This window comes from Ostrea edulis, chromosome 10, assembly GCF_947568905.1.
Source record: "Ostrea edulis chromosome 10, xbOstEdul1.1, whole genome shotgun sequence".
Classification (NCBI taxonomy): Eukaryota; Metazoa; Mollusca; class Bivalvia; order Ostreida; family Ostreidae; genus Ostrea; species Ostrea edulis.
The window spans coordinates 20,401,945-20,456,487 of NC_079173.1; the positions used below are offsets into that span (position 1 = coordinate 20,401,945).

General features: G+C 35.6%; 1 protein-coding gene across 4 annotated transcripts; it reads left to right on the top strand.

Moving 5' to 3' along the window:
• Window positions 1-6,857: 6,857 nt before the first annotated feature.
• On the top strand, window positions 6,858-54,273 carry LOC125665508 (Na(+)/citrate cotransporter-like). Of its 4 annotated transcripts, XR_008799437.1 has the most exons (16): window positions 13,937-14,632; window positions 30,220-30,435; window positions 37,232-37,381; window positions 38,028-38,143; window positions 40,411-40,538; window positions 42,152-42,272; window positions 43,871-44,032; window positions 44,753-44,881; window positions 45,620-45,700; window positions 45,905-46,009; window positions 46,171-46,253; window positions 47,107-47,276; window positions 47,992-48,156; window positions 51,938-52,075; window positions 53,092-53,712; window positions 53,743-54,273. XR_008799437.1 is itself a non-coding variant. In XM_048898162.2 (15 exons), the coding sequence occupies exons 2-15, from the start codon at window positions 30,319-30,321 to the stop codon at window positions 53,269-53,271; spliced, it is 1,845 nt and encodes a 614-aa protein (XP_048754119.2). In that variant the 5' UTR covers window positions 6,858-6,964; window positions 30,220-30,318; the 3' UTR covers window positions 53,272-54,273. The 4 variants fall into 4 exon arrangements, 3 of the variants coding, with proteins under 3 accessions (XP_048754119.2, XP_048754118.2, XP_056008165.1); XM_048898162.2 differs by lacking the exon at window positions 13,937-14,632 and adding an exon at window positions 6,858-6,964 and having other exon boundaries at window positions 53,092-54,273; XM_048898161.2 differs by having other exon boundaries at window positions 53,092-54,273.
• The last annotated feature ends 270 nt before the right edge of the window (window positions 54,274-54,543 follow it).

Sequence of the window (54,543 nt, forward strand, 5' to 3'; positions counted from 1 at the left end):
TACGGATATAACGAAGTAAATTCATATTCCCCATGAATTAGAAATTAACGTAAAAATCACCTTTTATAACGACTTTTCTATATTTTAAACTCGTGATTTTTAACAATCGCTTATTACGAAATTTCTGTTTGTATTTTTCCAAAACAGTTTGTTAACGCAAAACAATACTTACACATACATTTAGCAAATATATTGTCGGTATTGTTTGCTATTCTACTTAATTAAATTTGAAGTTTGATTGCATTTATTTTATCGTACACTCGTTCATTTGTGTAAAGCAACAAGTAAATGACAACTGTGATAGACTGTTTTATGTATTGTGCATAATTTTGTTGATATTTTTCATTTGACTTGTTCTTGCGTGGCTTAATAATCCCTCAAGATAAATTATCATATATAAATCAGTGTGTATATATCTTGTATAAAAATATTTCTTCTCGAAAATACATAGGCTTAATTTCTCTTAGAGACAATACAGACTCAAGTATACCGATTGCTGCTTTCTTATGCAACTGATATACATGTAGAACAAATCAGTTTTATAACGAATTTGTTATATCTTTATTATGAATTCGCTATAAACGTATAGCGAATTACGCTTATAGCGAATTTTTACAGAGTGTCTGCAGAAATTCGCTATATCAGAGTTTTACTGTATATATATATATATATATATATATATATATATATATATATTAGACGTGTGGTGTTGGGTCCCGGCTCCTACAGGCTGTTGTTCATAAATTCTATCCATACAAAGATACTTTTTAGTTTATATTATCCATTCTGCTTAGTATTGAATTATAGAGAAATATATTTACCTTTCATACTTAGTTTCCTTCGTAACAGCAGTGTTTGTTGAATATATATAAATTATAGATATAGCACAAGTAATACGGGAGTCTTATCTTACCTAGTTCAAGTGGAGAAGTGCACCATATATTGACCCTTTTATGCACGTTATTGTTCATAATATCAGTTTCACAAGGACGAAAGCATAAGGATAAATTTGAACGATTTCATTACAATTCATAAGACGAAGTAAATATACAGTGTATAGAGTAGGAATCTGTCCATGATCTTTATTGGAAACCTGTTTATTACAAATTTCTGTTTTGTCTGCGATATCGCCTAAGTTCACGATACGGAAATGATGATATTGCCGTTGGTAAGACAATATTTGTATGGGGCAATATCGAATCTTTATTGTCTGACAAAAAACTAAACTATGCATAATTTTCATCAAGACTTAAAAAGTAATTATAATAATTATTAGATTACCGAGTACTAGTAACACTTTCCATTACTTTATATATCTCAACTGATTCGATACACAAGAGCTTGTTCTGCCTACAGTCAGTTTTCAAATCGAGGCAGCCTACTGACAACCAAGTTGATGGTACAGGTGTTTCAACAGTCTCGTATAAAGTCAGCATTTCGCAAATGTTATGGTTGTTATAACGATCTAGTTCGTCAATACAACCTATCATTGGGTCAAATGCTGTCTGACATGTTTTATACTGATTGTTAAGCCGTTCTTGGCACACTAATTTCGACTACGGATAACTCTGTTTACCTGATCAGGATATAGGGCTCATGGCGGGTGTGACTGGTCGACAAGGGATGCTTACTCCTCCTAGGCACCTGATCCCACCTCTGGTGTGTACAGGTGTCCGTGTTTGTCCAACTATCTATTTTGTATTGCTTATAGGTGTTATGAGATTGATCACTGTTCGTTATCTTTACCTTTCATTATCAAATACACTCCATATAGTTTTTCTACTGTTTATCGATAAAAGAATTATTCTATGTAGTCCTTAAATGTCACTTTTAAACGTAAGGTGATGTGCCAGAAATGTTGACCTATGCATTGTGCTCAGGACCGTGGCCAGCGTCCACCGATACATCAGCTCTAAGGATATATCTGTCTCACTTGTTTCATGCCAATTATAAGGCAATTCTATACACATTGATTTTGACTACAGATTACTCAGTTTACCTGATCAAGATATAAGGGTCACAGCGGGTGTGATCGATCGACAGGGGATGCTTACTCTTCTTCGGTACCTGATCCCAGCACTGGTGTATCCAGAGGGTCCGTGTTTACCCAACTTTCTATTTTGTATTCCTAATAGGAGATACGAAATTGATCAGTGTTCGTTATCTTCACCTTTCATCCAAAAGACCTGTGATTGTAACTGATAATGGCAGGCTCTCGGCGAAGGAACAGTCAAACTTCTGTTTAAATCGAACCCAAGTCTCCGATTGTGGAGAAGACATCATAACAGGAGATGAATATATATTTGATATACACATAGAGATCAATGTACTACGATGCGTGTATCAAAAATGAGGCAAGAAATCGTTTGTCTCTATATAAATTACTATTATCGATTTCTGTTATGACCTTAACCTTTAGACCAAGATATCACCTACCCCGAAATATTACAAAAATTCATCTGCGGTCTATACCACATATAACCGACAAGAAATTGACAATTTTTCCTGTATAAGTTTTGAATAGGAAAACTTGGAAATCTGCAGTTAAACGTGGTGGTCTGGACTTTTGATTGATAAAGAAAATGTCTTGGCTTATTGTGGATGCTTCACATAAACAGCTAGTATAAGATCCAAACCCCTGGCACATAATGATAAATTCTAGTATAATCGGCGCTATTTTCCATTTCATTTCACAGAAAAAACAAGTACTATCATACCAACCAACTCTAAGTATCCCCTTTCGTAGACAACGAGAAGGTCACTGCCTCAAGACTCTGGGTTTTGTATTTTCATATGGTACAATGATAACGCATATACAATGTAGGAAATCTAATCTATTAAGAAACAATGTGAATGTGATGTGAGGGGGGGGGGGGGGGTATTTTCCAAATACATAAAGATGTAAACGCAGTCATGCATATCGTTCTTATATAAAAGACCAATGATACACGATGTAACACTTCATTCACTTTTACATTAGGTCAATAGACAATTTGGTCCACGTATTCGCATGTAAATTTACTCTCTTCCATTGAGAATTTTGAATATGATATTTGACGAACCCAAAGCTAGACTTCAACATCAGAATTCTATGAGTATAGATGCTGCTCATCACAGACTCTTTAAACCACCGCGGGTTATGGATGATAATCCTTCCGAAATCATGCCATCAGTTCCTATCAAAGGAATAGATGCTGTCAAACAAATGAAAAATTCTTTATCATAAAAAGTCCAGTCTTGTCTTCAAGTATATATCAAGTTAAAGTCTACATCCTGTATTTCCTAAAATTATACTTCTACTATTACATCCTCGCATTGGGTGTAATGCTGTCCGACGTGTTTCATACCGATTGTTAAACCTTTCTTGGCACACTGATTTCGACTGCGGATAACTCCGTTTACCTGATCAGGATATAGGGCTCACGGCGGATGTGACCGGTCAACAGGGGATGCTTACTCCTCCTAGGCACCTGATCCCACCTCTGGTGTGTCCAGGGGTCCGTGTTTGCCCAACTATTTATTTTGTATTGCTTGTAGGAGTTATGAGATTGATCACTGTTCGTTATCTTCACCTTGCATCTAAACTAGTTAAATACATACAAACTTTTCAGTACCTAGATATAGACTATCATATACACAATCCACCTAAGTGTTCTTGTTCTTTTTTTTTTTGAGAACTGTAGGCCAGATGGACATGTTGCTGATAATGTAAACAGTCGAAAATAAGAACCTGAAAAAACTTATTTTAAAAGGTCCTAAATTCAGAAAACTCCGATCTTTCATTTTGAAAGACCTTCATCTTTATTATGAATTATGTTGAATATTATGCCAGACGATGGGATAAGAAGAACTTGATACTTTGTCAGCATGGATAAAAAGTATAAGAGGAATATTAGAATCGCGTAATTAGATAATTGAACAAATCAAAACAAAAGTGTGTACCATCTATCCTTCTGTGTTTAGTTAACCAAAAGTGATAAAACACTTAGATAGGCTACAATGGGAATATGTTTAGGTTGCAGCTAACAAAGTTAGTAACAACACTGTCTTCATTTGTAAGGCTCATTATTACAACTGCATTGGTATATAATTCCACATTTGGTAACCCTACTTATACTCCAACTTCCCTTTCAAAATATGAAATTCTTTAAAATCACGCTTCCGTTTTAAACACGTGAATTTTGAAATAAGAAACAGTGGTCCATCTCATAACTCCTATAAGAAATACAAAATAGAGAGTTGGGCAAACACTGACCCCTGGATGTATCATAAGTGAGGTCAGTTGTCTAGGATGATCACGTGCAATTATATCGCTTGGGTTCGAATTTACTATTAAAGAGTTAAGGTATAGAACTCTATATATAGGGTAACCAAGTTTGCCGATGAAACAACAATAAACAAATGATACGTGGTCTTTGATGATCAGGTCTTCCAACATTCTGTTGGAATCCCCATGGGCATGAATTGTGCTCCTATGCTAGCTGACCTATTTTAATATTCCTATGAAGTAGAATTTATTCAAAAACTTCTACGTGAGAAGAAAAAATCTCTAGCTGTGGCCTTTAATTCGACATTTAGATAGATCGGCGACGTATTATCCATTAACAATAATAATTTTAATTCATATATCGATTCGATATATCCTAGTGAACTCAAAATAAAGGACACCACCGAGTCGTCCACTTTTGCTTCATACTTAGATATTTCATTGAAAGTAGATATTAACGGAAACTAATAACTCAACTTTATGACAATCGGGATGATTTCAGCTTCTCTATCGTCAACTTCGCATATTTATGTAGCAATATTCCATTATCACCTGCATATAGTGTTTATATCTCTCATCTGATTCGATAATTAAGAGCTTGTTCTGCTTATGATCAGGTTTTTAATCGAAGCAGGTTAGTGACAAACAAGTTGACGGTGCAGGAATTCTATGGTAGCTATAACGATATAGTTTGCCAATACAACCTATCATTGGGTTAAATGCTGTCTGTGTTTCATACCGATTGTTAGGCAGTTATTGACGCACTGATTTTGGCTACGAGTGGCTCCGTTTGACTGATCAGGATATAAGGCTCACGGCGGGTGTGACCGGTCAACAGGGGATGCTTACTCCTCCTAGGCACCTGATCCCAACTCTGGTATATCCAGGGGTTCACGTTTGCCCAACTTTCTATTTTGTATTGCTTATAGGATTTGTGAGATTGATCGCTGTTCGTTATCTTCACCTTTCATAAAATTCTACTCTGTATTATGACATAATCACACATAAACAATCTACATTTCTACCAAAATCAATTCAGAAATATACCTATTATTTTTGGTCGAATCTTAGCTGGACCCTGGCACTGTGCCACTAAACACAATGTTTGTGCATTGCAACAAGTAATTACATGTAAAACTTATACGGTACCAATTTTGATGCACCAGATGCGCATTTCGACAAATAATGTCTCTTCAGTGATGCTCAACCGAAATGTTTGAAATCCGAAATAACTATGAAGTTTTAAAGCTAAATATAGCCAAAACCAGCGTGCCAAAAAAGTGAAGTCAAATTAGTTCAAGGATAAGAGCTATGCATGAGGGAGATAATCCTTAATTTTGAAATGAATTTCTAAATTTTATAACAGCAATTAAATGTACATCCGTATTTTCAAGCTAGTAACAAAGTACTTAGCTACTGGGCTGTAGAGACCCTCGGGGACTAACAGTCCACCAGCAGAGGCCTCGACCCAGGGGTCATAATGTAAAACTTATACGGTACCAATTTTGATGCACTAGATGTGCATTTCGACAAATAATGTCTCTTCAGTGATGCTCAACCGAAATGTTTGAAATCCGAAATAACTATGAAGTTTTAGAGCTAAATATAGCCAAAAACAGCGTGCCAAAAAAGTGGAACCAAATTCGTCCAAGGATAAGAGCTATGCATGAGGGAGATAATCCTTAATTTTGAAATGAATTTCTAAATTTTATAACAGCAATTTAATGTACATCCGTATTTTCAAGCTAGTAACAAAGTACTTAGCTACTGGGCTGTAGAGACCCTCGGGGACTAACAGTCCATCAGCAGAGGCCTCGACCCAGGGGTCATAATGTAAAACTTATACGGTACCAATTTTGATGCACCAGATGTGCATTTCGACAAATAATGTCTCTTCAGTGATGCTCAACCGAAATGTTTGAAATCCGAAATAACTATGAAGTTTTAGAGCTAAATATAGCCAAAAACAGCGTGCCAAAAAAGTGGAGCCAAATTCGTTCAAGGATAAGAGATATGCATGAGGGAGATAATCCTTAATTTTGAAATGAATTTCTAAATTTTATAACAGCAATTAAATGTACATCCGTATTTTCAAGCTAGTAACAAAGTACTTAGCTACTGGGCTGTAGAGACCCTCGGGGACTAATAGTCCACCAGCAGAGGCCTCGACCCAGGGGTCATAATGTAAAACTTATACGGTACCAATTTTGATGCACCAGATGCACATTTCGACAAATAATGTCTCTTCAGTGATGCACAGAATGAACAGCATTAGATATTAAATTAGGTTGAATTTCTTGCCCTAATTTATAAACTGAAATAAGTAATCGCTCCAAGTGACTGAAAGTTCTAAAATCGTCTGCACTTTCACTTATCATTTTGACCGGTAACACTAACTACCCAAATTAACATCATTATTAATCGTCAAACACCTGTGTTAATGTGGTTTGGATAAAAATAAACATAATGAGATGTATATCTTTATAATGACTTGTTATTAGCATAATTTATGTACTATATGAATTAATATTGATAAAAATTAGTATTTGAGTCTCAAAATCGTCATGGGTCCTTTTATCCTTTTTGGGTGATTAGTGACATCGGTCAAAATGACTGTGATAATTGAAAGTGCAGTGAACACGGTTTTACAATTTTCAGTCACTTGGAGCTATTACAAACTTCAGTTTATGGATTGGGGTAAGAAATTCAATTTAAAGATATCATCTAATGCTGCAAATTCTATGTAATAGCTTGTTATAATGTTCAAACATACTGTTAAGTTGTACAGTGCCGGGGTCCAGCTAAGACTCATTCGAAGAAAATTCCAAATTCATTTCTGCATATCTTGGGAAGTATACGGAATTTCGGGATGAACGTTGGTAGTAATGTAAATTCATTATATGTGAATATATCAGAATGCAGAGTAGAATTTTATACTACATGTATTTCGTTTATTGTTTTGTTTTTTGTTCGGCGAAATTGGGTACCCTATAATTAGAGTTCTATACCTTTACTCTTTAATAGCAAATTCGAATCCAAGCGATATAATTGCCTGTGAGGAGGAGTAAACATCCCCTTTCGACCGGTCACCCCAGCCGTGAGCACTATATCTTGATTAGGTAAACATAATGAAATTTACCTTATGAAGGTATAGGGCACATGGTGGGTGTGACCGGTCGACAGGAGATCTTTAATCCTCATAGTCACATGATCCATCCTCTCGTATATCCAGAGGTCCGTGTTTGCCCAACTCTCTTTTTTGTATTCCTTGAAGGACTTCCCGACTCTTGATTTTGTATTGGTTATATGTGTTATGAGATTATCACTGTTCGTTATCTTCACCTTTCATCCCAGTGAACTTGAAATAAAAGACACCACAGAGTCTTCCACAACTACTTCATACTTGGATATTTTATTGAACATAGATGTTAACGGCAAACTAACAACTCAACTTTATGACAAACGGGAGATGCTCAGTCTTCTTTGGTATTTGAACTCACCTCTGGTATGTTCAGGGGTCCGTATTTGTCCTACTCTTAATTTTGTTTTCTTTATAGAAGTTATGAGATTGATCATTGTTCATTAACTTCACCTTTTCAAAATGCAAACTTCTTCAAAATCACGCTTCCATTTTAAACATATTTAATATCGTAGTCAATGGGGGTGAATAAATATGAGTCACCGTACCTATACTGGATTCTAAAACTTCTCAAAACCTCTTACAAATAGAGATACATTGCGGGATCCAGTAAATGTTCTATTAAGCCCCTATCTTTGCTCCTCACGAAAATATGTACTGCTTTGTAGGAGAATCTTTAGATATATTGTACCACAGCATATGCGAGAGGTGGTGTAAATGAAATGTGGAATCTAAAAAAAATCTCAAGAACTTTTATAAATTTGAAAAACTTTACAGAAGACGTATGACTTTGCAACACGTCATACTCCATTCCTGAAAATAAATCAAAGACTAGACTCTTTGACATCATAGACACCTGCTTTTTCAATAAAAATGTAACACGGAAATATTCGTATCTTGTGATGAGTCATTCAAAGAATTGATATCTTAAACTACGTACACGTACAAGTACTCTAAAAGGAATGTCAAAATGATGATCTAGTTCCTCATTGACAAAACTTGCGTGGTCTTTGGTGAACAAGTATACACCTATCACAACAGATGTGTAACAGGGTTCTATTTTTGATCCTTTATTACATCTATCATAAATCAATGATTTGCCGTTTTCTGTTAAACAGTGTAATGTTGATAAGTTTGCTGACGACACCACGATGTATATTTACGGAAATAAGCCATTTATAGATGCATTTTTTTTTCAGGACCTGATCATTTTCAAAACTGAAGTAAAGAAAATCGGATGGTTTTTTAATACTGTTGAAACAAAATATATAAATGTATTAATTGCGACATAATAAAAGATTAAAACTAGAAAACCCCAATCTTTTACTTAAATTTTCAGTTACTTCTTTAATTTTTCTAAATGAGTATGTTTAACATTTGTATATATGGATAGGTTTAAAATTATCCATATAAACACTTCGAAATTGCTGAAATCTTGGAAGATCTGATTTCAAATCGTGTAGACTAATGATTATATACATGTACATGCAACTGCTTCGTGAAAGGCGAAGATAACGAACAGTGATCAATCTCAATCGTGTAGAGTTCACGGTGGAGAGAAACAAGTGATAAATAGATAGTTTGATTTAAATCTGATTGACTAATGAATAAATGATAACGCCTTTCTCAATCAGATACCGGGTAATTCTAAATGAAATTAATTAATAAGTAACTGCTACAAAATCCTCTGACAAGGTGTATGATAATCTTGTAAATGCAGCCATGCAGTTTTCCCGTTTCAGAATGATTATTTCAGCTAATGAGTATTTACGACTGTGTGATAAAATTAGAATGCACAAAAAATGGGCAATCATGTGCTGGCATTCCGCATTTTTATAGAGGATACGCTAATGAAGACAATGCTCTTCTTTTTCAATCACTCATATTGATTGATTGAATATTGTTTAACGTCCCTCTCGAGAATATTTCACTCATATGGAGACGTTCAATGACTCCAAGACAACATTTCTGGCTATTTATTTTATTGTGTTAATACTAAATCTCGTATGATTGCCGGTGGATCAATAATAAAATACTGTTGGAATCTAAATCTAAAACTATCTCCTTGCAATTAGTCCTCGAACTAGTTTACTTGTGGTAATGCTGCATTCACGATAAAAGCATCAAGGAATAAGATTAGCGTTCACACGTGACTTTTCCCCGTTCAATTCAGAAAACTATATAGAATCTTATAATGAAGATGTACATATAAATCATTGGAATTTCATAAATAATTGTTATCCATGTTTAACCGTTTTAAATAAACGCGCATACGTGTAACTTCTAACTCATTTGAATCGAACAATGTGTATTTTCTGTGCAGATGTTATTGAACAAATGTGTTTGTACATGTAAGTACTACGCAAGAATAGAATGAGAGAGAATTAAAACAACTGTTACATCTTCCTTTTTGCCGTCCATACTTCAGTAAAACAGCATGTGATACCAAAAAAAAAAAAAGTAAATTCTTAAAGGTACCTACACTATGTATCCTGTCTTATTTGTATATCACTATAGGTTTAGATGTAATTTTTTTTTTATCTTTAGATACATCAGTATACGCTTCTACAAATCATATACTTCAACTGATCGAATTAAAAAGTAATGAAACTAATTTCCTATTTATTTATCTAATTAGTAAATTTCCCTTTTGACATATTTATGATCACGTGACGTAGGTATGAGCTTCCAGGCTACTTACATGACAGGACTGTACGTCACTCTCCAATGTTCCTAATGATGGCCTATTTCTATCATCAACAGTAGTAACTAAAATTGAACCCAAGTAAGTTCGATCATCAACCATAGTAGTTGTTTAGTCGACTTCTGAAACTTCATTGCGCATGCCTAGCTTACATCCGGACCTTCAGTGTGCATGTCTGGCTAGTAAAGTTCAACCATTCTGCAAACATACATGTAGGTTGCTGTGTGGTAGACCAGACATGCGCAGTGACACCCCTTCCGGTTTTGACCAAAGGCAGTTTGATCGTACTTTGGTTCAACTTTAGTTACTGTAGTTGATGATCGAACTAGGCATTTTCCCCGTGCACGTGCGCAGATCCACCATAAACTTTATTTCTTCATACTGACATTGAATAGACCAGTGTGTTGTTAATACCAGAAAATAAATTCTACTGTCCTGCTTCCAACATCGAAAACCACTGTTACGTTCATTTTTATCCAGAATTCTAAGGTGTATAAAATCGAAGGATTTTTTAAATATCCATTCTCTAATTCGTCATAAGCTCACTAGAAGCTTAAAAAACGAGTAATCCTCCAATTTTCAGTTTTATGAAGTTATGTAAAACAAAACGATATAGGGTGTATTCTATTTCCCATTGCATGAGTTACTCCGGTAGTCGTTCTTTAGTATTTCCGGGGTTTTTTTTACGGGAGGTACAAAGAGCTAGGTATGTTAGGAAGCAAAATCGGCCCTGTCTACAAATTTGATCAAATTGATTACATAAGATGTCCACAATATGCCATTATCAGAACACATTAATCTTTCCCTATGTCTCTTGTAGTTTTCTTGTAAGTGTTGAATATAGCGTTGTTTTTAACAAAAAACCGCACATAACGTCATGACGTCGACGTTTATGAACAACGTTTTGGAAGGCAAAAAAGAATTACTTCCAACTATCCGACCCTAAACGGAATAGAAAGAAATCTACAAAATAAAAGATAAGTGTGTTTAGTTTTAACCGTGGAATTAAGAACTAGGCTAGAGTTTTTTGTAACCTATCATTACCAATTATTGCCGAAAATGTGCGAATTTTGGCACAAAGAGAATCAATGTAAGCTATTACCTATGCATATAGTTAACAGGTTTTATTTTTTATTTTTCATGAATTCTTTATAAAATATATTTTGCGCTTGGTGTACGTTGCATGGGTCTTCCATATTTGATCGATATTTACAAATGTTGTCATACCCTTTTACCCATGTGAAAAATACATTATAAGGAAAGTGACTGGAATCAAAATAATCTCTGTTTGCCTTAAATGTCGTTTGTATATTTAACAAGTTGAATTCTTTTAATAGAAAATTGAAAGAATGTGTAATTCCCCTTTGTCATACCGCGGATATTAAGAAATCACAATGGTGCATGTAATTGTTCAATCAAAATTAAGATGAACTTAGTGTATTTTAGTTTCACATATTTAAAAGAATTTTTCTTACATGCGCGATTTTCTTATTTGCTTTTCAATCTAATTAGAATTAGATCTTCCATCCGCTCCCCGGTTTTCGAAAACCGGGGAGCGGATGGAAGATCTAATTTTAATTAGATTGATTTCCTTTTATTCTTTTATGTATATAGGATCGACAGCAACTTCTTTTGTATTCTTAAAAAAGATAAGACATAGGTTGTTGTTGGGTTTTTTTTAAATGGTAATATTGAATGCATCGCCCCCCCCCCTCCCCAATAAATATTGACCGGTCCCTACCCCCCAATAAATATTGACCGGTCCCTAACACCAAGGATATCACACAAGACCTACTCTGTAATCCTCATGTTTCTAGTTGTATTTATTTCATTTATTTTCTGTAGCACGATTCCTTATCCCACAATCCACACCGACTGTTAATCAGGTCACATGGTACATCTACATTCCCTACCGGTTATGGGGTAGGTTGAAAACACACTAGAAGCTTAAAATTTGCTATGCGAATATATAGGATCGAAACTTTATTTTACTCTTCATACAAAATTTAAGTTCGGTTATGTCATGACCCTTTTGGGCTAGGTTGAGGTCACAATACGGGGTCAATTTTTTGTTAACGGAAATAAACATTGTGTAACGTGTAGCGGTCACCCAGCCAAGTGCTGAACACGCTCGCTGTTGCTTGACTTGCGTGATCAAGAGAGAGACTCTACTACATCACAAGAAAAGCTAGCTCTCTAGCGAGGCAGTATAAGTTCCCTCTTATACTGTCTGCTACACTTCCCCCCACTCGGGGAAGCTTCGTCCTGAAGCTTAGCGTGAGTCCTCTCTAAGTGTTTGGCACCTGCTCAGTAACGGCATCCACCGTTCCCGACGACAACCACCGTCGTCCCCGGACGAATCCACGTCCGTACCCAGAGCTCCGAAGAGACTCTACCTGAAGCAGGTCTCCCGCCAAACACCAGAGTCACTACGTTGCCACCAATTTGTAACGTGTAGCGGTCACCCAACCAAGTGTTGAACACGCTTGCTGTTGCTTAACTTGCGTGATCAAGAGAGAGACTCTACCGCATCACTAGAAAAGCTAGCTCTCTAGCAAGGCAGTATAAGTTCCCTCTTATACTGTCCGCTATAATTGAAAAATATCTCGACAGCTGAACAAGAACAGGGCCAAGGTGAGCGATATGGCCCATGGGCCTCTCGTTATTTAAAATCCCACACAGAAACCATTATTTATGAATGCTATATCACTGATCAGGATTTTATGATCATTTAGAAATACGGTTGGTTGTAGGGATGGGTGGATGTTATCAATATCATATTTTATTTCTATTGAAAAACGTAATGTATGAATATTACCCCCCCCTCACCCCCCCCCCCCCCACCCCCACCCCCCCGAAGAAGAAGCAGGTTGTCACTGACAAGACCTGTGGAAACCATCATTGTTCTTTCTTACGTAACCTGACATAGACTTCTAGGTGAAAAGTTTTCCTGATCAAAGTTTATTTATCATTGTGTTCTAATGGCAAATTTTATTTTTAAAGATGTCTTCCTGCATTTTCCGATCTACTAAAACGTTGACACTTTAATTTCTCCGGGCGACAATTGATGGAAACATCAATGTTTTCCTGTCAGATTATATGTTTTTGATAAACTGATAGTGTATAATATCGTACTGTATATGTACCATGCCTTTTTGTGACCACCTTTTTACTATACTTAGTGGGGTTTTCAGCATTTGTGCATGACGTTTCTTTGACTGGGCTAATTTAATTGTGTTATATGAGTAGTTAGTCTGATTTAAACTCTGACTACTCAATGTGTAGTTATTTGTCAATTTCCGATTTAATCCCATCCAATTAATTGTTATGTAAGATTATGTAATATGCCATTTTAGTTTCTAGTCATTTATTATTTCAATAAATGACAAATTCTCACAATGGTATTTTTCTTATTCTTTCAAATGATAAGTGTGCAGCAGACACACACAGCGAATTATAACAGAATTAATTTTTTCTCACATTCTTTGGACAAAATTGTGGATATATTTTAATTACGATTTTCACGTGCTTTCTGAGTGTCGCTGGGGCCTACGTGATTTATACCATTCAAACAAACCTATGACTCGTCTACCGGCTGAATCTAGTCTGTTTAAAACCCCAAGTTCAAGGATAAAGCAATTCATCGAAGCTTTTAACTTTGCAAACGTGCTGATCAACTACAATGCACTTTTAAATAATCCTTAAATATATTTGGAAGGAAAAGATATGTTCGGAAAGATCATAGTCGATTTTTGTAACACATGTTTCAGAGAGAGAGAGAGAGAGAGAGAGAGAGAGAGAGAGAGAGAGAGAAACAATATCTATATTGGTATATATCAGATCTTAATGAATGGCGGTACTGATTCATATACATAAAGATTTCTTAAATATAATATAGAAAATTTACGTATAAATACATCAGTGCAGACAATCTTAAGACATAGCAGATCACAAAAATGTTTGCCTTGCTGGAAATAAAAACGAATAGAACCGAGTATCAAAGAATTGCATAATTCAAATAAATTGCGTATTGGCATTGCAGAAATTTAACACACCAATTTCTCGGACAAAATTAATGTTTGCACATTGCAAGGTGCGATTTCAGCAATTTTATAACTCCAAAGGATGTACGTGACATTATTTATTTGTTATGTTTAAAACCACTACTACAGATCATGCTAGAGATCTCATATAATGTTAGGTACAATGTAATTTTTTAAATGGGTATGTTTGTCGAAATACCTGGATGAATATGCAGGTGAAAACACCTATTTATATATCTTGTTATTCTTGTTATTCATTCATACAGTTCTATATTCCCAACGAAGGCAGTATGTGTGAAATTAATCGTACCAGTTAGTAAATTAAACGAATTTTCTCTAGAATTTTTGGAGAAAAATGCGTTTTTCATTTTCCAAATTACGAATGATACAGAAAAGGAGTAAGCTGCACATGCTTGGAAAACTTTCTAGCATTCAGCAAGGTCATAAGTGATTCTAATTCCAGTTGCCCGTATGTGATGGTAAGTCTTCTCATTTATCTGTATTCACGTGTAGTTTTCATATATAAATGTAGGATATAAATGTTACCGATCAATTTTTGTATGATATAATATTGCTTTCTTATAGAATGATATAGGGTATGTCTAGCCTTTTCCCTGTCTTATTTGATATCATCATACTGCATTTTCCGGTATATATCTTTGATTTTTTGTGTCGTTTTGCGCATGTGTCACTACTTTCCTGGGACAGCTTACAAATGAACGCATGCCCCCCCCCCCCCCCCCCCATGTCCGTAAATGTGCCGCCCTGGCCCGGTACAGGAAATCTAGACAAACTAATTCACGAATTATTTACTCTGAGAAACATTACAAAAGTACCTACGTACATACCTCTGTATTTACAGTAAGCATGTATGTGCTTGGGATTAGATTTATGAAATAAATTTCATTTATAAATACAGTCCACTCCACTTATATTGAAGTCGGTTATATTGAAATATCTGTTATATTGAAGTTAAAATAAACCCCCAGTAGCAATATTTGTGTAGTTCAGCATTGGTTATATTGAACTTTGGATATAATGAACAATTCAGGTCGGTCCCCTGGATTTCATTATATCCGGAGTAGACTGTATTAATGCGTTTCATCGAGTATGATGGCATGAAGTTTCACAGTTCATACAGATAGGAAAAAATGCTGAATAGTGACATTTTTTTTCCAAGTTGATGGTGATTATCGATTCAAAGGGAAAGAAATATTAGGCAATTCGGAAATTGCGTATTGGCAAGACTGGAAAGTGACTGTCAAATGTTACAGTCAAAACACTTGACGTCACAAAGGCTGGATTCAGAGCAGATGACCCGATCTGAAAACATTGGAATGGAATTGTTATTTTTGAAGTGAATCTCGATCCACTTTGTACTTAGATGTAGGTAACAAATGTAATAGATATCAGACGCAAATGTGTGATACCTTCTAAAATGCACTGATAATAATTAAATAATTGTAATAAAATTTAGACATATTTTAAGAAGATCGCATGATTATATGTCACTTCACATAAATGGAAAAATAATCTGTCAAAGATTTATTTTAAAATCATTTTTGTGCGTTAACTTTTCGTCGATAATTTGCAATGAACGGGAAGTGCATTTACCAATTAATTTCTGTTGTTTTCACAGCATAAAAAGTTAAGATAATGAACAGTGATCAATCTCATAATTCCTATAAAGAATACATGATAAAGAGTTGTGCAAACACGGACCAAAGGACACACCTGTGGTGGTATCAGGTGCCTAGAATGAGTATGAGCATCCCCTGTTCATCGATCACATTCGCTGTGAGCCCTTGAAACGGAAGTAATCCGTAGTCAAACTCAGTATGTAAATAACGGCCTAACAATTGGTATGACACACGTCAGGCAGCATTCGACCTAATGGCAGGTTGTATTTGTAAATTAGATCGATATAAATACCATAGAAATTGCGAAATACTGACTTTAAGCGGGACTGTTGAAACCCCTGTAACATCAAGTTATTTGTCACTAGCCTGCCTAGAATTAAAAAACTGCTTACTCATTTTGAAAGGAAATCGGACCATTATCTTTCTTCATTTTTTAGGACACCTCCATTATGTGAGTTACGTCCTTACATTGTTTGAAACATATCTATCTCCATTTATATTTAACTGTCTATACACATAGCGCTGTCAGTTGTGACGTCAGCGTCTGGATCTCTGAGCGGAAAGTACGAATCTCACTTTGACATGTTTATTGTTTGAACTTAAATGCTCTCTTGGAGTAAACCTTGCAAATTTTAAAACCCTGGTCATAGTTTGCTACATCTTCATTTGTATAAAAATCTCAGCGTCCCATTCCTCCTTAAGATCGATACACTACTTTATCTTGAAAAAGTTATTTTAGAAAAGGATTTGGTTGTGCTTTTAATTGACAAGGACAGCACTGAACTTAAAATGGATTAGAATTCAATTAACAAAATGAAATTTTTAATCTTACTATTCCAGTTACGTTAATTAAAGGTAAAAATGGGTGGTATTTCAAAGTATTAACATCCACTAATTATCTATGATTGCTATGTTACACGTAATTGCAAATTAGATTGAGAAATCACTTCAAAAACTACAATTTCAATCCAATGTCTTTAACGGTCGTCCACACTGAATTGTACCTAACCTTTTCATTGTGACGTCAAATGATATGGCAGTCACAAACGCAGCGCATTCTCAGTCTTGCCAGATAATTCCGTGGGCTTCTCTTCAAAAACCTCTGGTAGATTTTTTTCATTCTTGTGGAGTGACATACAATCATTTCTGTACGAGGGTTACGCTATACAACTCTACCACAGTTATTGCAAAAATCATTATTCTGCGATATACCTTCATACGTAATAACTGATTATGAGAAATTAATACACACCTCGCTTGCACTTCGTGTGTTGCTAATACAACAAAAAAGTCGATAACTGATAATTTCAGTTTTATAATCATGAAAAGCAAACAATATATGTTGCGAAACAAATTTATAAATGATAGAAGAACATTCGTCATTCAATATAAATCAATCGTCTGCATTCCAAGACCAATACACGTGTAATCAGACATGGCGATGCACACACAAGTTAACCTTCTTCCATGTAAGTGTAGTGGATTTTTTTAATATAAATTGTGCCGTATAATCCGTCAACATCATACTAAATACTATAGAATCAAACATTCTTTTTGAAGAATTTATCGATGTGTAAACTCTGGACATTTTACTCACGAACTGAATAAAAGTGCGAAGCACTTTTATGTTAAGTTTGTGAACAAAATGTCCAGAGTTTACACATCAATAAATTCTTCAAAAAGAATGTTTGATTCTTATAATTCCAATTAGTTCCCTGCATTATCAACTTCAATAATTTGAATACTTTCCCCGCACTATGTTGTTTGTTTTCAAGCGCGTATGTATACATAGCGTTTTTGGATTTATTGATGTGTAAATTCTCATTTAGATTTATCTTTGTCCAATCAAAACAATTTTAATAAATAACATTGGAATTATATGTACATGAAATACATTTCAAAATAGATCTAGTGTACCCTACAATCTCACCTTTTTTCGTCAGCAAAAACATGTAGTCCTTGTCCGTTTCGGAAACTGTCATGACGTCACAAAGTGACTTAATTCGTAGCAGTTTAGGTAAACGATCGACTATATATTTCTGGGCCGTGGTAGAATAGAAACAAATTCCTGTTTTCTCGAATGTTGTTTAAAATATAAAGGCCTTGGCTGACGCCGCGTCAAAAACAACAGTAAACATTTCTCAACCGAGGACGTTATCCTGCAACATCCACAAATACGCGAACTTCATCGCTTTGATTATATTAAAAATATATGTCATAAAATTTAGTGATCATCCATGCATTTCAGAAGACAGTACGTCTCTGCGCCTGATACCCATTATATTGGTTATTATACGGGTAATTGCAAAGTGTATTAAAAGATACAAAGTCAATCCAATTTTTCACGGTCGTCCGCACTTTGCATTTGTGACGTCAAGTGTTTGGACTGTAACAGACGACAGTCACGAACGCAGTATATATCCAATCTGGCCAATCAATGTTCTGCGATTCATTTATAAGGTGAAGTCTGTTCTAAGCTATAACTGAATTTTTCTTGCTTAATAATCAGGCGCGTAGCCAGAACGAAAATGAAGACTTTCGTTTTAATAAGCTCTCCTAATATACGTGTAGGAATAGATGGAGTAATGTGGTGGACACGGTTTAAGCCATTGCGATGCAATATTACACTCTATTTTTCCCGCGCTTGCGTGGGGATCATCAAGTAGGAAATTATTTTCAGATCATAAAGACAGAGCATGACAAATTGAATTTGCAGGAGTTCTTGTGTGTTAGAATTACACCAAGGCTGGGTCATAAACTGAGTTAAAAATGTTACACATGTATGTATGTAGGAATATGGATTTATATATATATATATATATATATATATATATATATATATATATATAAATCTTATCAAGAACCACATGGATACACGATTTAGGTAACAAAATATTCTTTAGATATTTGATTAATAATATGATAGCATCTAAAATTCAAAACCTGACGCAAAGATATATTTGAGACATCATAACTTTTCATTTTCGAAACAAGGCACGAACCGTTAATGTTTACAGATCACGTGACTCAAGTATTCAATGAAAAAAGCTTTAACAACAAAACTTTTCTGTTTTTTCTTAATTGATCTTGTTCCTTAAATTCCATTAATGTATGTCGAAATATTGAATGTTTTTGACATACTGCCCATTACTGTTTAGACATCATGGTGGTCTCATCTCAGCACATGGTTTCCAGGCTATGACAAGTGTGTTGCAAAATCCATTTTTTTAACCTGATTTTATGTAAATGCAAAGTATAATCCTTCGTAAAAATATCTTTAATACACTTATTCAAAAAAGATCTTTATTTCTTTAACCCCCCAAAAAATGTCAATTTCAATCGATCAAAAATATCTTGTCCATGCCCCTTTCAGAAATAAATTAAAAAATTTCCAAATACATAAAGGCATGAACACCACTTAACGTCATACGTCATGAGGCGCTTCATGAAGAGTAAGTTTGCGTAAGCATAGGTCTAAAGTTTGCAGCCCTTCACCGGCAATGGTGACGTCGCCATCTGAATGAAAAATTCTCCGAGATGGACGTTAAACAATATACAATCAATGAATGAATCAATCAAATGACTTATCGCAATGACCACTACCGTGAAACCCATGGACGTTTGATTTTTCGACGTGACTGATATATTTTTATTTGTATGAATTGCAATTCTTTGTTGCATGTTGACATAAAAAAGATACATGTTGACATCTTAATTAATGAAGACTAGCTGATTTTGCTCGTTCTCACATACTATGGAAAATTCTTGGAGACATGACAAAATTAATGTCGGGTGTCAAATCAGAAAAATGTTGCCCCGCAACTTTAGACTTCGTGTGTGGAATTTGTTTTAAATATTTTGGTACACTTTTATCCGCCTATTCAAGTTTGTTCAAAGAAGGGTCATGATCTCTCTAAAGGGGAGATGAGCAGGAAAAGGTCAAAATAGGGTTGGGTTATGTAAAAATATTCTGATAAAAAACTGCTGAGCCAAAAAAGTTTAGATTTACAAGAAAGCTTCCTCGACATCGATGTGCAACCCACGGAGATTGGATTTAACCACAATAGGGAAAAGAAGCACTGGGCCAGAAAAATCGAAATTTACATAAAAGTTTCTTGACATTGAGTAGATTGAAGTTTGTTCGAATCATCACTCCCGGGTGTAGGATGGGACCACAATAGGGGATCAAATTTTACATTTACATATAGAGAAAAATCTTTAGAAATATTCTTCTCCAGAACAACAGAACCATGGTTATTCTGAGTATCACTGAAGAGACATTATTTGTCGAAATGCGTATCTGGTGCATCAAAATTGTTTCCGTATAAGTTTAACATTATGACCCCTGGGTCGAGGCCTCTGCTGGTGGACTGTTAGTCCCCGAGGGTCTCTACAGCCCAGTAGCTAAGTACTTCGTTACTAGCTTGAAAATACGGATGTATATTTAATTGCCGTGATAAAATTTAGAAATTCATTTCAAAATCAAGGATTATTTCCTTCACGCATAGCTTTTATCCTTAAACAAATTTGACTCCACTTTTTTGGCACACTGTTTTCCATATAATAGCTCTAAAACTTCATTGTTATTTCGGATTTCAAACATTTCGGTTAATCATCACTGAAGAGACATTATTTGTCGAAATGCGTATCTGGTGCTTCAAAATTGGTACCGTATAAGTTTTACATTATGACCACTGGGTCGAGGCCTCTGCTGGTGGACTGTTAGTCCCCGAGGGTCTCTACAGCCCAGTAGCTAAGTACTTCGTTACTAGCTTGAAAATACGGATGTATATTTAATTGCCGTGATAAAATTTAGAAATTCATTTCAAAATTAAGGATGATCTCCCTCACGCATAGTTCTTATCCTTAGACGAATTTGACTCCACTTTTTTGGCAAACCGTTTTTCCCTAAAATAGCTCTAAAACTTCATTGTTATTTCGGATTTCAAACATTTCGGTTGAGCATCACTTATTAAAGAGACATTATTTGTCGAAATGCGCATCTGGTGCATCAAAATTGGTACCGTATAAGTTTTACATGCAGGCGTCCCTTGGTAGTGCAGATTCAATCGTGGTCCATAGTAGCGTGGGGGCCACAATTGGGGGTCAAAGTTTTACTGGAAATATACATGGAAACAATTTTTAAAATCTTCATCTTAACAAAAGCGGAACCATGGTTAGTCATAATAATATATTTACAAAGATTTTGCCTTTGATATATTTCACAAACTAATGATAGCCGTGCGTCAAACTTCCACCAGAGTTCGTTTGCTCACAAACGTCTATTCGTAGGTGACGTAATGAGACCTCGACGGGGAGTTTGAGCCATGCGTATGCGATGCAGTCGTGAACAATGCGCGTATGAATCTTGATGAATATAGTACGTTTATTTAATCTACTGGGAATTCCGACAAATCTGAAAATAAAATCTAAATATAAGAAATAAATTTCTTAAATGCAAGCATCCCCAGACAGTGCAAATTCAAGTGGTTGTTTTTTTTTTTTTCCAAATCAAGACCCCAAGAGTAGGCTGAGGTCACAACAAGAATCAAAATTTTACAAAAAGAATTTATAGGGAAACATGCTTAAAATGTTTATCTCAACAATAGCAGTGTCCTGATCAGTCATATAAATATATTTACATACCGGTCGATTGACTGATTGTATATTGTTTAACGTCCCTCTCAAGAGTATTTCACTCATATAGAGACGTCACCATTGCCGGAGAAGGGCTGCAAAATTTAGGCCTATGCTCGGCGCTTACGGCCTTTGAGCAGGGAGGGATCTTTATCGTGGCACACCAGCTACGACACGGGACCTCGGTTTTTCCGGTCTCGTCCGAAGGACCGCCCCATTTAGTCGCCTCTTACGACAAGCAAGAGATACTGAGGACCTATTCTAACCTGGACCCCCCACCGGTCGAGGTATCTCAGTGGTACATGTACATGTAAAACGTTCGCTTCGTAGCTGGGGCGACTTTGGTCCATACTCGACTTTGTAGGGATTCCACTGTTCTTTCTTAATCCCTTGTATAATATTCCAACTAATAACATCCATCGTCTGAAAACTGAGATATGCGCAGTATTCCTGCAACACCGACACAGTGCTACCCCGCGTGAACGGCAGCCAGGGGCATATTGTTTTTGTTCTGTCTGTCTGTTCGAAATCTTATCCTTGCTCATAACTTTTTAATGGTGAGTGATAGTGCTCTGGTATACCTCCGGTATATCCAGGGGCTCGTGTTTGCCCACTCCCTATATTGTATTGCTTATAGGAGTTATGAGATTGATCACTGTCCGTTATCTTCACCTTTTCATTTCATATGCACATATCCTTTGACAGAAGCTTTCTTTCTGGGTATTAAATATTTTCACCTTGGAGTTTGCCTACTTTTAGACAACCCAACGAACTATTTAAAACAGTGTAAATATATTCCTTAAATTTCATACCATGATATGTGACCTTGACCTTGGAATTTGACATACTTTACGAAAACCTAACCAAAGTAGTACAGATTCAATTTTTTCAAATTGTGGTCCCCGTAAGTAATGTGGGGGTAACAATAGCGGGTCAAAATTTATCATTCAAAGGAATGAACTTGTTATATTTAAAGCCATTACTGCATATCATTCTAGCGATGTCATATACTATAGAGACACTTTAAATTTTAAAAAGAGGATATGTGTTTATGGTGTTTGTCGTAATACCTGGATGCATATACAGGTGGAAAAACACCTATTTATATATCTTGAATTCTTACCAGTTTTTATTGTCAATGAAGGCAGCGTGTAAAATAAATTATACCAGTAAGTAAATTTAACGTATTTTCCCTAGAATGTTTTTGAGAAACGCGTTTTTCATTTTCCAAATTACCAAACATACAGAAAAGGAGTAGTCTGCATATACTTGGGAAAATTTTCCATCATTCAGCAGGACCATTACTATTCTAATTCCAGTTACCCGTATGTAATGGTAAGTCTCCTGGCTGTATCTAGTGCAGTTTTCATATCAAGGATAAAAATGTCACCAATCTTTGTATAATTAACATTTTCTTAGAAAATTTTATATGGTATGTCTAGCAATTTTTTTTCTGTCTTATTTTATCATACTGTATTTTGCGGTATATTTCTTCAATTTTTCTTTTGTTGTTTTGCACATACTTTCCTGGGACAGCTTACAAATATACACGCGGTTTTCTCGCCCGTAAATAAGTCACCCTGACCTGATACAGAAAATCTAAACAAAACGAACACAAGTTATTTACTCTGAGAAACACGAGTACTTACGCATGTTGCTTTATATTTACAGTATATACAAGGGTTCCAACAGTCTCTTTTAAAGTCAGCATTTCGCAAATTATATGGTCGTTATAACGATCTAGTTTGTCAATACAACCTATCAGTGGGTCAAATGCTGTCTGACGTGTTTCATACCAATTGTTAGGCCATTTTTGGCACACTGATTTTGACTACGGATAATTCCGTTTACCTGATCAAAGATATAGGGCCCACGATGGGTGTGACCGGTCGACAGGGGATGCTTACACTCCTCTTGGGCACTTGATCCCACCTCTGGTATATCCAGGGATCCGTGTTTGCTCAACTCTCTATTTTGTATTGCTCATAAGAGTTATGAGATTGATCACTGTACGTTATATTCACCTTTCATGTAAATCACGGTCCACGTGATTACAAACCTGAAATCCATGGCAAGATCAAGGCCTTAATATGATTTCATTTTTTCCTTTTGCCCACCCAACATTTTGGTCTATGAGTAATTAAAAATATTTCATAGGTATTTAATACCTCTGTTTGTTAAGCCAAAGACGCTAAATATCGACATTTAAGAAGCAAAAGATTTTTCCAAGCTGAGATTAAACTCGAGTCCATTACCAAAACAGAAACACCCAGAAAAAGTAATGGTGGGGCACGTAGCACTTCCGACTGTATATTTTTCGCAAGTTTAACTTGCAAAGTCCTGTAAATTTACATGCAATGGTTGGTTTATTGGTTCCCTCTTTCTTGATATCAGTAGTAAATGGATGTTGAAATGTAAACTTGAGTCCGATGAGTTGAACCCCAGTACTTACGTATTCACCCTCCTCGTTCAAGCTGGAGTCCGATGAATTGAACCCCAGTACTTGCGTATTAACCCTCCTTGTTCAAGCTGGAGTCCGATGAATTGAACTCCAGTACTTACGTATTAACCCTCCTCGTTCAAGCTGGAGTCCGATGAATTGAACTCCAGTACTTACGTATTAACCCTCCTCGTTCAAGCTGGAGTCCGATGAATTGAACCCCAGTACTTACGTATTAACCATCCTCGTTCAAGCTGGAGTCCGATGAATTGAACCCCAGTACTTACGTATTAACCCTCCTCGTTCAAGCTGGAGTCCGATGAATTGAACTCCAGTACTTACGTATTAACCCTCCTCGTTCAAGCTGGAGTCCGATGAATTGAACCCCAGTACTTACATGTACGTATTAACCCTCCTCGTTCAAGCTGGAGTCCGATGAATCGAACCCCAGTACTAACGTATTAACCCTCCTCGTTCAAGCTGGAGTCCGATGAATTGAACCATAGTACTTACGTATTAACCCTCCTCGTTCAAGCTGGAGTCCGATGAATTGAACCCTACAACTAAGGCGTTATCTCTCCTCGTCCGTACGCCGTGATTTAGGATTTTAATTGAGGCTTGAGCAGAACTATCCATTTCTCGATCTGTTGTTTGTGCGTCCAAAATTTTTTGACAACTGTGCAGTCAGCTTCTTCCTCGGTTGCCCCATCCTTGAAAAACAAAGGGTCAAATATGTCAATCAAGAATCTTTTTGTAATGTAGATTTGTTCACAAAGGCAACATATGACAAATCAGTGTAGTGTATTATATTACTTGTTCATATGACCTTAAACCAGGGCTGGTCAGAGACCGAGTTCAAACTGTAGGAATATCAAATTCTTTTTTAGAATCTTATCATGAACCATATTGGATACATGTCAAGTTGATTTGCAAACATATCCATGTAAAATGCACGTGTATATTCTTGCTTGTTCACGTCACGACCCCAGGGTGTGTGACAGGACCACAGTAGGGCCCGGTATTTTATATCGAAATACACGTGATCTTCATCTGAAAAGCCATAAGGGTCAAATATGTCAATCAAGAATCTTTTTGTAGTGTAGATTTGTTCACATCACGTTCTGCCTTGATAGGGTCGTACTGCTCAGGTCGCTCTGCGTGGCCTAGATAGAGTCAGGGTCATACTGCTCAGGTCACTCTGTGTGGCCTAGATAGGGTCAGGGTCATACTGCTCAGGTCACTCTGCGTGACCTAGATAGGGTCAGGGTCATACTGCTCAGGTCGCTCTGCGTGGCCTAGATAGGATCAGGGTCATACTGCTCAGGTCGCTCTGCGTAGCCTAGATAGGGTCAGGGTCATACTGCTCAGGTCGCTCTGCGTGGCCTAGATAGGGTCAGGGTCATACTGCTCAGGTCGCTCTGCGTGGCCTAGATAGGGTCAGGGTCATACTGCTCAGGTCACTCTGTGTAGCCTTGATAGGGTCAGGGTCATACTGCTCAGATCGCTCTGCGTGGCCTAGATAGGGTCAGGGTCGTACTGCTCAGGTCACTCTGCGTGGCCTAGATAGGGTCAGGGTCATACTGCTCAGGTCGCTCTGTGTGGCTTAGATAGAGTCAGGGTCATACTGCTCAGGTTACTCTTCGTGGCCTAGATAGGGTCAGGGTCATACTGCTCAGGTCGCTCTGCGTGGCCTAGATAGTGTCAGGGTCATACTGCTCAGGTCGCTCTGCGTGGCCTAGATAGGGTCAGGGTCATACTGTTCAGGTCACTGTGTGGCCTTGATAAGGTCACACTGCTCAGGTTGGTTGGTTGTATATTGTTTAACGTCCCACTCGAGAATCTTTCACTTACATGGAGACGTCACCATTGCTGGTGAAGGGCTGCAAATTTAGGTGTATGCTCGGTATAGTCAGGTTCCAAAACGTGTTTTGAAATCATCGATTGATTGTATATTGTTTAACGTCCATGTCGAGAATTTTTCACTCATATGGAGATGTCACCATTGCCGGTGAAGGGCTGCAAAATTTAGGCCTATGCTCGGCGTTTACGGCCTTTGAGCAGGGAGGGATCTTTATCGTGCCACGCTTGCTGTGACACGGGGCCTCGGTTTTTCATCCAAAGGACCGCCCTATTTAGTCGCCTCTTACCATAAGCAAGAGGTACTGAGGAGCTATTCTAACCCGGATCTCCACGGGATTACTGCTCAGGTACAGTATTCGCATTACCTCGCGCCCTCTGGTGAGAGGTTGACAGTATTCTACGTCAGTGTTTAGATTTTCTGAGGCTTTTTTTCTGGGTCGGTCGAAAGGTGAGAGGGGACATAATGTTAACTGATACGAAATTTTTAAAAAGATACCATATGTTATGAATTGACTCCATGTCTGAAAGTTTGACTCATCACAATAACCACCTGACTCATAAACCTGGATTTGTCATCTTCGCTAGCCAAAGGTTTACGATCCGCTCCGCTGTAGAGAAGCGGAGCGGATCGTAAACCCTTGGCTAGCGAAGATGGGGATTTGTGTGACCTGACTGATATTTTTATTTGTTTGAATGACAATTCTATGTTTGCATGTTGACATGAATAAGATACATCCTGACATTAAGATGGAGACTAGATGATTTTTCTGGTTCCCAAATTCAATATAAAATTCCCGGAGACCAGACAAAACAAATATCAAATATTAATGTCGGACGTCAAGACAGAAAAATGTTGCCCCGCAACTTTAGACCGCGTGTGCGGAATTTGTTTTAAGTATTTTGGTGCACTTTTATTCGCCCATTCAGTTTAATCCATCGCTGCAGCTTGTAAACAAATACACCGAATCGTCCGTTCACAAAACATGCGCATTGTATTTCACCAAGTTTTAAGAAGATTTGCTTTCTCAAATTGCTATATCAGGAAATTGAATAATTGCCTCGTACAAATTTTGAATCGCTCGATTCTGAATTATAAAAAGGCATTAATGCGAACTCCCCATGACAGAAATAGTTAAAAATACCCTCGTTATTTATATTTTGCCGGCTCTGAAAAAAACCCGTTATGTTTTGGAAGATACGATTCCTAACCTGAAATGCTACACTGTAGATTAAAAACTGCAATATCAAGATAAAGGCTGTTTTTATAGTATTATCGCGTCGTTTCCATAAAAAATGGAGTGTTCGAATTTCAGAGGAAAGTTGATTTACTAGTAACCTCACCGTTTATCAAGTTTTGCCTATGGAATATAGGCATACCCTCCTCAGCATATAAAAAGTACTGTTAAATGAGGTACATGTATTATTTGTATTACAGTATTAATGAGGGAAGTAATTAAAAAAAATTGTCTTAGATGGAGGGATTTCTTGTACGAACAAGTGACCGATACTCAATGTACAACAGTAGTTGTTAAAAGAACTGTAACAGAATAAGCTTCCTATGTGTTGCCTCTGTATTGTCTTGGTGAGAAAGACCATTAAACAAGTTATGTGTTGTGTAACACTAAAAAATTTCCCATCTTCATGAATTTACCTGTTTTAGCAGCAGAGATCTATTTTCTTTCGCAGTCTAATAAACTCTTAGTGTCTGCATTTTCCCGGTTTATTTAAAATATAAGTGTAGATTATGTATTACAAGGACATCGGATCAAAAGGTGCAAGCGCTGAATTATTGCATCTTGTATTACTTCGTATAATGGCTTGAGATTCACCAGAGTTTACAGATATCTCAAGTTTAAGGACAAGATGTAATGGTTCTTGAATCTTTAAACCATACCCCTCTCTCCTAATAATAAAGCATGCTGTACAACGACAAGAACAAATGAAGTCAGCAGATCTCTCTGCTTAATATTGTATCGATACACAAAATTACCGGCACCAGTCATTAGAATTAAGAGAGTTCATGCCTGTTCTGTGTGCCCTACTGTAAGTGAAAAGAGGAATATATGGGGCAGTGTTAACTGGGGCGGATTGACACATAATGGTTTGTAACGTGCGGTCCCTAGTAAATCAAGTGTCAAGGAAACTGTTATTATTTACAAATCTACGAAATTTTATTCCAGAAGAAATGATGAAAACCACAAAATTTGATCTTTTCCATTTGCATTGCTGTAATTTCCAAATGAAATGTATGATTTTTCTATTTGTATTGAACAATTTTGTGTTTGTATTGTATTTTTTTCCTATTTGTATTGTATAGGTTTCTATTTGTAGTTTTCCAATTTTGTTTGTAGTATTCTGTACTTTGCTATTGATTATTGATATGGTATGATTATTTGATATTTTTATCTTTATGCCAGTCATTTGACCTGCAGCAAAGGACTCTGTGCAATAAGTGTGAAAGCGATAGCCCTATGCCGGGTCAGGGACTATGTACAATAAGTGTAATTTAGTCAGCAACTCCAGGTATTGAGGGAAAGCACACTTCAAATGGGTCATAGTCCTTTCATGCTCATTTCAATTCTCAATTATATTCCCTACACCCAAATATATTTGTATTTGCTAGTATTTTATGCAGTGCTGTGTGCTGTATTGACAGAATAAGATATTTGCGGAATCATAATGCGCTATGTTTTTTGCCGAATAGTAAAAATAAAATTGCGGAATCGTAATATTTCTCTCGCGGAAACGTAATATAAATTTGCGGTAACGTGGTTCGCCGGCCGGGTCATGGACTCTGCTGTTCAGGAGGGAGTCTATGGTTTCAAGCTTCCTCTAGACGATGTTACTGGTGATAGGTGACGCCGTCTTTCTCTCTACACGACTATAATCGTATTTGAGGAGGGGGTTGTAATTTACTGTCCCTATGTTAGGGGGTTCTGGTGCTAAGACCTACTCTATGGATCATAATTGAATTATAAAAATGTTTTAATTAATATTCTTTAAAAAATATTAAAGCAATACAAGCTGTAACTGACGGTATTTTTCCCCAACAATCCAATTATGCCCCAAATAACACCTATCGGTATAACTAATATAATCCCCACCATCTGAAGAAAAAATCAGCAAAATAAATAAAGGAATATTGTTTGAGAGCATACCTAAAATGAGCGTTTTGTATAATCCGCCATTGCGTCGTATACACGGACATGGGAACGAGGATTGCCGAACATAATCGGGTTGTTAAGACCGAGGTCATGTACAAAGACGGAAACTGGCGCTAGTAACTACACATGTCGTTTGTTTTAAAATATTACATCGTTTCATGAATGGCGAGAAGTACTATAAGTGTAAGGAAGTAATAATTACGCAAATGTGTCACTCAAATATTGAATTTTCTATAAGATTGGCATGTTAAATTGTTTACAAATCCGACATGTGTTCAGTGCCTCTCTTTCGCTTTTTCCGACCTGGTGACCTCCAAGGTCAATGCACATCGGGGATTAAGAGTAGGAATTACTGACAGGATGACAATGATTCATGAACCGACATTTTCTGCTGAATTGACGGCTTTATTGCTTCAGAATCCCTCTGATTCTATGAAGTTATCATATATATTCAATCACAAATATGTTTTAAAAATATATGTTCTTTTATTTTTCAATTTATTTGCTGTCCGTCACAGATTGTAATTGCTTTAATATTGAGTTTATACTCAAGAAGATGAAGAAATTATATTTGATATAAGCATATTTTCTTATGTTTATCAATAGGATAAACAGTAGAACCTATACAAATCTATATCAGCCTGGAGAAATAATAACAAAACTGTATAGCAATCCTATTTCAAATATGTTGTATTAAATATTTTATGAATGTAGAAGAATTTTTTCGTTGTAATGTGTTGTGACTCAATATCAGCTAAGTGTGTATGAAAACAACGAGCTATTTGTCTTACCGAGGTATAGAGATTGTTTTGCTTCATCAGCATTGATTTATTGGATAATGGCGGGGAGCTGCCTTAGCAGATAATTTAAAAATATTTTCGTTTTTGCATCTGCTTCATAGCCATCACTCATCCTCAGGGCAGATCACTTAGTTACTAATCAAAAAATATAATAATAAAAACACAGTACCACATTGTCATCTCAATCCTGGTTATTTCGTGTACGTATGACTTTGAGAAAGGTCAACGGCAAAATAAAATCGATCACATCCTTACAAATCCAGCGCACGTGCTAGCTATATATATACTTCTAATGAAGGTCGAACCGTTCTTGAAGGAAAACGTGGGAATGGGAAATTCTTTTAGAACTAAACTTTCTGTTAATTTTCAAGGAAATTATTATGAACAGTGGATAAGGAAAATTTTGTATAGACAAGGCGTAAATCAGCCCGCCGTATTTCATTCCGTGTAAACGCTTGAGGACTTTCTCATCGATCGAACACATAGACTGCCAATTTTGTCTTGTTCTAAACTTCTCTGTTACAGAAAAAACTGATGAAATGTCAAGAAAAAACAGTCCACGCAATACCAACGAGTGAGGGAGACTTCCGTAATATTACGACGCATGTGTAAGCAAGTGCTGTCATGCCTCGAGCTGAAAAAGTTAAAACCTGTCTGAAGATTGTTCTTCAGTGGAGGACGGTTTTCATCGTGTTCTTGCTTCCGCTCGTCCTACTTCCGATAGCGCTATCTGAAAGTAAGGTAAGTCAAAGCAACACGGTTCTATTTTTAGTATCTCTCTCTCTATCTCCATTTGTATGTATGTATGTTTAAGTCTATGAATTAAAAACAAAACATGAGTCAAGTGTTTTCACATATGAAAAGAATACTGAAATACAAACTGCACATGATTGGGGGTATATATTTATTAACAGTAATCATAATAGTCTCTTTTCAATTCAGAGAGGTTGTTGGTAGTGAGAAATACCCAGATAAGGACTTAAAGATCAATTTGATTAAAAGGAAATCAATCCTATGATTAAAATTCTTTTACTGAAATGAGATAAAACTATAGATCATATTTATCATGAATCTAGGTACTTTATTATCAATGTATTTTTCTCCATAAGAAATAGAATCATAACTTCACTTCCTGATCATATCCTTTATTTCCTCCATATTCACTCCTGTTGTTCAGTATATGAAATAAACAATAGAATGTTTGTGGTATAGGCTAATTTCCGTGCGGCGGGTTGTTGGTTGTGTATTGTGTATTGCTCGAGAATTTTTCACTCATATGGACACGTTTTCGTGCGTCAGTGTGAAAGACATAAAGCTATGTTTATGTATAACTAAAACTGTTTTCCAAAGTGGTTTTGTAAGGACTTGTGTAAGAAATGATTTTTAACAACTTAACTAAGCTTTGAACAAGACTATATGTATATAATCTATTTTCATTATCAAAGATGAGAGACGTAATTTGATGCATTTGATAGGAAATACCTTCGAACTGTATAAAAATAACAAGTGTTAATTGAAATAAAAAGTTTTGATATAGTGGCCTCAAATTTTAAAAGAACAAGAACGTATAAGGTTCGAGTCCTGTCATGTTAGATCTTGCTGATGTCTAATGAAAGTTGAAGATAATGACCAGTGATCAATCTCATAACTTATATAAGGAATAGAAAAAATAAAGAGTTGGGCGAACATGGACCCCTGGAGGTGGGATCAGTGGCGTAAGAGGAATAAGCATTCCCTGTCGACCGGTCACACCCACCGTGGGCACTATGTCTTAATCAATCCATAGTCAAAATCAGTGTGCCAAGAATGGCCTAACAATCGGTATGAAACACGTCAGACAGCATTTGACCCAATGATAGGTTGTATTGGCAAACTACAATGTAGATCGTTATTACGACCATAGAAATTGCGAAATGCTGACTATAAACGAGACTGTTGAAACCCAACACTGATCGAAAAGAGTGCATAGGATGGCTCCCCAATATGCAATATTAAATTTCACTCGGTTTAATTTGTAGTAATTAATTTGTCTGAATTACCAGCCAGTGAGTTTTTAACCCAATGCATTTATTACGTCAATACAGATTTTACTGAGCAATAATGAGGGTCTGCTTTGCACTAAACTGTTCAGAGAGAGGGGCAGTAGGTCCCCCTTTTACACAGTGGTGCCATTTTGTTTGATTAAATTCCACTGAAGCGTTCAATAAACACTTTCATTAAGAACAGTATAAGTTTCGCTTTATTTCCTTGAGTAATAAGAGGGTTATATTTGTTAAAACAGTATCCAACCAAATTCAGTTGAATGTGCACGCACTTGCTAGTCAGTAATTTTGCCAATCCATTGAACGTCCCAATAGATATCTATTGTATAATTTTCAAACCAATTCATCGAAAAACAAGAAAGTGGACATAATGCGCGTTGATATCAGTGATTTGACCATGCCAATCAATTAAGTGTCTCAATATGTACTTATAGTGTAATATTCAGTCCATTTCATAATGAAACAATTCAGTTATTGACGTTTAAGTATTATCCAATCGCAATGTAGAGCACGTGCTTGCGTGTGCTGGTAAGCGGCTTTGAGCACACAGATCGGTAGAGAGTCCAAAAATATATCCACAACCTAAATTTCAACATATTTCATTGAAAACTAAAAATATAGACAAATATCCTGATTTTAAACGTTAATAGATACCCAAAAATAAAATCAATGCACTTCATATACACGTACATGTAAGTATGTAGTACTCAGCACTTGTGTTGGTGTCAATTAACAGGCACTCCTACTATATACTTACAGTCTTTTTATGAAAGTTGTAATGGTATAAAAAGTGTCCAATCCCAATTTACCACACACGTGTAAAGGTGCTGGGATTTTTTTTAACCAGTGACACAATAAGGAGTACTGAAATGAAAAGGTGAAAATAACGAACAGTGATCAATCTCATAACCCCAATAAAGATTACAAAATTAAGAGTATGGTAAACACGGACCCCTGGATATACCGGAGGTGAGATCAGGTGTCTAGGAGGAGTAAGGATCCCCTGTCGACGGGTCACACCCGCCGTGAGCACTATATCGTGATCAGGTAAACGGAGCAATCCTTAGTCAAAATCAGTGTGAAAAGAACGGCCTCAATCGGTATGAAACACTTCAGACAGCAGTTTACCCAATGGCAGATTGTAATGTTAAATTAGATTGTTATAAGATTGTGCGAAACGCTGACTTTAAACGAGACTGTTGAGACCCATGTAACATCAACTTATTTGTCAGTAGCCTGCCTCGATTTAAAAACTGACCACATGCAGTACAAGCTCTTGCGTATCGAATCAGTTGAGAGATATAAACACCATATGCAGATGATAATGGAATATTGCTACATAAATACGGGAAATTGACGATTGAGAAGCTGGAATCATCCCGTTTGTCATAAAGTTGAGTTGTTAGTTTGCCGTTAACATCTTTGTTTAATAAAATATCTAAGTATGGAGCAGATGTGGAATATTCTGTGGTGTTGTTTTTTAAATTATAGTTCACTGGGGTATATCAAATCGACATATGAATGAAAATCATTATTGTTAATAGATATGACGTATTGCAAATACAGACTTCCAACAGACTGTTGGAAGACCTTATCACCTAAGATCACGTAGATATTGTTAATGAGGAATCCCAGCATCTTTTTAATATCATCAGCAGAGTATATGTGTGTAGAATCAAAGTGGTGTTAGACAAAGTAAATTTTTGAATGACTGATGACAAGATATGAATATGTCCTTTTCCCATTTTTAATTTGATGTTAGTATATTGTTTAGAGTCAAATTCTGACCAATTCAAATTCGATGATGCTTCACAAAATTTTTTGTTTACGAGATAGAGAGCATAAATTCCCCTATATATCTCATTACGTAATCAATCATCATGTTATGAACATCAGCTGTTGCAGAATGTAAAAACAAACGTCGCTTTAAAAATGCTTTACAAATTATTTTTACCCCTCACGGCCCCTGATTGAAGGGACTGGCCACAAAATCCTCATATCATCAAATGCGTCTTGTAAATTTCTACAACGCTTCACAAGAAGTTTTGAGATCATTGGTATATAGGGGTCGCAAGAAAATAACTGAAGATGGCACGTTGTTTAGAATCTTAACATTCTGAGTAATTCATGTTTTATAATGCTTTACTAAATATTTTTTGTTTAAACGATAGAGAACATTGAATTTTCGTACATTAATCTTCAATAAATCCCTTATTACGTAATCAATTATCATTTTGCTGATATCACCATTTGCAGAACGTCTCGACAAACAACTTTTCTTCAATAATGCTAGTAACAAAGTCTCTTTAATGTTTTAAATATTTAGAAAATACTTTTGACCCCTTGATCCCTTATTTTAGGGACTGGCCCCTGAAACTTGATACCGTCAAAAGTATCTAGTAATCGTCCGCGTTTTTTTTCTATAACGTTTAACAAAATGTTTATAAGTTTCGAGATAATGGGGATAATCAGGTTTAACGATTAACCTTCCAATTCCTTAAAGGGGGTAGCAAAAAACGAAGATGACACTATGTGTAGAATAATATTTTGGGCGATAGTTGTTCTTTACTGCTTGAAAATGATTTCCGTACATTATTCTCCTATAAATCCCTCATTACGTAATCAATAATCATTTTTGCTGACCTCAGTAGTTGCAGTAAAAGTAAAGAGTCAACATTGTAGTTAAAATCAAGGTAATAGAAAACTATTCTCGACAAAGGGCGCTTCTGAAACCTGTAAGTCATCTCGTCTTTATGTCTTTGATGTTTCTTGCAATAACTTAGTGTTGGTTTCAGACATCACATAGTTGTATAAATATTTGTAAATACATTTGTACAGAATACCTTTAGAACTATCAATAAAACTTTAGAATGCTTTTATATTTTCAGAGGTGTTTATTCTACCTGTGTATTTATTACGCAGTTAGCTTCCCGTGCACCTCAGTGAACTTTTATAGCACGTGGTGGGTGTTTTGGGCTTAGATACGTTGTTAAACAGTCGTTAATCAATGTGTTATGCAATATGCGCACCTATTACATAATTAGCTAGAATATTTCTGTTCTTTAAGATTTCTGTCTCCCACGCAGTGTTTTAAGATTTTCTCTGTCTAATATAAAAACTAAATATTTCGAAGATGAAACATTTCCAACAAAATTTGATATCTAAGAACTTTATGTATAAGTAATGCCCCTTACTAATTTAGAAATGAAAATCAAAATGTGTACATGTCATGCTAAATGAACTTTCCGTTTTCAATTAGGAGGGGACAGTCCCCGTATGTACATCAAACATCGATATAATGTAAAGAATACATTAAACACGTTCAATTGACAAAATTATATTGTAAACATCGCATTTCTATTGAACTTGCATTGAGTGTTGAGTCTCTTAAGGTAATTCATTACACTAGAATTTGCTTTAATAAAATTTTGGTGTAATGAGCTACCTTGAAGGCAGTTGTTTTGACTAGTATTTCATATTAGTAGCAGACTGTTACCCGGACATCAAGAAACGAGGGTTTTAGATATTAGTAAAAAAAATAAATAAAAAATATTTGCATTTAATTGTATTCTTCCTTTAAAAGTACATGTTTTGGCGTTACATCGAAATGATTGCTGCATCGGAATTTTGATATCATGTCGACGTAGTTATTCTACAACACATCCCCAGATTTTAAAGTTTTTCATCACAAAATCGTGTTGGATTGTCAATACAATGTTTTTATGTAATCTAACCTAACAATCATTCAAATGAGGTACGTCTTTTGACCAAGCCGTTTTACGATGCTTTCCTTGCAAATATTATATTTCAGTTTTCCTGCATATAATCGTTGTTACATGTGCCAAGAGTATGCGTCTGTCACAGCCACCGTGTCGTGCAATTTGAATCGTCGAAAATTGGCCTCAATATAATCTTTAGCCAGGCAAAATAGGAGGAAACTTGCAATATCTGATAAAACTGGGGAGTGTCGCTCCCTGTGCTCTATCAAGGATTTTCCCTGGATCCACGTGTATAGATAAGGCGGACGTAGACCCCTTTGTCTTACATATATTTTCTAAATTTCACTTCTCATTATTATATGCTTCTGGCATCTATTTAAACTCTTGAAACAGCTTGTCATCACGAGACATAACGAGGTGCAGATTTAATGAAATAAGTACAGATGCTACTTATCTAATTCAGAGATATGAAATGTGCACTCGAATCGGTAGTATTAAATGATCAGATCTTCAAGTTATTAAGTTTTACACTCACTTAGAAATTTTATTCATAATTTGCACTGCAAAGGTCAAGTCATTGTCAGCATGAAGCTTGGAATTTCAAAACATATTCTGGTATGAAAATGATTCCTCTCCATTTGAACAAGCCTCATAAATATATCCATATATTTCATACTGATTGATAGGCTGTTCTTGGCACTCTGATTTTGACTTCGGATAATTTCATTTACCTGATCAAGATATAGGGCTCACCGTAAATGTGACCGGTGAACAGGGGATGCTTATTCCTCCTGGGGACCTGATATCCAGGGATCCGTGTTTGCCCAACTCTTAATTTCATATTGGTTATTGGAGTTATGAGATTGATCATTGTTCGTTATCTTCACCTTTCAAATCTCTATACAGCCATGAATGGATCACGTCGTGACGCGTGTCATTTCTGATTTGCCGAGGCGCCTATTCCATCATTACAGCTTCCGGAAAGGAATACTTGGTGTTTTTTAATTCTTATTTTGTTGACAGAACAGTGAAATGGTAAGGCATACTATTTTGGAAAATGTTTTGATTTTTCATGCACAGTAAAACAAAACTGCACATACATGGAAGAGGGTGAACTTTTTGTCTGTGCATTTCCGTTTTGTTTACACGTGTATCGATCTCGAATAGCAGACGATTTATTTTTTGCTTAATGTCAAATATCCTTCAATCATATATGAATTTGTTGCTACATATGTTGATTGATATTTATGATTATGAAATGGATCAGTTGTCTATTTTATTGTTTTATAAGTAGGTAGAATCGTATAAAAGCCATAACACAGGTCTACATTCAACAGCTGATACAGCGTCTAATCAAGTAAAAAATGTGAAATCGATATGGTCTCACTAAGTAAATTACATTTTAACCCTTTAAGTATAACTGTTTTTTTTTATAATTAGTGATGTCGTAATCGGTGTATTGCAGAATAATGGCCGCGGCATATTCTTGTCTCTGCAGTAACTTAGTATGTAGTACATATTTTAAATCTCACTAATACCGTATCTCACCAGTCATTTGAAATGTGCAGTTTGTCTTAATTTTTGGGTTGATATTTCATATTCATAACTGATCAGGATTCTTTATTTTGTCAGTGTCATAAGAAATAGCCATCTACTCCACCAGTAGACCAATTTTAGTGAAATTGCTTCAGCTCAACTGACACAGGTCAGTGCGATTTTGAACTCTGTCTTGCTTTCTCGTCCATTCAAACATCTTTTTTTTTTGTCTCGTTCCAGGTTGCACGAGCAGCGTACGGAGTTCTGATTATTGCCATATTCTGGGTTTTTGAAGTACTGCCATTAGCAGTTACCTCCTTACTTCCGGTCGTGATATTTCCTTTGCTGGGGGTTGCCAAAGTCAGTGTAGTATGTTCCAGTTACTTCAAGGTAAGAACTGATGGTTCTGTTCAGCTGTAATGTAAAAGTGAATGGATACTATGCAAACCTTGGTTTCTACGCGTCCATTGAAATATGCTTTCATCCTTCTCTAAATTTGCCCCAAACGGCTCATTGCTAATCGCTCAATTCATTCATTGATATTATGGGCAACATATAATAGGAGCGTAAACAAGTTCCCCTGTCTCAGTAGATATACATACAAGTAGTGCATTTGTATTCATTATAAAGACCTTCAGTCTGACTGTGTTTTATATATAAGGACACATTTAGGTGTAGTATTGACATCGATATAAGGAAATATTTCAACAAAATATAAACCTATGTAGTTTTTTATGTGATAATTATGTAAGAACTGTTCACAATTGATAATGCGTTATTCCATTATCAGCAGAGAAATCAACAAAATCTATGCAGTGCATTTCATTGTATTGTGATGTTTGCATTTGAATTCTGTGATTGGCTCAGACATATTTACATACAAATAGAATGGTAAATGAAAATGCTTTACAGTCCTGTATGTATTTCAGTATAAGTAAAGAAATGCATTACGTTTACATCGTGAATATTGTATAATCAGCAAATACCACATGTTGTCAGACATTTCCCCCCAGTTAAATGTTTTCTTGATATTCAGGACACATTGATGCTATTTCTGGGCAGCCTGATAGTGGCTGTTGCGGTGGAGAAATGGAATCTGCATAAGAGAATAGCCCTGAGAGCTCTGACGCTTGTCGGCCCAAATCCAAGATGGTAATAAATACAAATATTTTCTACTATGTAGTACTTGAAGATTTTCTCATTCAATCGTATCGTCTATGTATATATTAGGATCAAACTGGTTTCCGATGATTCCCCCTTTACATTCACCCAACCCAAAGTTTTTTAAGGTATTCAATGTACATGTAAAACGAAAGAAGATTGAACAATTTTGAATGATTTTTGAAAATCAAAATAAATGTTTAAAGTTAGATAATGATGAAAATGAAACATCAAATTCACATGACTGGTAAACGATTATAGAAGCCAACTTTTTTGCACTTGAGTCTTTTTGGAAGAGTTATCTGCCCTTGATAAAATTAAGAAAAATCTAATTTTCTTAAACTATGTGTGGTAAATGATTAATTTTATTTCATATTCTTATAAAGAGAAAATTATGGAACTTTTCACCAAGAAATTTGTATGAAAATCTAATTCGTACACCTTTATATTAAGGAGGTATGCTACACCAGAGAAATTTGATGTAGATGAAAAGTGGAGGATATGTACAACAATATTTTGATGTTCAAAATTTTCAAATTTACTTTATTTTGTCAAAGAATACAGTTTTAGTAGAAGGTAATCTGGGAAAAAAACCTTAAAACCCCTGCTGGACTGGAACCTACTGAGCTACTCGGTTAGGTATTTAAATGAAAAAGGAAATGTCAAATATTGCTGATATCGATTTTTTTCCCACCCATTTTTTAAAGGAAGTCAGCCATTATGACGATGTATGCGCATCTGGTGCATCAAAATTGATGCCGTATAAGTTTTACATAGTACTACCTTAATGCCGTCATCAGAGTTATCTCTCTTGAGAGCACTATTCAATGCAGTAAGCATCTCGCACAGAGCAAATTGTTGTATAAAAGGATATGGAAATCCAGTAATCCTATAGACCCAGAGGGACCCACTTGTCAAATCTCGGAACAAATTTGTGATATATTGTGATTTAGAGATGAAGCAGAAATCAATTTTGTATTGATGCATCATTTTTGCGCAGGCGATCCTCAATTACCGAGAAGTCATTAAGGAAACACACTGTTATCATTCTGTAGAATTCAACAAATATATAGACGATTTGTAATTCTAAATCAAAAGTTTCTCTTGCAAACAACTAGATGTCGGGATACAGTTGAATAAAACTCATATAAGAGTAACACAATAAAATGAGCTGATGAGAATATGTATGACTTTATAGATTTTATTGTCATTGTGACATTCTATCAGCCAAGGACTGTTATACTGTGTCAGTTGACAAATGATTTAGAAAGTCAACAATATGGACACATTTTGCAGCCCTTTTCCGGCACTAATGACGTCTCCATATGAGTAAAAGATTTTCGAGAGGGGTGTTAAACATTATACAATCATTCAATCAATACAACTCTCAACTTACAACGCTCCATGTTTGATTTGAAATTGAATGTAAAATTATATGTCAGTTTATAATATTGCTTTCTGAACTCAATACTATAATACTATATAGTAATTCTGTATAAGAAACAAAGTTCTAAGCGATTGAAGGCATAATGCATCTTCTCTCACAACAAGCTGTCAATCGTTCGTTTTGCAGCAATCTGACTAAAGTACAGACGCACATAGGGATATTACGATACACAATTTGTGCTTTAAGATGAAATTTGCTTTTTGTTTGGAATATGTTTAACCTGTTTTGGATTTACACAGGCTCATGTTGTGGGTTATGATTAACCTGTTTTGGGTTTACACAGGCTCATGTTGTGGGTTATGATTAACCTGTTTTGGGTTTACACAGGTTAATGTTGTGGGTTATGATTAACTTGTTTTGGGTTTACACAGGCTCATGTTGTGGGTTATGCTAAACCTGTTTTGGATTTACACAGGCTCATGTTGTGGGTTATGATTAACCTGTTTTGGATTTATACAGGCTCATGTTGTGGGTTATGATTAACCTGTATTGGGTTTACACAGGCTCATGTTGTGGGTTATGATTAACCTGTTTTGGATTTACACAGGCTCATGTTGTGGGTTATGATTAACCTGTTTTGGATTTACACAGGCTCATGTTGTGGGTTATGATTAACCTGTTTTGGATTTACACAGGCTCATGTTGTGGGTTATGATTAACCTGTTTTGGGTTTACACAGGCTCATGTTGTGGGTTATGATTAACCTGTATTGGGTTTACACAGGCTCATGTTGTGGGTTATGTTTAACCTGTTTTGGATTTACACAGGCTCATGTTGTGGGTAATGATTAACCTGTTTTGGGTTTACACAGGCTCATGCTGGGGATTATGCTGCCTTGCTGGTTCCTATCGATGTGGATGAGCAACACAGCAACCACGGCCATGATGGTACCCATCCTTAGCGCGATTCTCCATGTCATGAAAGAATCAATGACCCAAGGTCTGTTTTTGGATATCATTTACATTATTGAGCAGCAGATATACACAATTGGTAGTTTACCCTAATTTAAAGGAAATGGCACTGACCAAAAAGCACATGGATATATTAAACATTGAATGGTTTCCTGCGAGTGGCATCACTCTTCTCCTCATGTTGACAACTACATGTGAAGAATGTGTCCTCAACGAAATTTGTATTTCAGAACTAAAACTATCACCTGGCTTAAGCTTTACTAAACTTCTTCAATTTCAAGCTTTCATTGTAAACTCAACTTAGGCATCCGTTCGTTTTTATTAAACTTCTTACCTTATGTTACCTTAAAAAATTATTGTAACTTCCGACAGCTTATGAAATATCGTAAGTTTTCTTTCATCTAAATAAAAAATAGCTGCCATCGTGCTATTCCAGGACATTTGAAAAAAAATGAAGACAAGCCTCCCTCTGATCATCGAATTTTTTAACTACTTCAGAACACATTTGATTGAGTAAAACAGAAGCGTCGTATTAGTATACGTACGAAATTCTTATGTCCGAATTTTTTTCGTTAGATAAAAAAATAAAGATTTGTGATTCTATCAATTTTCACGTCATACTTTAAATTTTCACGTCATATTTTGAATTATTACATCCAATTTGAATACGAAGTTGATATCTCCTTTAGACCATTTTTTTTCTGTTCAGTCGCATGCATTTATAGATTAATGTATTTTTCAGACATTTATGGTATGTCTTTTATCATATACATTTTAGTTTGCTGCTGTAGTCATTAGTGGGTGCCTTATAACAAGACTGATCACTAACCTGTTATCATTGAACATACATGTACATGTAGTATACCGTAAGATCTCATGCTTGTACACGCTAGGATGAGTTTTAATCTGATGAACTTATGCTTAAAGGATCAGATAAACTTATAGACTTGTAGACACATCGGACTTGTCACACACGCAACGCACATGTGCACACACGCACGCACACACCCACACAGTAGACGCAGTTGCAATGTACGTTGTGATATTTTTGTACCAATTAATATATTTTCATACAGCACAAAATTCCTTACACGTTACCAAGCTTGGATTAACTAGTTTGATATAGTTCTTCTGTTTGTGTGCTTTTTGTTTACTTTGTAAATTGTTTTACGTCCCATAAGAGATTTTTTTCTCCCTTACTCGTATAAAACGTTTCCATCTTTTAAGTGAAATGCGACACGTTTTGACCAATGTATGACACCCTAGACGATTTTCTGCCATGTCATACATCTACCGTAACACAGGACCTCCATTTTTTAGTTCATATCTGAGAGATCATTGTTTATGTTACTAATGTTGATCGCTGGGAAGAGTAACAAACACTAGCAAGGATAATAGTCTTACGTTTGACTGGCGCTAGGATCGAGAATGCAACCGGAACTGCCAAAATTTTGCAGCCCTTCACCGGAAATGGTGAAAAATTGAGTGAAAAATTCTCGAGAGGGACATTAACCAATTTGCAATCAATCAACAGTGTATGTGCTAATTTAGTTGAGATGTAGTAGCATATTGATAAAGTTTTATAATTTTTCACATTGTCTTAATGAAATATATTTTCTGAAGTCTGATGTATTTCTACAGAACCAGTGGAAGAGACCGAGTTAGTGGAACAAGGAATTGCCCAATCCCAACCAAACGGTAAAACTGTGGTGGAGACCTTAGAGGGAGAGGAAGTGACAATACGAGACCGGGAGAAGGATGAGTAAGTTTCAGTCCGGAGTCAGTCAAAATCAGTTACACTTATTCTTGAGTCATTCAAAATCAGTTACACTATATACCGGGGTCAGTCAAAATTAGTTACACAAATTCCGGAGTCAGTCAAAATCAGTTACACTAATACTGGAGTCAGTCAACATCAGTTACACTAACACTGGAGTCAGTCAAAATCAGTAACACTAATACTGGAGTCAGTGATTTTGACTGACTCTAGAATTAGTGTACACATTTAACTGTTTTTGACTGACTAATTCCAGAATCTGTCAAAATCAATTACACTAATACTGGAGTCAGTCAAAATCAGTTACATGTGTACACCTATTCCGGAATCAGTCAAAATCAGTTACACTAATTCCGGAATCTGTCAAAATCAGTTACACTAACTCCGAAATCAGTCAAAATCAGTTACATGTGTACACTAAATCCGGAGTCAGTCAAAATCAGTAACTCTAATTCCGGAGGAAGAAAATGTTTAACTATTATCTAGACCTAGTTTTCTATGAGAATGAATTTACCTTTGTTACAGCTACAGTAAGTATTCAGTTACATGTGTAGGAAAACATATTCCTATCGATATTTTTTCTTAGATAAACAGCGAATAATTCTGGCAATATTCGCAGTTTGTTATTGTACATCTCATATGAAAAGATAAAGGAAGATTCCACTAATGTCAAATTATCATTTATCAAAAGTAACAAACAATAAGAAACATTAGGTATAAACACAATCTCGCTTAAATTTTAATATGGACTGTAAATTGCAAATTGACCAATTGAAGTTAAAAAAAAACCCAGATTGACTAAGAACATATCAAAAAGTATCCCAGTTCAGAACACGGATGTTCAAAAACACTAAATATACCCCAAAAAAATCACGTAAAGCGAGGAATCATGCCACCTCCAGGGAAAAAAATAGAAGTTGAAATTAGGTGTTCAGGAAAAAAAAAAATTCTGTTCAGTTGGAGAATATCGATTTTACAATCCTTCACTAACGACATTAAAGAATTTGGAGCAAATTAAGATGGTCAAATTACTGCAAATTGCACATAGGGATTTCCAGCATATATTCTAAAATCGATATACGATATCAAAACGACTGTAGACTTTAATGACGATTTGTTAACTTTGAATGCTTACAAGAACAGGAACCGTGGGCGTTTTCTACTCTGGGTTTCCAGGATAAGTTCCATAAAAGTGCTTCATAAGACATAGTTAAGTAAAAACCACACAGATGGAGTTCTATCATAACAGTATATAATTTGTACCATTTATTCATAAATGCTTCCTGGCCCAAATTCTGACGACATAAAGAGATAGTATTTATCAAGATGCATCAACGATGTCATTTGGAAACAAATAAGGTATTTAATTCTTTGCAATACAATTTGCAACACAAGCAGAGTTTTTATGAGATATTGGTGCATGTTAAATCATGATTTATGGATGTTACAACTTTTATTATTAGTACCAATGTGTTATCGTCTGTGCTTCATTGATTGACATAGCCTTGTGTATTCTGACGATGTCTTAACATACGAACTAAAACAGAGAATAAACAGAGAAACGAATCTGTTCTATTATTCAGAGAAAGCAGGGACAGTGATTTAGAGTCTACAACACCCAATGAAACATTCATCCGCCTCACAAAGACGTTTGCCCTCTGTACAGCATATGCCGCCAATATTGGAGGCATGGCCACCTTAACGGGGACTCCGCCCAATATCATCCTTAAAACTATCGCTGATGAGTAAGTTTGAAAATGCACCAACACCAGGAATGAAGTAAAATTCAAGATTTTCTGCCTGAAATTAACATTACGTTTTTGAAAACGTTTACCATATTTTTTATAATGAACAATGAAGATAACGGACAATGATCAATATCATAAATCCCATGAATTATGCATTATTGTAAGTCTATATATAATATTACCTGTAAAATTATTGTCAGTGGATGATATTCATTTCATGGATTATCTTTTTGTTTCAATAAAGAGATGACTTTACCAAAAAAAAGTTAACTCGTTCTGCGTCAGGTAGTGTTACTATAAAATGAGATAACTCGTACCACTTTTGTTTTGTAAATAGCATAGCACGAGTTATCCAATCTTATTTGAATGTAGACTTTTTTATTTGAATCAAATAAGTTTGGTTGTAATGTTCAAATTGTATTAACAGCAAAATGAATAAAACTTTGAGAACTTCGAGAAAGAAAATGAAATTGCTATTTAGCAGAAAAGAATGAAAATTTGCTATTAAGATTTATGTAAATAGACAGCAGTATACAGATTAAATCGATAAAGAAGTTTATAAAAATAAAACATAATGGAGGATATGAGGGCAAATTTTTAAAAAAAAATCACCCTTTTTGATATAACGTTTAACTAGATTTTCTTTTTATCATACAAAAGCATATCAAATATAAGAGACCATTTCAGAGAAGTAAATCACGTACCGTTTGTTTACAGGGTGTATGAAAAAACGGATGGAGACTCCGGAATTACGTTTGCCAACTGGTTGATTATAGGGTTTCCTCTGTCACTTATATGTCTCATCATAACGTGGCTCTGGCTCCAAGTCTTCTTTGCTGGTAGAAGGTACTGTAACATGATTGTTAACGGTTAATTATACATGTGGGTGGTATCCATGAAAGGTGAAGATAACGAACAAGTGATCAATCTCATAACTCCTATAAAGGTGAAGATAACGAACAAGTGATCAATCTCATAACTCCTACAAGCAATGCAAAATAGATAGTTGGGCAAATACGGACCCCTAGACACACCAGAGGTGGGATCAGGTGCCTAGGAGGAGTAAGCATCCCCTGTTCACCGGTCACATCCGCCGTGAGCCCTATATTTTAGATAGGATGTAGGAAGAACAAGGCACTATATATGTGAGATTCCGGTACAGGCGACGGAGTGATGTTGATATTGTATTCAGACATATTGTTTTTTTCGCCGAATATAAAAAGTGGAAGAAGAAACAAAAATTTGGATTTTAAAACTATTTGATGCCAGGTATTGGGGCTTAGAAATGAATTGTAATACTTTTACTTTGATGTAGTAGACGGAACGGTAAGGTATGACATCTTCTTTATTTTCTTTACACGTGTTTGGGTTGTTAATTTTTAGTTTTTATGTTTTTTATTTATTGCAAAAGTTATGAAATATTCCAGAAATACAACAATATTTTTAAAGTTGTTATCCCAAAATGGTAAAAATATATAAATCTTACTAAAGAAAGTGTTGAAAACGTAAATGTAAAGCATTATATATTAAAGAATTACCTTGTTTTTAAAGTTTCGATCGTATTTTCTTTTGTATATTTTGCAGATGCTTCCAGAATGATTCAGATTCTTATGAAAGTGTGAGGTTGTATTTACGGAGAGCTTATAAACGACTAGGTCCTATGACGTATGTATTATTCAATATTTGATTGATTTCTTTTTAAAAAAAATCTATAGTTACAGTAGCGTAGTAATTTGTTGTCTTCTTCGTAATTAAAAGGTTCGTGTTCGATTCTTGACCCCATAGATATCCATCTATCACTATGACATCTTAAATTATCTAACGTTGCAAACCATTGTATTTCTGAGCGCAGTTTTATATTCATTTAAGATTTCAGGAGAAGGTTGTGTTAATTGTGTTCATCGTTCTGGCATTGCTGTGGATGACGAGGAAACCAGAAGTTGTACCGGGATGGGGATCTCTCTTTGAAAAGGGGTAAATATATATCATCTAGCAATAGTTCTAAAGCTCGACTGGGAGTTTTTGTTGTTGCACAAAATGGCCTAATTTTCCTATGTTCTACATGCAATCCCAACATGCGAGTGAAGAGTTTACAATATACTCTATGATTGGACTGTCTTTTCTCTTTTGTTTAGGTACACCGGGGACAGTATCGCTGCTGTTGCTATTGCTGCCTTTCTGTTTGCTTTTCCCTCTCATATACCATGTGTACATAGCGGTAATTTTATCATATCTACAATCATTTGTCGGTAAATTATTAGCCACCCAGAAGATAAAAAACATCACTGCGCACTCCTACATGTGAATGTCATATGATGATAATCCCTTTTGTGTTCAATTCTCACATAGTATGCTTTGTGCACTGTAAACCTTTTATTTTACAAAACACATATATGGTAAAAACTTTTAACATCTGCATAAAAGAGATGATGAAGTTTCTTAATTTGTTTGTTTGTTTGCGTCCCCTTCATAAAGTTTTCAGTCATGAAGTGACGTCATCAGTTTTAGGTGAAGAGTAGAAGGATACGATGTATGAAACTGAGGGTCGTAAGCGTGGGGAATGTCATTGTGCTAACGCCTACCGTGACACAGACATCCAGTTTTAACTACATATTCGAAAGACCTTTAATTTTTTACTTCTAATGGCGGTCGCTTGGCGAAGGAACATCAACAACTTAATTTAAACGTCTCAGGCTTGACGCTTCACGGAGATCAAGAATTGAGCAGAGCTCCCTAGCCACTAGCTATCGCTGATCTTCTTTAAAAGTTATGCTGTAGGAATTCGGGTTAGAATAGGTCCTCAGTAACCCATGCTTGTTTATGTTGTAAGAGGCGACTGGGGCGGTCCTTCGTATGAAACCGTAAAAACCGAGGCCCCGTGTTACAGCAGGTGTGGCACGATAAAGGTTTCCCTCTGCTCAAAGGCCGTGAGTGCTGAGAATAGACCTAAATGTTACAGTCCTTCACCGGCAATGGTGACGTCTCGATATGAATGAAAAATTATCGAGGGGAACGTTAAACTATGTACAATCAATCATTAAAAAGTTCAAAGTGATTGTTTTGTTTCAAAGACATGGGAGTGGATGAGGAGGAAGGCGCTGGTGACAACGAGAGCAATTCCTTTAACAAAGATAGATGGAAGTTCCAGCCTCTGCTAGATTGGGAGACTGTGAATCAGAAGATACCGTGGGGCGTTCTTCTCCTGATGGGTGGAGGGTTTGCTGTGGCCGCAGCCTGTGAGGTATGACGCTTTACTGAAGGATGCAGATTACAAGACGAAACTCGTTGTTTTTGTCTGTATAATTGGATTTAAAACATGATGGAAATTACTCATGCACTTGCATTAGAATCGCTGATATATATGACAGGTTAATTTTGGTTTTATTTTCGTTGTGTTCGTGAACAAGCCCACGTATCCAAAATATCCTCAAACAAAAGAAAAACCTAGTATAAAGAACGACAACTCGCCAATGACAGAGTCGAGATATCTCGAATATGTTCTTCTCTTGCCGTAAATTCTGCATTTGTTCTGCGAGTTGACAAACAGGAGTTTGTTGAGTATATATATCTCTAAATAGTCCCTATGGAGGAAGGATAACTAGCAGTAATGGGATGAAAATAGGTCTAGCATCAAGTTGTTTATTCACGTGATATTTTTAGAAAATGAAGACACAAAATAGACATTCTTTCCTTACAGAAAATTCTTCATTTGATTTACCCTATAACGGAAATATTTATTTAGCATGTACTACATTGTTCAAAATTAGGTAATTAAAGTCTGCAGAAAAATCCGGAAAAAATTAAGTCATTTAAACATCATATATACAAGAAGACTGAATAAGCTTGCTGCTTTTCTAGCATATAGCTGAAAAATGCACCCATCCCAATGTACCATACTTGTCCATGCATTTCAGAATGAATATTTACATTGATGCTTATGATTTTATTTTTGCCAGTCTTCTGGTTTATCTGAATGGGTGAGTTCACAGCTAGCTCTGGTCATGAAGAGTATGTCCACTTCTCTAGGAGCACTTCTTCTATCTCTGATGGTGGCAGCAGCGACCAATGTGACGAGCAACTCCGCAACAGCAACCCTCTTTCTTCCAATTGTTGGCAACCTGGTACGATGAAATGCTTGCAACTTTTTTATGTTTTACCTAAGATGAGGTTGTTCTTTTATTGTTACGGTTGAACTACTGTTACAAGTCATACTCGTTTGTTCATAATTAGTTCCCCTCTTTTTTGTGTTATTGTTAGAGGTTTTTATAGTATAGAACTTGCTGTGTGGTTTAGTTTTTGATAACCACAAAGCCCCAACTTTCAGGAATTAAAAAAGCCCTTTGTATGAAATTAATTTTATAGAATTCAATCGTTGTACTTTGAGATATTGAAAATGAAATATGCTTTTCAGCTTCTAAATGAACAATATGTGTATATCAAGTTTGAATTTTTGGCATAATTGAGTGGACCTGAACAAGTGAAAATAACAAACAGTGATCGAATTCGTAAATTCTTTAAGAAATACAAAATTACGAGTATGGCAAACATGGACACGTGACGTACCAGAGGTGGGATCAGGTGCCCAGGAGGAACACGCATCCCCTGTTGCCTGGTCACACTTGCCGTAAGTCCCATATCTTGATCAGATAAGATAATCTATAGTGAAAGTCAGTATGTAAAGAATGGCCGAACAATTGGTATGTTAAACGCCAAATAGGCCCAGTGACAACTTGTATTTGCAAATATGATTTGCAAAATGCCAACTTTAAACTAGGCTGATGAAACCCTGTAACATCAACTTATTCGTGAGTAGCCTGTCTCGATTCAAAAATTGATCATACACAGAAAATGCTCTCGCATATTGAATCAATTGAGAGAGATAAACACCATATGCCGGTTATAACGGAATATTGCTACGCAGATATGGGAGGTTGACGTGGGAGAAGATGAAGTCATATAGTTTGTTATAAGTTGTTAGTTTGCTGTTGACATCTATATATGTTCAATGAAATATCCAAATATGAAGCAGATGTGGAAGATCCTGTGTTGTCTTTTATTTCGAGTTCACTTGGATATATCAAATGGACATATGAATGAAAATCAGGTTTTTTTATAGATAAAATGTAGGTACATTTAAATGTCAAATTGAAAGCCACATCAAGATGTTTTCCTATATGGAAGCTTTTGAATAAATTCTGCCTCATATGAATACAAAAAATAGATCACAATTTGTGCCCATGGGAATTCCAACAGACTGTTGGAAGACTTACTCAATAAAGACCACGTAATCATTATCAGTGAGGAACTCCAGCATCTGTTTAATATTAATATCAGAGTATCTGTCCGTAGAATCAACGTGGTGTTTATCAACGTAATTTTGGGTGACGAATAAGCACATGATATAAACATGTCCGTTTTCATTTTTTATCTTTTATGTCAAAAAGGCTGGACGTCAATTCATTGTGAGGAATGGTCGTGTAAATTGTTGAAAAGTCGTAGGTTTTGATGTTGTTGATTTTGGAAAAGTTTTGCGGTTTCAAGTTAGCTAAAAGTTCTTTTTTAGAATCCACATTTACTTAAAGTGCTTTAGAAGTTTAAAGTATCTCCTTCACAACAGTTAATGTTTTCGTGAGGATTTATGAAAACATTTACTGGATCTTGCCAGGTATCTCTTTTAGAGTTTTTGTAGAGTTTTGGAATCCAGTATAGGCACGGTAGCCCATATTAATTCATTCCATTGACTGGGATATCAAATTGTAATATTAAGCCTTACAAACAAAGACAATGTTGTTACAAGCTTTGTCAGCTGGAACCAATACATACATGTATTCCTCAGGTAACCTAATTTGTTCATCAATTCTGGTTTACTAAACATACGCATTATATGAACTTTTATTGTGAAATTCTATTTCTGGAAATGGGAGGCTGGTAGAGGTATGCATTGTATTAACAATGTACTCCCTGGATGCTCGTAATTTCGTAAGTGGAGTTGAGACAGCTACCTGCTGCTGTCGGTCGTTATCAATCTAGCCTTCATTAAACACACAGGGAACAGAATGTATGACGTCACAATCACTAATAAATTTTTAATAATTTTCGGAAATCTTGATACATTTTGAAATGTGAATAGAAACAATTGTTGTAATATCATATTATTGGATCAAATTGAAAATTAAATGTTGTTAATGTATTTCTTACCATTCAGTAAAGTACTATGGGAGCTCATTCGCAATATCAATAAATCATATACTGGTTGCGGTTGCCCAGTGGTTAGAACGTTCGCTTCGCAACCGGAAGTTGAGTTCGATTCTCGATTCCAGCGACTAATACGGTTAACATAGGTAGTGGCTGTTCTTTTGTCAATCGCCTGGCATTAGAAATGAAAGTTACTGCTCTTTCAAATATGACCTCACAAACGGAGGTATCATGTCACGGTAGGAGATAAAGAACCATCAAAGTTGCGACCCTTAGTGCCACACATACTGTAGGTACTACACTTAAAGCAAGTGAAATCTTTATTTGATGGGAATTATGATACCCCTGTAAATGAAGTTTTGGGGGTTGGATAGGAATCACCTTGTCCGCCTATCTTTCTGTCTGTCTGTAGACATGATTTGTCCAGAGCGTACTTAATTTGATTATACATGTTACGGAATATCATTTTATTTAAGCTTTGTATATATCTCACAATATATGATTTTATCAAAGCTTTTTATATATTTCACAGTTACGAAGTTGTACACTGCTACATGTATTTTGACTGGTGGGACAGTTTGGCCTAGAACAATATAAACACAAAAGTATCAATCAATGTAGAAAAGCTGACATATACATGTATTGAAATGAATTCACTCTTTTAACACTCATTTAACGTAGTTCCACCCTCCTGTGACGTAATAAGATTTCGCAAAGTCAATAATTTAATAAAATTATTATTAATAAGATAAAAGGGGTCCGTGTTTGCCTAAATCTCTATGTTGTATTGCTTATAAGAGTTATGAAATTGATCAATGTACGTTATCTTCACCTTTCATGCATGACAGGAAGATACACATAAATTTTGTTGGAGTCTTTTTCAATAGCTATTGTAAAAAACTCTTGTTAACCATGAAATATTTCAAAAGTGTTACATTATATATGATTAGTTAATTATATGTTTCAAAATATTGAATCCAAGGACAATAACTCTGTTTTCATTAAGTTATGTAATAAGTCCATTATGCAATAGATTTCCTTTTTTTTTTTTTTTTTTTTTTTTTTTAACAATTATGTTGTATATTCTTTAAAAAAACAATTTCATGAAATTGTTATGAATACTATTATATTGTTTTAACCAGATTTTGTGAAATTTTGATAATGCTTTTTAGGGAAAATTGCAATTTTCTGACATTAATAACAGCTATATGTGTGCTAATTGATAACATATTTTATTAATAACGCAACGTACTTATTTCATAATCTTTATTTGTTACTAAGATATATTATTTGAAGAATCAACAATAAAGTATAAGATTGAACCTATAATTTTTGAGGGGTGGAATTACCTTAACTTTCCTTTGAGACAGTTCTATTTATTAACTTTACTAGAGGGGTGGAATTACCTTCAAAGAAACCAAGAATTGCAGCAGTAAACTGTAATGCTCGCGAAATGTGGTAAATCAATACTGCTATTTTCATTTCATTTATCAGATTTTAATATTTGTCAAATCTTAAATGTAACGTTTTCCCCTGCATTATATTTTTCCCCCTGAAAAATCGAACTTTTGAGTTTTCTTCAAGAAAATTGACTGCTATATTTTTTTTAAAGATCGTATGACTTCATGACTTTGAAATATTTAGAATGAATCGTTAATTATTGCCAATAATTTCTCTCGCTTCTTTACATTATCTTTCCTATTGTAGGCGATTGATTTAGGAATACATCCACTTGCCTTCATGGTTCCTGTGGCCATTTCGTGTTCTTTTGCATTCATGTTACCTGTTGGCACACCACCAAACGCAATCGTATTTTCTACAGGGTACCTAAAAGTTAAAGATATGGTAAGTAGTCATTGTCCGAACACAGATCTATCTTTTTAAAGTATCAATGATTTTGACTACGGATAACTCCGTTTACCTGATCAAGATATAGGGCTCACGGCGGGTGTTACCGGTCGACAGGGAATGCTTACTCGTCCTAGACACCAGATACCACTTCTAGTGTGTCCAGGGGTCTGTGTTTGCCCAACTATCTATTTTGTATTGCTTATCTGATTTTTTAAAAGATTGATCACCGTTCGATATATTCACCTTTCATCAGTAAACAATTAAACATATCTGCTTGACGAGTTCACCAATGAAAGGTGAACATGATGAACCGTGATAAATCTCCCATAAGGAATAAAAGATAGGAAGTTGGGCAAACACGGACCCCTGGATATATCAGAGGTGGGATCAGGTGCCTAGGACGAGTAAGCTTTCCCTGTCGACCGGTCACACCCGCCGTGAGCCAATATCTATCGTTATGCTTAGTGAGATATACTAGTATTTTTGAATTATCATGATAGGTTGTTTTGCATTAACGTGTTTGTTGTATGAATCTTAAAGTAGAATTCAGAATCAAAATTATTTATGCTTCCGAGATAATAGATCGAAGGGTGTTTTCTTTTTGTCCTGTCATAATTCTAATCTTGGTTTTAATGCTTAATCGTATCGTATAGAGGCATATTTGTATCATGGGCAAATCTGCAATATTGTCTGGGTTGCCTGTACATGCATGTCTCCGAGGTCGAGAAATGTTTTATTTTGTAAAAGCCTAGGCATTAGCCGAAGCTTTATATTTCAAACAACATTTCGAGACACACACACACACACACACACACACACTCTCTCTCTCTCTCTCTCTCTCTCTCTCTCTCTCTCTCTTTAACATCCACCACTGTTCTGATAATATATTGATTCATCGGTATATATTGCAGAATAATGGACGCGGCATTTCTTTCATCTCTACAATAATCTTAGTAGATTAATATATAAATATAAGATACACATTGATTCCAAATTCCTCATTAAAACAGGTGATGGCTGGTTCCTTCGTTAACTTGGTCACAGTTTTGGTCATGATTCTGGCAATGGTACTCTGGATCACTCCATTTTATAATTTGGATGAGTTTCCAGCTGGATTTCTGACGCTGAAGAATCAGACAGTAACGGCAGTAAACGGAACGATATCTCCTTACAACATCACGTCGTCATAATATTGTTGTATCCCCACTGTGTTCACGTCTGCTACTGGTGCCGTAGGATGTGTGGAAATGTGTTTTCATTCCGACGTATTTGGCCATTAATTGTTTATCTTTTAAATAATTAATGTCATTGTAGTATATAACAAATGATTAAAATGGTAACCTAGTTAGTTAAATTATATACTTTTTTTTTTATTTTTGTTGATACGCTTTTTGCTTGGGTCTTTCACTAATTACATATCATCAGATCGTTAAATAGATACATTTCCTCTCATGTACATTATAGAAGATAGTCATGATTTATATTTTATACATCATATTTTAAGTAGAATCTCTTCATATTCTATATTTATTACTATATATTGGAATCAAGTTTATCTTTCGTGAGAAATAACATCTGACCATCTAGAGAATATTTTCATCATCCAGAAATCAATGAAAGGATAGTACGAGGTCCGGAAATCAATGAAAGGATTGTACGAGGTCCGGAAATCAATGAAAGGATTGTACGAGGTCCGGAAATCAATGAAAGGATTGTATAAAGTCCAGAAATCAATGAAAGGATTGTATAAAGTCCGGAAATCAATGAAAGGATTGTATAAAAGTCCGGAAATCAATGAAAGGATTGTATAAAGTCCGGAAATCACTGAAAGGATTATATAAACTCCGGAAATCAATGAAAGAATTGTATGAATGCAAACGGGACATGAGGCTCATGGAATATGTTGAAATGGAAAAGTGGAGAAGAGCTAGATAATTGGAATAGGACCGGGGTTTAAGGGATGGAATCAGATTATTTCACTCATGATTGTGATATTGTTAATTTAGTTTTGTAAACTTGTAATTGTATTTCTGACTATGATGTTTGCATTGAACTTGCCATGTTTTGTATATTTGCTGTGTAGTGCTTTATATGGTCAACGTTACTTACAGAGAGCTCGTTATCGTTTTGTAGAAAAATGATTTATGAAATGATACATATGTATTTTTATATCATTAAATACTGAAATAGCTTTAAATAGTTCTGATTTTGAAAAGCTACATTCCGTTCGTTATTTAAACCGACAAAATATCATTATCAAGTTCACAAATGGAGACCATTGATGTATTTTAACGTACTAGTAAGTTATAAAATACTAGGATCCCTTAAAATAGATTTGTTCTTCAAAAGATAGAAACATATTATGTCATACTATCTATACCAAAAGAGTGCTACTGATATCATATAGACCGGCAAGACTGATCGACCGCTGTTCGTAATCTGTCTTTTTATATGTACTATTG

Coding starts and splice junctions, on each gene's coding strand:
- LOC125665508 (XM_048898162.2), top strand. CDS start 30,319: ATGCCTCGAGCTGAAAAAGTTAAAACCTGTCTGAAGATTGTTCTTCAG. Junction 37,382..38,027: donor TATGTTCCAGTTACTTCAAG/GTAAGAACTGAT, acceptor CTTGATATTCAG/GACACATTGATGCTATTTCT. Junction 44,882..45,619: donor GTCTTCTTTGCTGGTAGAAG/GTACTGTAACAT, acceptor TATATTTTGCAG/ATGCTTCCAGAATGATTCAG.